This window comes from Triturus cristatus, chromosome 7 (genome assembly GCF_964204655.1).
Source record: "Triturus cristatus chromosome 7, aTriCri1.1, whole genome shotgun sequence".
Classification (NCBI taxonomy): domain Eukaryota; kingdom Metazoa; phylum Chordata; class Amphibia; order Caudata; family Salamandridae; genus Triturus; species Triturus cristatus.
The window spans coordinates 335,834,720-335,906,808 of record NC_140590.1 but is presented as its reverse complement, the minus strand read 5'-3'; positions in this window follow the sequence as shown (position 1 = coordinate 335,906,808).

Here is a 72,089-nt window from a genome sequence, read left to right as displayed (position 1 = left end):
GCCCTAAAAGCCCTAACCCTAAAGTCTAAAACACTACCATATCCGACCCTTAACCCTAAGCCCTAACGCCTAAAACACTACCATATACTACTATTGACCCTAAGCCCTAAAGCCTAAAACCCTCCCCCCACTACACTCCCCATCAACTACCCTGAAGCCTAAAACACTACGAGTACATCGTCGTCCTTACCTGTCTCTCTTGGTTCCAGAAGCGTTGTCTCCCCGCCGTCCGTGTCCATTGTGAGCGCCCGCGATGTAATGACGCCTCCGATGCAATGGCATGCGTGGTGAACGCACGCGTCGTAACGTCACGTACGTTGTGATGGCACGCGTAGTAAACACATGCGATGTGACGCTTACGTTGCGATGGTCGTTCGCCGTAAATTAGGCATGGCCTCTTTGCCGCAAACACAACATAGTACCCCGATAGGGACGTGGCACACCTGCCAGAGGTTGATAGGAAAATTGTCCAGCTGAAAGGACTGGTATTTGCGGGTTGCAGGAGGTCATGGAGCCTGCCATGGTGGGAGCCCCCAGATAGGATGGCGGCCACATCCAGGGCTTTGACGAAGTTACAGGGCGATCCGGAGGCTGAATGGTACATAGAGGTATCCTTTTTAGGAGCACAATAGGGGTGCATATGCCAACCAACTCCAGGAGTGTTTACAGCAGGTACCTGGAGGAAAACGACCGTGCCCACTCATCCTTCGGGCGGGTGTAAGCCTGAGCAACCAGGGTTTTGCCTGGATATGCTCCGCCCCTAAAAAGGCGTGAGTAAAGGGAAGGACTGATGGTCCACGGTATTTAAAGGGATAATCCCCACAAAATGGTAGCACTGATTGGGTTGACCACGGAGCAGTTGGCTCATCAGGTGCGCTGGGCAGCTTAGGTTAGTCATTACTGCCTGCTCTTGGATCGCCTGTAAGTTGACCCACCACGTTGGCATATTTCTTGAATGAAATAAACCTGCAGCAAAATGTTTTCCAACAAACAAGTCTTGTGTGTTTATTTGTTGATGTGCATGCTATGTTCTTCAAGTTGGGTGAGTTGCCTATATTGGCACTATGAGGCTGCCTGCAGCACACGCAGTGTGCCCACTCAGGATGGCAGCCACTCTAGTGCAACATTAGGCACGGCAATAGGTCTAGTTCTCGGGACCCTCTGGGAGTCCCCAGAGTCTGGTGCAGGCCACCCATCTGGCTTTCCTTTTGTGCCTCCTGGCCACGCCGTCTCCCTGCCTACAGCATACCCGGCGTGTCAGCTGGGGTGTCTAGCTAGGGTAGGAATATGATAACTTGTTAATTTGTGTTGCAGGTGGAGTTACAGGATGAAATGGAGTCTGAATAGTACATAGGGGTACCCTCTTCAAGAGCACAATAGGGGTGCATATGCCAGCTGTAGGAGAGTAGGATCTGCTTCACATGGGTACCCCCACTTTTTGCTGGTGTTTCACTGTTTTTCGACCTTAGTCTGGCTGTGGCGCTGCTAATCATGACCCAAGCCTAGCTGCTTCCTCTCTAAAATGGTTTCCATGTACATTAGGTACATATCTAATTGGATTCTGGAGTGCCTTATAAGCCCCTAGTATATGGTATACTACCTAGGGCATAGGTACCTCAGAGGCCTACCAGGGGCTGAAGCATGTATTATGCCACCCCTGGGAAGCACTCCAAAATGACACCACAGGTCTGCTATTGCAGCCTGGGTAAGGTGGTGCATGCACCCCTTACTGTGATATAAGCTACCTATATCACTGCCATTGCACACACATATAAAACCTATAAGTCACTCCTATGGCAGGCCTTAACAATCCTGAAGGCAGAGTGCTTGGTTTTTATGTGAGAGGGTGCCCCTGCATGAGCAGAGCCCCTCTGCAGCGTTCGGAGTACCTCCTCTGATGCTGTTTGTGGTGCAGCCTGACCATATACTCTTAAGTGCATTATAACCTCGCGGTAAATGCTAACTTTGGGATGGCTGCACGGAAACATGTCGTGTTGGGTGTCAAACGCTTTGGAATACTACCCCCTGCCAGTTCTGGCAGCATGCGTAGCATTCCACCCTTATAGAGGGAGAGACGTGTTCACACTAGTCTAACCCGGTAGGACTTTCTAAAGCCCTGGCATCACAAAATGGATGCCTCTGCCACAGACACAGGTCTGGCCTCCTGCTGCTGACCAAAACTTCAGCAGGGGAGGCCTGGACAATAGGTTTCCTGTCCCAGTGAGGTGTAACCACCTCCCCAGACAGGCAGATGTGTATTGGGGCTGGGCGGGAGCACTCTCTGGTGCTTTGAAGTCCTGCACTGGGGGCACACTTGGTGTCCCTGTGCATAGTCCAGTTCAAACTGGTTGCAGGGGCTACCTGCCCCTGCTCTGCCATGAAACTGGACAAAGGAAATGGGTGTAACCAGCCCTCTTTCCAAACCCTCCCATAGGTGGGTCCCTAGGGTATGCCCAACCCCCAAACTTTGTATAAGTATGGGAACCCAGTCCTTGCGACTTTAGATTACCCTGGATGAATATCTGCAATATATATCCTGGACCTTCGATGTTCTACTTTAACTAGAAGACTGAAGAAATCTCCCTTTGGGTCAAGGAGTGACTCCCCTGTTTGGCAGGCACCAAAGAAGCAACTGACCAGTCTGCATCACTGAAGCTACCGCCGGAGGCCGAAGTCTTTGCATCACCAGAGGTGGATATCCAGACTTTGCCGAGGCTACCCTGAGTCCACAGCAAAGCTGAGGCGCATGGCTATCGTGGGTGAAGTGGAACCATGACCCCTGGACACCGTGAACTTTTGCAGCTCCATCATCTTCCTGGTCATCCTTGAAGGTGTGCTTTGGTCTCCAAGTAGCCCCAGCCTTGAGCATCTCCTGCACCGAAGATTTCTGACCTCCACTCCACTAGTGACCCGTGGGCCAGTTTCCAGTGCGACTGCTTGAGGCTCCTTCGTGATCGCTAGCCTGTTGGCTAGTGGGTTCCCACAAAGGCAACTCCTCTTGTGATTGGGTTTTGCTGATTGCTCCAGATGTGCCCTAACTTACCTTTGCTGGGTGAGTCCCTCAGACCTTGCTGGTCGGCACCGCAGTCCTTACTCTGATTCCAAAAGACTTGCCATGGCCAAGGCTTGTTGGGTCCAATCTGGACGCCGACACTGCAGCACTTGACAGACTTTGTGGGACAGCTCAAATCCAACTCCTGCTTGTCATCGGCGCCTCCTGTACCTCGTGGCGGAAGAGTAAAGACACCCATCAACTCACCTGAAGCACACGACATCTGTGGGCATTGGTTCATCGTGCCCCTGGTCGCTGGCAAGTGATCCAGACTCTGTTCCCTCTGCTTTCAGGTTACTTCCATCCTAGATCCAGGCTTGGATCGCTTTGGACACTTCTCCTCTTCACGGCAGCAGCACTTCTTTGCCAGCTTCAAAAGGTATCGACGACGCGACCCGACACCAAAAGACACCTATGCACTCTGCTTCCCTGGGTGAGGTAACACGAGTACTCCGGTGCTCCCATGGATGCTAGCCCTAGAACTTCCTAAGTCCAAAAGGGTTTTGTCCTAACTCCATTCTAAGTGTCCCTAATCTTTAAATTTCCAACCGCGACATTGCCCATAGAAGCTAACGGGAACCCGCGGTTGTGTTTACATACTGCACAAGGCCCCCGTGGGTCCCCTGTGTCACTACCTTGGGTGGTTCCTTGGGGTCCCAGCAATTCTACATGCTCTAGGCCTTGTGTCTAGTTCAGTCAGGGTTCTTATACCACTTTATTGGTATATGGTTTGGTACGCCCCTAGGGCCCAAACGTGTATTTGTGCTATTACTGTTGATTGCTAACTTGTAAATTAAGCACTTCGAACTCCAGTCTCATAAAGAGACTACAGGGGTGTGTTTTATCTTAAATACATATATTTTAAATATATACCTGGTGTGGTTGTCCTTTCATTTGGTCATTCAAGAGATTATAGACTGGTAAAACAAGCTGCTTTACATTCCTTCATGACTTAGCCTGAAGGCTGCTCTCCATAGCTACCACTAGGATAGCTTTCAATAAAGGTTGTCTTTATCCTCTCACCATAAGGGGTTGTTTGGACTGATACAAGGTGCCCACTATAACTAGTGGACAGCATATATCGGGCCAACTTCTCACACCTGCCAACCCCAGGAGTCTTTATGGCAGGACCTTGGAGGAAAACGACAGCACCACCGTAGTCCTTCGGGTGGTTGTAAGCCTGATCAACTGGGGGCTTGCCTGGACACGCTCCGCCCCTAAAAAGGCGTGAGTAAAGGGATGGACTGGTGGTCCACAGTATTTAAGGGGGATAATCCCTAAAAAATAGTAGCACCGATTGGGTTGGCCACGGTGCATTTGGCTCATCAGGCGAGCAGGGCAGCTTAGTTTAGTCACCACTGCCTGCCCTGGGATCGCCCGTAAGTTGACCCACCACGTTGACATATTTCTTGTATGGAAAAAACCTGCAGCAAAATGTTTTCCAATAACAAAGTCTTGTGTGTTTCTTTGTTGATGTGCATGCTATGTTCTTCATGTTGGTTGAGTTGGCTATATTGGCACTGAATGTGCCAATATAGCCAACTTATAGTTCGTCCATCTACCGGCCCTGCTGAGGGGTGCTTAGCTCAGCAATTTTCTTAGCTCACTCACCATGCTTGCCAGTACTGTGCCTCGCTCCTGCTGATGGACCGGGGGGCTTAAACTCGTGCTGGCTGGAATCTACACATTCCTGTGAGGGAGAAATCTGGTACCACGGTACAGAACTTGCTCCTGATCATCGTGTTGTGTGCCCAGTCCTCCCACTACTTTCACCAGAGGCCACACTGGTAGGAGACCCTTGTGGGTCCCAGACGAACTATTCACCTTCCCTGTGTTGTTTCAGCTCCTAGGGACAGCTGGGGCCAGTGCCTCAGTTTTCCTAACCGGAGTTGGTTCTGGGAATCCGCATCAAGTGATTGGATGACCCCAGCCCTGCAATGCTTCATGACATTACTTACTTATCAACTATGGGTCGCCATATGAAGACACAGGGGGCAGAAGATAGCCCATTGACGGAGTCTCCCCTCATTGATGGCCAGGGGCATGGGGAAACCCGTATACCTGTGGCTCTGCCCGGTATTACACTGGATACCATTCTACTTGCCATCACTGAAACTAGGGAGGCTTTGGAGTGCAAGATGTACATTGTGGTTGCATCTTTGGGTATTCTCCGAGATTATGATCGCAAACTATCGGAACACCTTACCACTGCGGAATGTTCAATTGGGGATGCACAGATGGTGGGGTCCCTCCAGGACCACATAAGTAATGTCACCGAATGACTTCAGATACTAGAACACTGTTCTCAAGATGCATAAGGCAGGGCGAGATGCAATAACATTCGAGTGGTGTGCCTACCTGAACAGGACAAAGGCCTACACATGGTCTCCTTTTCGGAGGAATGGAACACAGTTGCACCAGTTGGCTTATCCCCTTTTTTTGTGCTGGGACATGCCCATAAGGTGCCAGTGTGGCTGCCACCCCCACCCCCTGGCGGCCCACCATGTCCGATGGTTGTGAGACTACTACATATCAGAGATAGGGATCATATCCTGAAGGAAGCTTGTAACAAAAAGGTGCTACTGTATGAAAACCAGAAAGTGATGATATTCCCAGACTTTACATTGGCGGTTCAGAAACAAAGGGCCTCCTTCCTTGATGCCAAAAAACACCTGTGTCAAAAGGGGATCAAATATTTCATGTTGTTACCAGTGCTGCTGAAGGTTTTTACAGTTGATGGTACCAAGTTCTGCGCTTAGGCCCTGGGACTGGATGTACTCCTTAGACTGGGACTGGATGAACTCCTTGCCGGGAGCCGTGGCGAATCGGATTCTGATCATGCCTCTGACTCAACCCTGCATACATTCTCTGCCACTGATTTACATAAGATCACACAGGGTTCTGTTGATGAACTTGGCTGAGGTTAGACAGTAGTGTCTGTACCGGTACCCTGTGAGGTCCGAGTGCTTAGTAGGCTCTAGTTTGCCCATCTAACTCCATTCTGGATGGCCCGATTGTGTGGGGCTGGAAGGGGAATGAGATCCTTCTCAAGGACTAGTACTGTGCTTTACACAGATTGGACTATAATACTGGGACCCTGGGGGCTCTTCCTTGTACATAAACCAATCCCCCCAACAGGACGTTTAATGGGTGCCTGGATTACAAACTTGTGTTAGTGCTTTTTGTCTTGGGTTATGGTTTGGCTGGGTAGATCGTTGCCTCTCTGTTGTGGGGTGAATGGTCACTTGACTGAGTTTTGGTTTGGGTTGGTATTGCACTTGAAGTCTGCATCATTGTTTTGCTGTGTCTGACCCATTTCTGGTGGATACCGCTGGGTGTGCCTCTAACATCACCCTTACCTCTACTTGCTGTTTATCTATGTCTAGTAAGGCTGGAATTGGGGTGGGGTACAAACTTCTGACATGGAATGTCCGAGGGCTCACCACCATGTCTAAGAGATATAAAGTCTAGGAATTCTTGAAAACGCGAGAGGCCCACATTTCTCTGCTCTAGGAAACGCACCTTAACAGACTGGAGGAGGCTGCTCTCCTTAAAAGATAGCGGGCCAGCTTTTCTATCCCACGTACTCTGCCTTCGCTAGGGTGGCTCTCACATGGATAAGGCCTGGGGTGCCTTTCCAGGCTTTGGACATGAGTATAGATGCGGAGGGCAGGTATGTGATCATTAGTGAATGATACTATCTTAGTCAATATATACTTACCCAATATCGACCAGACTCAATTTTTTACGCACTCTCACTAGTGTTGGCTCCACACATGACACATCCCATTCTAATCTGTGGTAACTTTAAGTGCGTTGCAGACCCCTTTTTGGATCAATCACACCCTCCTCATAGGGGACTGCTGGATGCCTGGGGACAACACACCCCATTGATAGGGATTATTCCTTTCATTCTTCACTACATGAGTTGAATGTGCGTCTAGATGCCTGCCTTTGTACACCGCCGGTATGGGCCTTGTTATCCCAAGTTGAATACTTAGTGCATACCATCTCAGACCATAATCACCTACTCTTGACTCTACCATGGGTGCAGAACCGATTTAGTATCCAGTTTATCTCTCTTGGCGCTTAAAGAGCGATAGTTAGCCTCAATAAGGAGCTATAGAGGGTAATTCTTCAGGTCTCCTTCCACTCGCTAATCACAAAAACAACAAAAGGCCTGACAGACACAGGGGCTCACACCATCTTTTTTACTATATGTGATATTGGACAGGAGAAGTACATTAACTCTATGTCCTTCAATCCTCTGTTAAATATACAGATAATGTTCGTCCAGTATCAACCACCCCAGCAAGTTAATACATTTTTTATCAGTCAACACTCAGCAAACATATCCCTAAATATAGAAGTATATGTGGCGTCGGAATGAGTTGAGGCGACCAGTCGACTGAAACGCGGTATGATTCCGGTGACTAGTAGTGCCGTAAAAGGGGTCCTATCCAAAGCAAGGGATTTACCAGACATGGTGGAAAGCCGGTACGACTGATTTTGGCTGCCACATGTCACTCCTCTTATGAAAGTCGTTGTCCAGGGAGGTAGAAGATGACCTCAAGCCCTGATGAATTTGCCATAAAGGAATAAAAGGGAATGAAACATGTTGGCCCATTCTTGAATGGTTTATAACGTGCAAGTTTGATTTTAATATTGAGTATGGTTCACGAGTGTGATTAAAATTGTAACTTGGTGTATGTGAACCTTAACTCAATTTTACTTGGGAGGAAAGATTTCTTCCTATTTGCACTTTCCTGGTCTATCTTTTGACATACACATTTATGTCTGCACTCTCTTCCTTTGCACTGGACACGTTTCATTCTATTTACTTTCACAGGTGAGAGGGATCCCGATGATGAAAAACGTGGGCAAGCCGGTGAGAACCAACCAGTAGCCCCTCTGGTGGTGCGCCCGTGAGGGACTCTCCCACCGTTTCACATATTTTTCTGTTTTCACATATACTTCTGTATTTAGGGATATGTTTGCTGAGTGATGACTGATAAACAATTTTATTAACTTTTTGGGGTGGTTGATACTGGACGTACATTATCTGTATATTTAACAGAGGATTGAAGGACACAGAGTTAATGTACTTCTCCTGTCCAATATCACAAAATAGTAAAATAAATGGTGTGAGCCCCGGTGTCTGTCAGGCCTTTTGTTGTTTTTGTGCTTAAAGAGCGATAACCTAGAAGCCCCAGTTTTTAGACACACCATAGAGGAAGGGATAAGGCAATACTTTGCGGAAAACAAGGGCATAGTCTCCTCTGACATAATGCGACGCCTTTGTCACAACTTGCTCCCTGCATTCCCAAGTCCCCCACGGGGGGGCTGAATTGTTGGCCTCTCCAGTGTCACAATAAGCTTCCAGACCCTCCCCTTCATGTATATGCTGACTTCCAACCATTTGGACACTATTTGGGAATTGACATCCATTCCCAATCCATGCCGGGTTTTGTGAAAGCCAGCCTGCTCATACTTGAAGCCAGCCTGCTCATGTTTGGAACTCCACCACCTAGAATTCCCTGATCACTGCTTTGTCTCCACCCCTGCAGGCCAAGGATGGGTGGAGGGATTCAGCTCACCTGTGGCTGGCTGCTGCTAGCCTGCTCACACCTGCTGCATGTGATTACTGTGAGCTCTTTAAGCCCCAGCTCCCTTCAGCCAAGTGTTGGTCATTGTAGCTGTTTTCTGGTGAGACCAATCCTTGTTCCTGAGCTTTTGCTATTCCTTGATTCCTGAACTGTAGTTAATCCTTGTTCCTTGATTCGTGAGCTATAGTTATTCCTTGTACCTGAATTAGCACTGCCTGCAGTGCTACCTTGTTTCCTGAGCTATAGTTAGTCTTTGTTCCTGGGCTTCAGCTCTTTCTTGTTCCTGATTTGCACTGCTTGCAGTGCTCTTTTGGCTCCTTGTTTCCTGAGCTGTAGCTATTTTCCTGTCCCCTTGAACTAGCACTGCCTGCAGTGCTACCTTGACTCCTAAAGCTTTAGTAATTCCCTGTTCCTGAACTAGCACTGCCTGCAGTGCTACCCTATCTCCTGAAGCTTTAGTAATTCCCTGTTCATGAACTAGTACTGCCTGCAGTACTACCTTGACTCCTGAGCCTTCACTCGATTCTTTTTCCTGCCCTAGCACTGCCTTCTATGCTACTCTGCTTTCTTGATTCCTTAACCTGCACTATTCTAGTATACCCTTGTAGCCTCCCCGTTTCCAGTCCCTGCCTTTCTTCCCATTTTCTTGGCTCCAGTTCCTAGTTTGCTGTCTTTCTATTCTGCTGTCTTGATTCTGTTGCCTTGTATGTTTGTTGCCTGCTTTCTGCCAAGTGTGCCCTGTGATTTCCTTCCTTTCCTGTTAAGCACTCCTCCTTGCTAGCTCTTTGTCTATTGCGCTTGTGTTAAGTTCTACCCTCTTGCTGTTACTGCCTTCCGTTTTCCTGTTTAATCGCCAGGATCCGTGGGCACAGCTGACTACCTAGGTGGTGTTTCTTGTCCGTTGTGAGTATTGTCTTTGAGTTCCATTTATAACATCACCATAGGTATAAGCTCCACAGACCCTGCCTTTGCATGCATATCCTATATGTGGGTATTTGCAGTCAGTATTTGTAACAGCAATTATGGGTGAGAAACTTACTGAGCTTCAGTCTCACTGTGTGGAGCTCCTGAGTGCTTTACCCCACACTTCCCTTTATTGTTAATGTTGTTTAATATATATGTCTTGCACATTCGTCCTGGGTGTAGGTATTCTGAATGCTAAATTGCCTCGTGAGTGCCCTTTCTTTTTTGTTTTACCCATCTTGTTCACTTGTGCAAGCTTCCCCTTTGAATCCCTTTTACTCCTCTGACTCCCTGTGTGATCCTGGGCAGCGCTGTACTACTCTTTATGTGCACTGTACGTTTTCTACCCAGTTTCCAGTCCTTGCCCAAGTCCCTGACTGTGTTCCTGACATTGTCCCGGACATTTGCTGACAGCCTCTAAGGTGGTAATCAGGGGACAATGTATAGCTCACGCTGGTGGGGTACACAAGTCACTTCTTGATAGAAGTCCTTGCATAGGAGCTCCTTCTACGGCAATTAGAGCATGATAGGCACACTGGTCCTACCAAACAGCAGCCACTCTTAGAAGCTTGATAACGACTTTTGGAATTAGTGGAGAAATTAAGATGTTTTGACTATAGGGAATACTTGGCCAGGGCCTATGTTGAATGGGAAAAATCAGGGGCGCTACTGGCCTGGTTTGCTAACCAATCCAGGAAAGGTGCTGTGATCCTAGATCTGGTGGATGTGCAGGCAGGGTTCACAAATAATTAGAGATTAACTCTCTGTTCCACACATATTACACGTCCCTTTACTGTAAGGGAGATTGAGACACCTGCACCCTTGTATACATCTCTGCAGCCCTTCCTGCTTCTATCCTTTTCTCTGGAGGTGGCTGAGAGATTGGGGGCAGACATCATGGTTGAGGAAATCAAGGTAGGCATTAGTGCGATGGCTTGGGGCAAGATACAGGGATCCAACGGACTACCAGTGGAGTTCTACGTCACATACAGCAAGCTCTTAGTGCCCCGATATCTAGAAGTCTATAAAACAGCGAGGACCACCAGCTTGCTGCCACCTAGCTCAGTTGAGGTGCTGGTTGTGCCTCTCCCCAAAGAAGGCCGTCCTACCTCAGATGTCACCTCCTATAAACCCCTATAGATGTTAAATGTTGATAAAAAAATTCTGGTCAAGATCTTGGCCACACGCATCCTACCACATATGCACCATCTCATCCATGCAGATCAGACAAGTTTTATCCCTAAACATAATACGGCCCTTAACATCCGGCAGGTCACAGCAATTCTCCTGTCAGCACAACACTTCAGCCCAGAGGCAGCAGTAATGTTAGTCAACATGGAAAAAGATTTTGACAGCTTAGATTGGGAGAATCTATTTGCAGTAATGGGGAAGTTGGGACTGGGTTCTAGCTTTATCAACTGGTCAAGATTGCAGGCTGGCATCAGCTGTTTGACATGGGATGTAGTACGCGGAAAGGGTCTCCCCTATCCCCACTGCTCTATGCCATTGTGTTTGAGCCCTTGGCATGTAGGGCCCAACTAGGTTTGCATTTTACAGGCCTGATGGCATTGGTAGAGGTGCAACACAATGCCCTTTATGCCGATGATATGCTGCTCTTGCTGAATGACAAGCAGAGAGATATAACAGGGGCTACAAGACTGTTGAATGATTTCAATGCAGTGTCGGGTCTGCGGGTGAATTGGGGTAAAACCTCCATCTTCTCACTGTGTCCAACTGTATTGAATGACTAAGACACTAGGGGTATTAGATGAGAACAGACTTTCTTTTGTTATCTGGGCATACAACTCTACAGAACCGAGTTGGATATCCCAGAGCAAAATATTGGAAAAACGATAACTAGGGGGGAGCGGAACACAGTCCAGCTACGTGTAATTTTGCGGAGTGGCCCCAAAACTTTGCATGATTCCGCATAGTTCTGCCCATCCCTGATGAAATGGAGTTCACCCCTAGAGGCCGGAAAAAAAGAGGCCAGCGCAGAATTTTTAAAAAAGTGCAAAAGGAGAGGGAAAAGTGGTGAAGCGCGCAGAGGAACGTAGTGAAATCAGCCAATTCAATCACAGCACAAGAGGGATGGAGGTGCGAACAGTGCCTCATGCTAGAGCACTAAGAGAAGGCAGTGAGGGTGGTGGTGGATAGTGTGCAGGCGAGAACAGATATTCGATTAATATGAAAGTTAGCCATTCCTACGAGAGTAGGAAGTAGTGACTAGGGGTGGGCGGAATTTGCATAACCGCGTTACGCAAATCTCCACGAAACGGTAAAAAATCTCCGCGAACATGCAGAAATTCCGCGAACACGCGGAATTGCTTGTTCGCGATGCTTTTTTCCTGTTCACAGTTGCTGTTTGCGTGCTCGGGGAGAAATATCTCGCGAACACGCATTTTGAGAACGCGAACAAGAAAAAAATGTGCGAAGTCGCGGAAAGCACAATTTTGGGCAATTTCGCGTTCTCCGCGGAACGCGAAATTACCGAAATTCCGCAAATTCCGCGAGCGGAACGGATTTTACCGCCCAGGCCTAGTAGTGACACTCACAGGCTGGACTTGGTAATCACCACCATCTATGTGCCCCGCTTCTAGAACTGGTCCTTGGCTTCCAGGTGCACCTTACGGATCATCATTCACCTCCCCCTCTGGTTCCAGTCTCTTGAGGTGCGGGAGGTGTGTGGTCGCCTGGTGGCCCAGGGTGGAAAACTGCCAGGTTCTGCTGCCCCAACAGTTGCTCAATGATGGACTTAGTGAGTGAGCCGGGCAGAGATAGGGCTGCCCCGTCATGGCTGGGAAGAATGGCGGTTGGTGTCCCAGAATGCCCCAATACAGTGCCTGGGCTACTCAGCCCCTGCTCGCAAAGGGGCAACTCCCTGGAGGTCACAACAGCCTGTTTGTCCCTGCCCTGTGCTACAGCAAGGTGAGACTCGGGCAAGGATCACCTGCCTTACACCTCTGCTGCAGCGCATTCCAGCATGGGTAGAGTGAGAGTGGCACGGAGGGGGATGCAGAGCGAGTGGAGCAAGAGAGAAGAAGGCAGCTCTGAGGATCCCCTGTGAGAGGGAGCTCCTCTTTCACCGGTCTCTATGCAGGTGCAATGGGCTCCCAGCCCTGGAACACTTGATTGGCTCTTTCATGCTCCCCGGCCAATTGTGTGACTCCATAGACTAACCTTTGGCCATCCCTATTCCATGCAAAACAAGAAATCCTGAAAACTGCAGTCTCCTTATTGGCTAAGCCCATTGCTGTCTAATTGATTGTGGCTACTGTACCAACTGTTATAGTTGGACGCTGTTTTGCAAACTTTGCGGTACCAAGTGCCAACACAACAAGTAACTTTTATTAACCTAGAGCTTCATTTAGAGCTAGGCGGTGCCAGGGCTCATATACGAGTCTGATAATCACTCCCCTTGTAGAAAAGATTCTAGTTTAACGATGGACACAGTTGAGAAAATGAGCGTGCTGGTTAACTCCTCTACGTGGCATTGGCGGAGTGTTTGCCGAACTTCAAGCTCCAAGCGGATAGTAAACTCTGTGTACTCCACCAGCAAAACTGAGTTTACTGCCCACCGCTAGCAATAACAGCTTTCCTCTCTAGTATAGCATCTGGAAGACATTGCCGATATCAGTACTAGGCAGAGTAGCAGTGGATAAAATAGTTACTTTACCTCGGCTCTTGTACTTCTTTGCCACTCTCCCCATAGTTATTCCAAGGAGTAGGGTTCAGGAATTTCGTAAGTTGCTGGTAGATCTTATTTGGAATAAGGGTTATTGTAGAGTATTGCTTGCAAAACTCCAACACCATAGTCTTGAGTGGGCCTTGGGGGACCAAATTTTGAATCCTATGACATAGCGGTGCAGCTGCAATGGGTGACAAGATAGGTGGCGGAGAGGAGACGGGCGCTGGGGAGTTGTATCGCAAACTCCGTCTTCTCATTGGTTGGCCCAATTGCTCCTCGATACTAGTAAACTTACAGCCCATGCGGGGTGTCTACAGAAGGTGGCCAAACACTGCTGGTTACAATGCCTCCAGAAGCTTAATACTCTGGCCCCCTACTCACCGGCGATTCATCTTTACTGGCTGGCTATTGTCTTACCGATAGACATGTGCCCACCGCTAACGGATTGGGTGGAGTGTGGCATAGAAACACTTAGCAACCGTTATGTAGGAAGTCAACTACAGACATTTGAAGTACTGCAACTTACATACGAGCTAACTGCGGGACAGGTTTTGTTGTTCAGATCCTTATCGGCAGTGGTTCGTTGGTTTTGGGGCAAGGGGTAAGCAGAACCCAAAATACATGTGAGTTGTCACACTGTCTTCACAACCTCTGGGAAGTACAAGGCCAACATGATCCTTTATAATGGTGTGCAGGGAGAGACACGTGCACCTCTTCTTGACCTGAGGTATACATGGGTTACTGATATTAGGGGCCCCTATAACAGACGGTGACTGGACCAACATACTCACTACTGTCCCTCGGGTTTCATGAAATGCATGCTTCAAACTGATGCATTTATATTATTTACACAGCATATCTCACACAGAGTAAAATCAACAAATACTTCCACTCCACACAAGTGAGGTGCATCAGGTGCGGGGAGTTGGGTACTGCCCTATTACACATGCTCTGGGACTGCGCCATCGCTTTGGCTTCTGGACTGAGGTGATGGAGTGCTTGCATGATATCACTAACCATAATACAACACTTTCCCCCTTGGCCTTGTCTAGCATTGTTCCCAAGACCTACCAAGCCCAAAGTGACTACTAAGTTCAGAGATTTAGCCTCAATAATTGCCAGGCGGCTGATAAAACTTAATTGGAAGAATTCCAGGAGATCCACATTACTGAAATGGCGCAGTGACATGGAAAGATGGGCTGAGTATGAGTGTGTGTCTCTTATGCGAGATGCCAAACAAGGAAGGGCTCCGATGGAAATGGCCAGAGCATGGGGGGACTCCTGGACGACCTTAAACAAGTAGACACCAAGTACGATGATAATGTACACACACCCTACTTCATACGGGTACAGTATCCCAGTGCCACATATGATACATTAATCAAAAGTGTAGTTTGCCTCTCCTTTTCTCCTTGTGCCCCCATTGACTATCGCAGACATTGCTTTTCGGCCTCCCGAATATTTACATGCCTAACGTGTGGCCTTAATTGCTTGGTGCGGACTCTGTGAAACTGCAAAATAGAACTGAAGAAGGGAGGTTTTGTGGGTTGTTTCTTTAGCTTCTTTGAGGAGGGGGGGTGTATGGGGTATATGAGATATTTTTGATCACTTCTGTGCATGCAGAAGCTCATTATCAAGCAGTGAAGATAGGGACTTGCTCTCCCCTTTACTGTCATACAGTGAACACACAGTACGCTTTATTCACCACTGACAATGTGCTTGTTTCTCAATACCGACCTCTTTATTTGATTGTTATGCAAAATACTATAAAATACGTTTTCAAAAAGAAAACCAAAGGATTTGAGAAGCTCTCATCCTACTGCAAATATCTTACTCTTTTGAGCGACCTAGTTCATCCTAACATCAAGTTGTGAGACTGGGGGAAAATATTAACAGACACAAATGTTACAGAATAAAATGCAGCTTGATAGAATTCAAGTCCTAAAAAAGAAGTGGGGGACTAACCAAATTAGGCAGTATGCAAGTGAGATCATGGCACATGACATCACAGGAAGTGGCATCACGGCCCATGACCTCACAGGAAGTGACATCACAAGAAGTGACTTCAGATCTTAAGACCTCACACATGTTTAGCAGGTCTATCAGGAGTATGTTGGAGCGCATTATTATATTTAACAAATGAAAGCTGATCAGTATTTAAGCCTGTGACTTGAGTTACCAGATTTAATAGCCCAGATGTGGATAAAGTTGGGTATCTGACTAACTACAGCAGAGAAGGCACTAAGTATTACAAGCCAGGCATACAAAATGGAGGGTGTTTCTGCAGCCATTACTGTAGATCTTGCATTATGGACATACTTATTGATTTCACCAGGGTCCTTAAGTATATGGGCAGCCAGAACTTGTTGAGCATACATAAGTTGCAGAGACATACTCTATGGGTGTGACTACTTCAGCTTTAATCCCACACCTCACAATGTCCTAAGATAAAGTAGTAAAAGAATACAAAAAAAAATATTTCTGCATCCAAGAATCATGTGGTCAACATCAGTAAAGAAAAACTATAAAACATTGGTGGGCGATTTTTAAACCCCTAAAAGGCTTAATTATATAAAGTAATTATTGAATAGAGTTGTGAACTGATCATTTTGGTGTATAAGTTGAAGGTCTACTACTGCAGAGATCTCTGTGTAGCATGGAGATTTGTTTGAATCATAAGAATACCACCTCAAACTTTCACTATTGTAACAAAATTATGAAATTAGAGCCATAGAGTTGAATTAGGAACATTTTAGGTCATGAATGGGTCTCCCAGGTTTCCTTTTTTTACTAATTTTTACAGATAAATACGGAAAGAAAACAATGTGTTTTCTCTCTGTATTTATTTTTAGAAATAGAAAAATACATAAAATTGTGCTTCTTGGGAGTGGCTCTTCATGCTGTCCATAACGAATTCCAGGTGAACAGCAGAGCAGATAGACAGCATGAGGATTTAAAAAAAAAGGATGAGATTTCCTTAAATTCAGGTGTCTTTTAACATATAGGGCCAGATGTAGGTGGTTAAATACCGGTCGGTAACGCCGAAATTCGGTAAATTTCAGCGTTACCGACCGGTATTTAGCCATTCCTAATGTAGGTAAGGAATCGGTAAATAAGGAATCGGTAAATACCGATTCCTGATTGCTCTTGCATTTAAGCAATCGGTGATACCGATTCCTTAGATGCAATGTAGGAAGCACATTAAAGAGTGCTTTTGAGCCTTAAGAAATCGGTAATTACCACCAACTTCAAGTTGGTGGTAATTACCGATTTCCTTTAAAAAATCACTTCTTTGTTTTTTGTTAAGTGCCATGTGGCCTACATTCATGCCCTTAGGGCATGTATGTGCGCCACATGTGCACACATGCACATTTCAGGGGTGCAACAGGGTGTCCTTTTGACACCCTGGCACCCTTGAAAGTGCTCCCACTATTAGCGATTCGGTAATACCGAATCGCTAATAGTGAATGTCTTAACATTCATTCCTATGGACCTCCAAGCCCATAGAAATGAATGGGTAGGTATTCCTTATTACCGAATCTCAATTAACGATTCGGTAATAAGGAATATTAAGGATTCTGTATTTTTTACCGAATCTTTACCTACATAGGAAATACCGATTTCTTAATAGCGAATCGGTAAAATTCGCTATTAAGAAATCGGTATTTTAGATTTACCTACATCTGGCCCATAATTGTATAAAATACTATTTACCTGTGGGTGTAGTGTTTTGCTATATTGGCTGCTTAATTTGCTAAAACGCAACAGGCATCAAAGTATGAGTGTCTGTTTAAAAGTTAAATAAACGGAGAAATATACTATATTACCACTCAATTTGTTCTTAAAATGCAAAAGAAATATGGATAAATACCCACAAATGGTTAGAAACTAAACATGGATAAATACAGACACAAATGTTAAAAACATGAATCCATAAAGCAGTGAGCCCCAGTTATGAGTAGCGGTGGACAGTCATCTCTGCTCCGCCCACAGTGTTCACAGATTTCTTGCCATGTAGATTGGCAATAACTCCGCCTATGCTGCGTGACGGAGTTCACCAATCCGAAATGGCTCCTTAAAGGTTAGAACTCTAGTTATCCACTTCTCTTCTGTATTAGTCAAGCACAAACTGCGCTTACTCCCGTGCACTCTGTGAAGTAAGTGTGGTGAGCGTGCATCTGGGCAATGGCTTTGGGGTGGGCAGTGGGAGGCATGCACCTGAGACGCCCTATGTGCAAGCAGGAAGAGCGGTCGCTCTTGCTGCCTGCTGTGGACCTCCTAACAATTGGGGGGCCAGAGAGTGCATCTGCCAAAGCTAACCCTGAGGTAGTTTCCCCTAAGGCGTGGGTTAGGAACATATCCCCTCGGACATACTGACCCTGCCGCCAGGCGGAGAAGATTTCGAGGCTTTGCAATGGGAAGGATATTCAAACACTCCATATAGAGCCAGCTAAGTCCCACTGGCAGGTGAAGCAGTGATCGCTGGTGAGCGGCGGACTTCTGCTACTAATTTCCCTTCCACAGGAGGGGAAGGGTCCTCCTCCAAATGTGCCATACAAGAAAATGTCAGCCAAAGTCCCACTCCGCAGGATGCGCCCAGTTGTTGCTGCGGGCCATGAGTGGGCCTATGGGAACCTGACGAGATAAGACCAAGCCACAACCCTTGGCTTTTCCCAACGATAATCTAAAACTTGGCAATCACATTTTCCCCAGTACACAATGTTCCAAAATGTATTAGTAAAGGCGCCAATATTCAGATATTTTTAACTTCCGCAATAGGGGCCATAACTCAAGAAGAATTGGGGCTAACTGCAAATACGTCTAGTTGCTCTAAGGTCACTTATTATCTTATGAGTCCAGCAATTACATGTCCAGCTAACCTCACTGCCACTTCAAATCTTAGTTTGTAGGCAGCCGGCAACACTCACACATTAATACTGACAACGGGAGGAGCAACTCTGCCCGCTCGTGGAATTCCACTGAGTTTTTATGCAACTCAGCGGAATTCCGTGTAGTGCAACTCTGTGAGCTCCACCCACCCCTAGTTATGAGGCATGCATATTGACTGAAATGAGACCCTAGTAACTACAGAAAAAAGTACTGAAACTTCTCAGACAGAGTAGTAGCCAAAGCATTGGGCACGAAGTGTGAACTCCATCCTTGCCGTGTTTGGAAACCATCCAGCATGCTTGCAGAGATTGTGAAAAGGATTGTGAAGCCAAGGGACAAGAACTATATGCACCAGCACTCCTGATTAGACATAAAATACAAGCTTGTGCACAGCATACATAAAATAATGTTCCTTTTTTAGTGTAAAACTTCCTTTACCCAGCGATTTAACAAACTATCTCTACCGCTAGCCCACTCCACCCAGAGTACTATTCCATGTGCAGCACATTTCATGTAGATGTGATTGTTTTATCTGTCTGCACTCTCCATAGGTGAGATGACCCTCCTTTGCCAGTATGCTTAGCCAGCCCTAACAACCACTTAATGTGTCTCTGGTGGGCACCTGCACTCATTTTAGGAAATTGGGGATAATTGTTCACAAATAGACCATGAATAAGAGCAAAATACAAAGACAGAAATGTAGGTAATACGCATAAATCCAAAGCAAGAGTAGGATAGTGAAATATAAAGGCAATGGTAATCCTAGCATTCAGGAATAGGAATGGGCTCTGCATTTATGTTTTTACTAATTACACACAACACCCCCAAGGATTCTCACCTCCACATTTAGCAGCAGACATCTCTCATATTCTTATTGGTGGTATAACTATATCTAAACCACCCTCACATTCACCAATGGAAGGACAGCTCACCCTGCAATCAGTACCTCCTGAATAACCAAAGAATATACCATTAATTTATCAGTAGGAGGTATTAGCTCCACCTGAAAATAACTGGGAGCGTGTCCAAGGATGAGAAGGAAATTGAGAATAAGTTAACTCACAAGAAAAGGGCATATGCAATTCCAGTCCTGATTAGCACGTTCAAGAAAATATTAGCATTTGCAAGGAAAAATTGCTTATTTCCATAAAAGAACTAACCTAGTGTGTGGATGTAGTAACAGCGAAACACACCACAAACTATGGCCAGTAATCAGAATCTACATTACACGATAATGAGAATATGGCTGTTTTACTGCCGAAATAAAGTATTATCTGATCTAATGGGAATATATCTGCTTACCAGTATAAAACCATCTTTTCAGTCACGGCCGGCATGACTTGTGGGTGGGGGGCAGGGGGAAGGTGTCGCACGGGGAGGGAGGTAAATTTAAAATAAATAATTAAACTTACCTCCGCCTCCGGTCCTGCGTTGCTTCTCCTCTCTCTGCGCCACAGCCTTACAGGAAACAGGCAGCCTCCCTCTCCTCCCCAAAGCCAATCATAACGCTGCAATGGCAGCATTGTGATTGGCTAGGACACCAAGCCCGCAGACGTCTATGGGGCGACCATTTACTCTATGTAGGTTGCATGCAGCCTACATAGAAAATATGTAGAGTGCGTATGACTGGTTGGGTCAACCCTGGGGCCGACCAAACAGTCAGCGCACTCCGAGTGGGCAAGCCACTGCCCCCTGGACTCCTGCAGGACCGCCCACCCGCTTGCCCCCAACCAGGCATATCCTTCTGCTTTCTCATAGTGCAAGAAGCAAAAACATAAAATGGTATTTAAAATACCATTTTATGGTTCTGCTTCTCTCACTGCGAGAAAGCAGTGGAGCAACGCTCCTCCGCCCACGTGGAGGAGCCGCCCTTGAATCATTTGTGAACTGAAACGGTGGTGCTAGATGTGTAGAATAGCAAACAACACACAAATGATGGATGGAATGCAGAACAAATTAAAACATTCACCTCCAGTCAAGAGATCTGGGTTAAATCCAGTGTTCCTTTGCTCACCATGCCACCCCAGTTTAGACCCAGCCATATGCAAATCAGTCTTAATGCTGTTCTTCATGGGAACAGTCCAGCCCAAACTGCCAAGCCAGGTCCTCCCTGGATGGAAACAAGCATCATAGGATCGGTTTTGGGGTTTCACCCCTCATCAGGAAGGCTAGCTTGAATCCAGTGGCACAATGATCCCGGGGTCCACGTCTGGGCATACCCGGCGCACTAAAAGGCGAGAAAGCAAAAGACCGCATCACAAAACGGCAACTGCTATTGTCTTTCTATCCCTAAGGATATCCAGACTATCAAGAAAAAGAAGAAAAAGTAATGAAAGGGGTCCCGTAAGGGTAGTCTGCTTGCCCTCCATTGAATCTTTGGGTACTGAGATATACAGAGATATAGGAGAAGACGCCTCACTCACTTAGAAAGTGGTGTCTTCCTTAAAAAATTATAATTGTGACAGGGTTGGTAATTCCAGTTATCGGCCTTTTCAAAATTATTGGGCTACTTATAATGAGGACATAATCATTTTCAGCAAAGTATTTAGAGAAGTTCCACATTCTTAATGATTCCTGAATTGTTTGTGCTCTTTATTTAAACAAAGATGAGTGGGAAGACTGTTCCAAGATGTGGAAGTGAACTCAGCTAATGCCTGATCATCTTTTGTGCTGCTTACGAAAATCAGTAGTGGGCAAGTGGCCCTGGTCGAGAGAAATCAATGTGCAAGCTGCGTAAGGGCGAAGTGAGCTTCTGCTGAACTGTGGAGACTTGACATATATGGCTTCATGAGCAAAGCACATGAATTTAAATACAGTCTGAAAGGACACTTTTAGCAAGTGAAGAGCATGTAATAGAGGTGGAGCTAGGACCGTAGCCAGGAGTTCATGTTTAGGGGAACGTGGTCCTACGAATGACAATAACTTAGAAAAGTGGCACCAAGGGGGATTCTCTCACTCTAATTTCCATCCAAAAATAGTCCTATTCTTTTTTTATTTATTTTTTTCAGTTTGAAATGCTTTATTGAAAGAAAAGTAGAGAGAACAACGAAATACAGATCATACAAAGAACATTGTCCATGTAGAATCAAAAAAAAAAGAAAAAACAGTGAATCATCATGTGTTAACATAAGAAACCTGAAGGAAGCTTAAAAAGCATTTTGTAAAAGTTTTACAGGCAACCAGGAAAAAAGGAGGAAAAAGAGAAAAAAGGAGGAGAAAGGAAGGAAGGGAAAGAAGAAAGAAAGAGGTAAAAGGCGTTAGAAGGAGAATAGAAAGTGAGATCATACAAAGACTAGGTAGAATAGAAAAAGCAAGGAAGCCGAGGATAGGGAATAGTTAAAGGCAGGAAAGACATATGTAAATGTAAAAAAATATAAGAAGGGTAAAAGAAAAAGAAGAAGAAGGACAGAGAAAGAGTCGCTCATGGGGGTTTAAAATTCTCAGAGGATAAAGGAGAGATACGTTTCAGAGCCATGCGGTCAAGATAGGCTGTGAGAGGCAACCAGAATAAATCTCTATTAAGGGTAGGGGTGGAAGCAGCGGCAAAACGCACATCGAGCCTATGATAATGACAGAGAGAGTTCCACCAACATTGTATAGAGAGCTTAGAAAGATCCTTCCAGTTAGAAGAAATGTGTTGAAAAGCCAGAGCCAGCATAAGATCTAATAGACCAGAGGAGCGTGAAGGAATATCTAGAGTGTCAGAAATACTACCTAAAAAAAGAAGAGGGATAGAGTATGGAGTAGAGATAGAAAATAGACGAGAGACATAAGACCACACCTGATCCCAGAGCACGAGAACAGAAGGGCAAAGAAAGAATAGATGAAAAAGATCAGCATTAGGGGCAGCGCAGGTCCAACAGTTAGAGTCCTTGTCAGGAGAAAAGCGAGAAATAGAAACTGGAGAGAGATATAGTCTGTGATATAGAAAAAACATAGATTGAGTGAGTGAAGCAGAACGGGAAATTTTTAAGGACCTGGACCAAACTTTGTCCCAAACAGCTATAGGCCGTTCACAGCCCAGATCCAACTCCCAAGCACATTCCAATTTAGATTTCGGGCGGGTCGGATTGGGGGAGGAGAAGAATTTATAAATAAGAGAGGCTTTAGGGAGAGTAGACAAGATCTGAAGAAGTGGGGAATGAGATACGGGAGAGGATGACAAGGGAAGGGAATAATAAACATCAAGTATGATGGCCATGAGGACAGTGAATCTGCGGAAAAAGGATTGCGGGCATTGAAACAAAAGTCGGAATCGAGGAAAAGAACATGGAAGAAGACCATCAAAAAGTTGGTTAACCCACATCAGACCCTTTGATCTCCACACATTCCAACAAATAGGAAAATTATTGAGGAGAATAAGCGAATTGTACAGATAGGGGAAGCCAAAAAGGATTCACGAGAAACAGGACCAGGACGGACCAGAGCATATAAAAGAGAGGAAGTGTGCTTGAACAGGGGTAGAGGAGTGGTTAAGTTCTTAGCAGAGAAATGTACAACCTCAGATAAAGAGAAAGGAGAGAGGAGTGAGCGTTCAATAGAAAGCCAAAGAGGAGCAAGAGGGGAGGGTGCGAGAACAAGCCAATTAGAAGCCTGACGGAGAGAAAACGATTTCGGTTTACGAAGAGCAACTAGAGCAACTCTCGATTTTTTATGATTCCATAGAAACTTAGAGAGACAGGAGTCGATGCGTTTGAAGTAGATATCAGGGATATGAATGGGGAGCATGGAAAAGATGTATATAAGAATGGGAGATATCATAATTTTGATCGAATCCAGTCGACCCCACCATGAAAGAAAGAGAGGATTCCAAGAAGAGAACAATTTATCAATACGGGATAATACAGCAGACATGTTCAACCGAATAGATGAAGAGATGGAGTTAGAGAACCATATTCCAAGATACTTAATTTTAGAGGAATTCCATGCGAAGCCAGTGGTCGAGAACTGATGAGGGAGACAAAATTTGGTAAGAGGGAGGATCTCAGTTTTATCAGAGTTGATCTTGTATCCAGAAACTTGGGAAAAGGAGTTAAACTCAAGCAGTAAGGCCGGAATGGATTGGTCAGGGTCAGAAATAAACAAAAGAATGTCATCTGCATACGCAGAGAGTTTCAAATGAGTCTTGTCATAAGGGAAACCAGAAATAGATATGTTATTTCTAATAGACGTAAGAAATGGTTCTAAGGCCAGAACAAAAAGTAGAGGGGACAAAGGGCAACCTTGACGGACACCGCGCTGTAGGGGAAAATAAGGGGATAGATGACCATTGACTAAAACAGACGCCTTAGGGGCAGAATAAAGTAAAGAAACAAGAGAGATAAAATTAGGGCCAAAACCGTGCCAGCGCAAGGAGGCAAACAGGAAGGACCAATCCACTCTATCAAAAGCTTTCTCAGCATCAACCGAGATGGCGGCTAAAGAAATGTTGAGAGAAGGTACTTTATTTAGGACGTTGAGGAAAAGGCGGGAATTATCCGAGGTAAGCCTGCCCTTTACAAAACCACACTGCTCCTTGCCAATGAGATGCGGGAGAAGAGGATCCAAGCGTAAGGCGAGAAGTTTAGCAAATAATTTGTAGTCTACATTAACTAGGGATATTGGTCGGTAGTTTTTACAGAATTGGGGGTCGCTACCCTCCTTAGGTATAAGGCAAATCGTAGCCTCGTGAAAAGTACCAGCAGCTGTGCCAGAGGTAAAAAAGGACTGGAAAAGTGAGAGAAGTTTAGGAAGTAGAAGATCTGAAAAATGCAGATAAAATTCCACAGAGAAACCATCAGGACCCGGAGATTTACCTTTAGTTAAAGACTTTAAGGCGCTATCCAGTTCGGTAATAGAGAGATCAAGTTCAAGACCAGGGAAGTTAAGATGAGAAGTGGAGGGGGCAGGAATATTCTCTAAGTAGGATTGAATAAGAGAAGCAGAGGGAGGCGACTCAGGAGTATAAAGAGATTGGTAGAAACGTTGAAATTGGGCGAGTATATCCTGCTCCTTATGCAAGAGAAGATTATCGGTGGAATAAATCGAATCAATAGAATTACGCTCCCTATGAGACTTAAGGTAATTGGCCAAAAGTTTACCTGATTTGTTGCGACCTCCGTAGTAGCGCGCACTGCTCCGTAGTAAAATTGAAGAAGCATTGTCAGTAGTAGTTTTGTTAAAATCGAGTTTGGCGCGTATAAGGTCTGGTAAAATAGTTTTAGTAGAGGAAGTGTAGAATTTATGCTCTAGGGATTTAATATGAGCTAGCAGGTCTTTCTGTTTCTTAAGGTAACATTTCTTTTTCTTTGAGACAAAATCAATCACAAAACCGCGAGCGGTAGCCTTAAAAGAGTCCCAGATAACATGAGGGGCTAAAGAGGGATCAGAATTGAATAAAAATAATTCTGTAGCAAAAGAAAGAAAAGAAGAGGAAAAGAGAGGATCCAGAAGAAGAGAATTATTGAAACGCCAACGAGAAGATTTGGGATGAGGAGGGAGAAGATCAAGAACTGTGACAATGGGAGCATGGTCTGAGATAACTATCGGCTCTATAGACGAGGACAGAAGATTTTGAGAAAGAGACTGAGAAAGGAAGATGTAGTCAATCCGAGAGAAAGAGGCATGAGGAGGTGAAAAAAAGGAATAGTCTAGAGTGTCAGGATGGGACAGCCTCCATGAGTCAAGAAGGTGTGATTTAGAAATAGTGTCAAGAAATTGCGTATGTGATTTGTGAGGGGTAAAGCGGGCAGAGGATTTGCGATCAAGAAACGGGTCAACAATTTGATTACAACCCCCCCTCCAAAATGAACATGGAATCACTGTATTGAAACCATTTAGAAGTAATTAGAGGCCAAAAATTACAATCGGGATGAGTAGGACCATAAACATTCAAAACAGTCAAGGATACAGAATTGATTAACAGCTTAACTAAGACCCAACGAACATCAGCATCATTCTCTTGAGAAAGAACTTTACACTTGAGTTTCTTGTGACACAAAATGGCCACACCATTCTTTTTATTAGATGTAGGAGAGAATAAGACCGTTCCCACCCAGCCTCTCTTCAACTTAAGAGACTCCGCCTCAGAAAGATGAGTTTCCTGTAAAAGAACTAAATCAGGAGTATAAGAGGCTAGATGGGAAAGCACCCTCTGTCGTTTAATAGGGTTAACGAAACCTTTTACATTCCATGAAATAACTTTGAATTAAAAACAATAAAATGTGCAAGGAACACAGAAAAGGCATAGAAACAAGAACGCCATAAAGGACAACAGCAAATGAATGAAAGAAAAGAGCAAGACAAAAGAAATTCAAGAGATACAGTAAGAGAAGAGTAGAAAAGAGGGAAAGAGGGGAAAAGGGAAGAAAAAAGAAGTACAAGAAGAGACAGTACATATCCAAAACGGATGACTGAGGAAAACATACCTGAAGGGGAAAAAGGAGGTGACAAGATGACGATGGGGTATGGGAGGATTCGACAAGAACGGCCTCTTAAGCCGGAGAACACCACACCGCACCAGGACGGGAGATGAGAAAGACGAATCGTATGAGATGAAGAGGAACACAAAAGAGCGGATCGAGCAATCTAAGGGAGGGAAAAAGAGACACGTTATACAAAAATCATGTCAAGGAAAACAACACAAAAGCAGACGTTATATGAAAAACCGAGAACCCAAACCAACAACCACTGTAGAATCACATCAAAAGGAGAAAAAGCAAACCAAGATAAGAATATATCAGCAAAACCTGCAAGGAGAGAGACAAAAAAGTTAAATAATCAACCAGTAGCAGGATTGGATGTATCCATGCCAGCATTGGTCTGAATGTGAATAAAATTCTTGAGTTCAGCTGGATCTTGGAAGGTCCAAGTATTGTTTTGGTGAGTTACTTTGAAGGTACAGGGGTGAAAGAGACCATATCTAGCTCCAATAGAGCGCAGAGGAGCTCGAAGAGACAAGAATTCCTTTCTTCTGGCAGCAGTGGCATTAGAGACATCTTGAGAGAGAAAAACTCTCTGACCCATCCAGGACACTTGACGCTTTGCTCGAGCTGTAGAGAGGACCAGAAGAAGATCAGTAAACTTGAGGAAGAGGATGATGACCCCTCGCGGTTTGGTTGAGGAGGAGGAGCGAGGGCCAAGTCTATGAGCTCTTTGGATACTTAGAGAGGTAGTAGCAGGAAGATCCAGAAGTTTCAGAAGAAAAGAGGAGAAGAACGTAACAGGATCATCTCCTTCCAAGGACTCCGGCAGGCCATAAACGCGTAGGTTGTTCCTCCTATTCCTGTTTTCCAAGTCCTCAGTGGAGGGCGAGAAGAGATTTTTCCAGAGAGGAGATGCGCTGAGAATTTGACTGAATCTCTGTAACCTGCTGCTCCACGGAAGAAACACGAACTTCCATAGTTGACCACTTAGCCTCAAAAAGCTGCATCTTGGTATTGGTCTCCTCCACAAACGGACGCAAAGCGCGAATCTCCTCTAGTATCAGCTCCATAGATATAGGGGATGGAGGTGACTCAGGTGGAGGAGGAGAAGAGTCTTGCTTCAAGCGCTTAGGTAAGGAAGCAGAAGGAGAAGACTTGTTAGAGGTAGGCTGTGATGGAGAAGAACGGATGGAGGATGCCATCGCCATTTGATCTGTGGGAGAAGGATGAGAAGAGTGACCTGCCGTTGAAGAAGAGGCGGATGAAGGTGGGGTCTTCGAGGGCACAAATACAAACTTTGGGTTGCGTAACTTGCCCATAGAAGCTTGAACGTGCCAGTGACAGGATGAAAAAGAAGCAATCCAACGCAACGTCTTGTACTCAAAAAGCAAAGAATGTCAATATGCTTGGTTGGAAAAACACAGCGGTCAACAGGAGCAATAAGGGGCAACAACAAAAACCATGAAGAATCCCAAGACTCAGAGGTGTTGCAAACAGGAGTTAAAGATTGCTTCCAGTAGTAACAGGGAGATCACCAGTGGGCGCGAATGCCATATGCGCTGAGACTTGGTGAAAGAATTGCAGCAAAAATCCAGCACGTAGACGTAATGGGGATGCAGTGAGTTTTACGCCTTGAGTCTGAAGTAAATCATCAAAAAAGAGCACAGCAGACGTAACAGCCTGCGAGGGGAACATGAACGCAGGGGTCTCTCAGGAAGCAGCATCGACATGAGGAATAACTTGCAGGCATAGCGCAATGACAGAGCACAAAACACAAAGGAGAGGCCCTTAGTTGCTAATAATAAAGTCCAGTGTCTGGAGGAAGAACAAGGAGAGCATATCTGCGGTCACCTCAGTGTCGCGCACACAACGCGCATACTTCAAAATGGCGGCCGCGCTGAGGGACTTACATCGAGAGGCAAGAACGGGCCAAAAACTGCTGAGAGATGAAGTCTGGCGGTCACATCTTCAGCGCGAAGTCATCCGCTTAAAGGAGCCGCAAGGAATCAGCCGAAACGGTCGCAGATAGCGGCGAAGAGATGAAGAGTCCGCCGCGGCGTAGGAGAGCTCCGGTCTCAGGCGGCCGTCTTGTTCGGCGTCCAAGCCACGCCCCCATTCTTTTTTTATTTTAAAGCATGCAATACATTTTGATGTTTTTGTTTGATGATTTGTACTTTTTCTTCTCGACTTTGTGCACAACATTATGTGATTTCAAAACAACTTCAGCGGTGGGTTGTATAGTATCTACCAGGACATTTGTGGAAAGTGAAAGGCAAATAGTGTTATTTAAGCACATATAGGGCATGGTTACAAAGAGAGGAAAAAACGGCCTTCAAACACTCACCCCGGGGTTTGGGCATGTCTGCGGGAATTGCCGGTCACCCGCTCCACATCCAAAGTTCATCCCACAAAAATCACGTGAAATGTCTGGCCGTTACTAGGTTACACATGTTGCAATAAGTTATTTATTGAAGCATGCCAGCAAAAGTCAGAGCTATGAGTACTAATACACAGTAGGTGTGTATTAGTTACTTCACCTACTAACTAATGATACCCTATGGTTCAGTATTTAACAGTGTAATAAATAGCGCTTAATATAAGTTTTTGCAGTGAAATGGGTATTAACATGTTGATTCAGTTGTTTTATGTACCAGACCTGAATATCCTGATATTTACTGGCCTTTTCACACATTAAATATCAGTAGCTTTGAAGTGCTCATATTTACCTGGTGTTAAACTTGGGCCTTTCTGCAGGGTCATCCGAACACTTTTTTTTTCCTTCACCCTCCTGAACCCGTTTTTGCTTTCTCTTGGGACTCTGTGCACTTTACCACTGCTAATCTGTGGTGCTTGTGCTCTCTCCTGCAAACATGTGGAACTGGCTAATACCAAATTGATACATTTAATTTACTTATAAGTCCCTAGTAAATTGGCACTAATGTACCCAGGGCTTGTAAATTAAATGCTACTAGTGGGCCTGCAGCACTGATTGTGCCACCTACTTAAGCAGCCCTTAAAACATGTGTCCAGCCTGCCATTGCAGCCTGTGTGTGCAGTTTTACACTACCATTTCGAACTGGCAAAATAAAGCATTTCCCAGGTCCCAATCTTCCTTTTTAGTACATATAATATGTCACCGCCTGGGTTGGTACCAAACGGCCGTAAGTGCAGGGTGAAATGTATTTAAAAAGTAGGGCATGTTGTTTTAAGTTTTGCATAACCTGGTAGTGAAAAACCCTAAAATTAAGTTTTCACTACTGCAAGGCCTACCTCTCCCATAGGATAACAATAGAGCTATTACATTTAATAAGCTATAATTTCTAAATGAGAACAGGTAAACAGATCATGTTTGGTGTCTTTGGAATTGTAATGAAAAATCCTAACTAATGAAGTTGAATTTTGAATTACAATTTTGAAAATGCCAGTTTTAGAAAGTTGGCATTTTTGTCTTAGCCATTTAGTGCCTGTCTCTGGATCACATAGCTGTAGCTGACAGTTTCGGTCTTTGTGTATACTTCCTAGATAGCCACACATAATAGAGAGCTTAATTGTGCCTGGATGGTTCATCACTAGCAGGATGGGAGGGCTGAGCTGGTCCCAGACTCAATTACACTTGAATAGGCCCTGTCCTGCCTCCACCCAATGGGCTTCATACCCCCTCTAGTTATTCTGGAGCCAGGACAGGCAGGATGCCTGGGACTTCAAAGGGTACATTCTAGAAGCTTCTCCTCTGTCAAAGGCACAACTGGGTATAAATACTGGACCTCAGACACCAACTCTTCAGTATACTTCTGGACTTGTGGATACTCTGCCAGAAAGAAGGACTGCTGTGCTACGGAAAAGACTGTAACTCTGTTGGACTGCTGCCCTTCTGGACTACCACCCTGCCGGAGTGCTGCCTTGCTTTGCTGACCTGCTGTCTGCTACCCTATTGTCTGAGTGAGAAGGACAGGGCTTGCATCTGTTGAACGCAGGTCCCCAGAGTGACGAGTTGGCTGACCTCCTAACTAGAGCCTCAGTTGCAGAAGGCGTTAACAGCCTTGAACTCAGCACCTGGCCTCTGCCATCTGTGAGTCTACCCTGCCAAGTGTGCCACCCCAGAACCTGGACCCTTGGACGTGGGCCTCTGGTACTCTGCCAGCCTCTGTGGATCCAGCAGAATTGACACATCTCCTTTGCTGTGAGGTGTAACCATGAGCAGAACTCTATTCATCACTGCTGCTGCGTGGATTGGACCCGTCGCAAACACCTGCATCACCTGTGCAGCTTCATTGGAATCGCTGCTACATATCTCTTTGACGGCAGCATCGACGGTGATGATGGACTCCGCATTGCAGCCATGAAGCTCCTTAGAACTGACGCATCATTCTGACTGCGCAATGCATCTTTGACGCCGGACTTCGCATTGCAAGCCATCATCGACGGAATCCTCGATAACAACGCAAGACCTCACATTGCAGCCCCGCTAAACCTTGGAAGCGATGCATCGCTGCGGCTCTATGACACATCTTCGATGTGGATCCTTGCAATGCTCCACCACCCAGGATTTAAGGGTACTTTGTTCAGTGGGCCTAACTGATCCCTGTATCTGGCCTGAATTCCATTGTGTTCTGCCTGAATTTATGACTTTGTCCAGGTCAGGCATGACCAGATAGTCACAGTTGATGCTTTGTGCTTTTTGTTGCTTTTTTCACTAAATTCTTTGAAACTGCATATTTCTGGTCCTACTGATTGGAATTTTGGCATTTTGATCTTGTGTTAATTATTAAAAGTTACTCTATCTTTCTTAACCTGTTGTAGGATCATTTTGTGGTGTGTTTTTCATTGTGTTACTGTTTGAAGTTTTGCACAAATTCTTTACACATTGCCTCTGAGTTAAGCATGGCTGCTCTGTGCCTAGCTACCCGCGGGTTGAGCTTAGATTAATGTAGGGTTTGCTTGAGACTTCACCCCAAGAAGAACTATGGTGGCTGCTAGAAAAGGGTTTCACCCCCCTCAACCAGTAACTCAGTATGTTACACCTGGGGAAAACTGTGGCTCAAGTGGAAAACTCTGACCCACTTGTAGTTGCGATACCAATGAAAACAGTTGTTTTGCACGTTGCAGCAATGCACCAAGATACTCATAATGGAGGCCTACGTCTGCAACAGTAATGAAAACTAAATATAATTTTTTACACTTTTAGAGGGAAAAGAGGCGGGACTGTGGCAGATCACTCAATAAGTTGCAGATAAGAGCGTAGTAACTGGGCGACTCTTGTTCCCTTTGCAATCATGAGAGCAGGACCTAACTAGGCAAGAATCAGGCCCAATGACTGCCACTGAGCGATCAGTTTATGTGTCCGACCTGTGATGCTTCTCTGTGGCAGTCTCTTAAAGTTACATTTAGGCTCAGCTACCCGAATACACAGAATGAGTCCTCTCCTTGACACTCAGTGAGTCTTGTGCATTGCCACGGCAGGCTCACACCCTACATTCAGTTGAGCTTGATTGGACAGACATACTTGTTCCTGAGTGGAGCCCCCTCGCCTTCACTGTTACTGTAGAAGACCATAGATTCTACTGCTTTTATTGGGTGTATGCAGGGGAGTACATGGGGTTTGTAGCAGCAGTGATGAAGCTCAGCCTCCATGATATGCAAAGCTTCCAAATGGAAATGCACATTGCGAATTTTCCTGACACCCCCATAAAAGGATCCGCATTACTTAATAGTTTGCTCTACTTTCAGAAAGAGGACCCCTATTTAGGGCCTGGGCTGCCATATTTTTATTGAAACAAGATCAAGATTGCTCAGTAAGAGAGGATGTTAACTACTAATGGGGCGGGAAGGGAATGCCATGGTTAAGAGATTACCCAACAAGCAATGTGTCACAATAGCGCTGTTCGGACATTAATAGGTCTGCAAAGACTAGGGGTGGGCGGAATTTGTGAAATTCACTTTCGCAAATTATCGCGAAAATGTTAGAAATCTCCGCAAACACGCGGAAATATCGCGAAGATGCGGAAGTTTTTTTTTCCCGCCCGTTCGCGCTATTTTCTGCGTCGTCGCGGCTCGCCAACTTACCCATGCGGTTGCTCACGGATGTGGCCATCTTGTTTTCACTTGTCTCGCGGTGCATGATCGCGAGAAGAAAGACGTGATCGCGCGACGAATGACGTTACTGCGGCGCGAACTGTCGCGAGACAGCGTAAATGGCTACCAACAATCCAACATCTTGTGGAGATTGCGACCATATCGGGAAAACTTGGCGGCGAACGCGGGGATTCAGGTAAGGCGATCGCGCGCACGCGAGAATGTATTATTTTAAAGCGCGAGCAAGCAAAAATTTTCCGGTAAAATGCGGATTGCAGAAATTTTGACATTTTCGCGCTCTCCGCGGAACGCGAAAATGGCAAATTATCGCAATTTCCCTTAGCGGAACGGAATTTTAGGCCAGGCCTAGCAAAGACCACCGTGCAGCACAATGGTTTTCCAAGAATATTTTGGGGAATGAGTACAACATTTTAAGTCGAAAACAATCTGGGTCAATAACATTACTCATAACATGATCAAACATTGGTTTGGTTAAACACTGGCCCAAAACTTTGGCAACATTAAATACTGTTTTATAAGAAACGTAGTAGTCTCCCTTCCCATAAATAATTGTTTTGATAGTAATGCAGAATGGTGTCCTTTAAAGCATATTGGACCACTAATAATGCTATACATCAAAAATGGTCTAACAACAATTTAACATCAGACATTTTATCCTTTTTTTTTGGAGAGTTTTAAAGTGCGAGCTCGATCCAAAGGTATCAGGTATCAGAGATTTGCCCAGAATCACAGAATGTTGAGCATCCCTGCCGAGACTCAAACCCGGTTCCCCAGCCTAGAGGGCGAGGGCTCTAGCCGTTAGGCCACATCCTCTCCATTTTCCACTTGTTCCCCCTCCCCTTCTCAATTTGGGGAAACAGCCAGCAGCACGCAGAGCTTTTACCACGCATGCGTTACAAAGCATGCACTGTTACCACATATCGCCTTTACAATGCAGCCATTACATCGCATGTCACTGCAACGCATTTTATTACCATGCATGTCACTATAACGCATGCCATTACAACGCATTATAAGGTAAGTAATGGGGAATAGTAATTTTTACACCTACACTATCCAACACTTACCCTACTGTTGCCCTAAAAGTAATATGCGTTGTAATGGTATGCGTTGTAATGGTATGCGTTGTAATGGAATGGGTTGTAAATGTAGTTTCTAAAAATGCGTTGTGGTGGGATGCGAAGTAAAATCATGCATTGTAATGGATGTTGCGATGTAAAAACTGCGTTGTAAATGTTTGCCTTGTAACGTCATACATTCGTCAGGAGTGCATCTTTTAATTGGACAATAGTTGTACTAGTCTGCATATGAAATAGTTTAATTGCACCTTATGGATGATGTAGTGTTCATGAAATGCTTGGGATGTTCATTATTATCCCTCTGCACTTGTACTACCCTTCTACCATGGCACTGCAAACTTTAATTACCACAGAGCCGACACAGAAAAAATAGCAAAAGCGTATCATGACGGTGTGTGCCAGCAGTAGCAGACCCCGTATGACACGGCATGAGAGCACAGTATGATTCTTACTCTTTTTTTTCCTTGAAAGTAAGGATTTTATTTATAAATAGAATATACAATGTGAATAATACAGGCGATAAAATCCATGTATATAAAATTTGTTAAGTCATTAAATTAGCAAAAGAGAAGGAAATAGGGCAATAGAAATAAATATAAATTGTCAATCACATACATCGAACTTAAAACATAACCACACTATAATACATAACCACTGTATAATAATGACCATAGAGTAGAGTGTAAAAAGAAACATAAGAATTAATAGTAAATATAATAAATACAATACAAAAAGTAGTCAAGGGGGTTTCAGTACTTCTTCAATTTGGGGATTATAGAAACCTGTTTTATTTGCAGACATGTCTAAAAAGCTAGTTATGGGTAACCATAGGAAATCTCGCTTGATAACAAGGGATAATCGAGAGACAAGCGCTCTATCCAACCTGTGATTGTAACAAATACCGTACCCCTTCGCTTGGTAAGACACTTTAGTACAATCTTTCTAGGCCTTGGTGATCTGCTGAAAAGCAACTGCAACAAGTAAATCTATTATGGGATATAATTACTAGAATGAGAAGCCCAACCTTCAGAAACACTACCTAGAAAAACCTTAACAAAATGAAAAGGGATTTGTGTGTGAAAAATGGTATTAATCTGCTGCCATACTTGTAACCAAAAATTATAAATATGGGTACATTTGATTAGCATTTGTTTGAGATCTGCTGAGGTAGCATTACATGTCCAGCAATAAGAAGCAAGAGTAGGATTTATTTTATGCAATGAAATAGAATAAATTATAAATGAAGAATAATGTTTGAGTAGTATTAGCTGCTCTAGAAGACTATGGGGGTCATTACGATGGCGGTGAAACCGCCACCGGCAGCTTGCCGATGGCGGTTTCACCGCCCTCGTAAAGCATTTCTCCACCTGACAAATTACAATGGTGAGTGGTGTGCTGCGGGACGCAAAGCCCACCCGCCACGGGTCCACCACAGGCAATCATTATCATTGCCTGGCAGACCCTCCCTCCATCAACTATAAGGTGGCAGTGCCAAGCAGGCACCATCTGCCATATTAGGATTCTGCCTCCCCAACAGCCGGTGTATGGCGGTGTAACCGCCATTCACAGGCTGGTGGGGATTGCATTTGTGTGCCCTCCTTGTGTGGGTGAGGTGGGTGTGCACTATGGTACCCCCCTATATTTCCCTGCACCAGGTGGCAGGCACCGTGTGGTGCCTGCCACATAGTGCAGGGAAATCCAAACAGTGCATTTCAGACATCGCGGCAGGTGCTGCAGCCAGCAGCCCCCTCCGCAATGTCAGAGATACACGATGCAGCCGCCACGGTGGCGGTTGCATCATAATCTCATGTGCAGGGCCACCGCATTACAGGCAGTCTCAAGCCCCGGCACGATGGCGGATGGACAGAAGTCCATCCGCCATCGTAATGAGCCCCCTATTCCCTATTTTAGTCCAAATTTGATTCCAAACGGGAATGGAAAAGGAAGTTTGGAAATCAGATTCCCAAGAAAGTTCCACCTCTGTTTTAGTCTGAGTAACTGAAAAAAAGTCAACTTTTTATATATTTGGGATGCAGAAAGAAGAGTATCTAAAAGTGAAAGTATATTAGGAGTGGAGGACGTGTACAAATTGATTATACGCTAACTGAACCACTGAGCCTAAAGATATGCATTGAGATTCATTGAGGAAGGTAAGGAGAAACACGCTTGAGCAATTATAAAAGGGATCTATGTATCACCATGAAAAAGTTGGTTAACCCATCGAAGTCCTTTAGCATGCCATTCCTTCCAGAAAATAATTGTATTATTAATTTTAATATATTTATCGTACCATATTGAAGATTGCAAAAGCTGATCTCTAGCATCTGGACAAGAAATAAAAAGAGGTTGTAGAATTTTACATGTATTATTAGAAATAGGAAGAGATAATGACAGAGGCCTGTGTGTAAGGGATAGAAATTCTTTAAACGAAAATGGTTGAATAAAGAATTTTTCAATAGCTTCCCATAAGAGTAAATTTGATGTAATATCCTCTCTTAGGAACAAAGAAGATTCTTTGAGGGAAAAGACTGTATGGTAGGAATGAAAATCAGGGAAATGTACTCCCCCCGCCCCCCCAATTGTTTAGGTTGTTTGAGTTTATGAAGAGACAGGCAAGCTTTTTTGTTAGGCCATAGGAATCTAGATAAGATAGAATAAGGTGTTTTATATTGAGAGGTAGGAATATTAGAGAGATAAAAAATCTTATAGGAACCAACATCATCTTTATTGTATTAAGACGACCCCAACAAGATAAAAATAAAGTATTCCATCGAGAAGTAAGATATTTAAATTTTGTTTGTAATTCTTTAGGATTAAGTAACACAGTCGCCTTGATAGAAGATTTAAACCATAAACCAAGATATTTGATTTTATCCAATTTCCAACTAAAGTTAGAAGAAATACAATTTAATTTATACCTAGATAAAGAGGCAAAAAGATTTACCTCCGATTAGAAAGCTGGTAACGAAGTTTGTGGATGTAAAATGAAAAGTAAGATATCATCAGCATATACTGAAACTTTTAACTGATTATCACCATATTGAAAGCCATTAATTTGGGAGTTTAAACACATTTTTATCAAAAAAGGTTCAAGGGCAAGAAAAAGAGAAAAGGAGAAAGAAGACAACCTTGTAAAATGCCTCGATATAGAGAAAAAGATGAAGAGAGAAGGCCGTAAGCAAAAATAGCAGATGTAGGAGAGGAATACATTAGAGAATCATAATTAATAAATTTAGGTCCAAAGCCAAACCAAGATAGAATTGAAAGCACTAAAAGGCCAGCTAAAATGATCAAACCCCTTTTCAGCATCTAAAGAAATAGCTGCTAAAGAATGTTTATAAGATTTAGATTTTCTAAGAATATTAAAAAATAATCTTGTGTTATCAGAAATATGTCTACCCTCTATAAAACCACATTGTTCTTGACCGATTAGTTGAGATAAAAAGGATTCTAGCCGAAGAGCCAGAACTTTCGCAAATATTTTATAATATACACTAACTAAGGAAATGGACCTGTGATTTTTACATAGTGTAGGGTCTTTATTGTCCTTGGAAGACATATTAAAGCATTTTTAAATGAACCACTAGATTTTTGAGAAGATATAAAAAAGAGAAAAAGTTGATGTAATTTGAGAAGACGAAAATTAGAGAAATGAGGATAAAATTCTATGATAAAACTATCAGGACCTGGTGCTTTGCTTGTTTAATAATACCTATGGCATGAGAAATGCCTAAGATTCGAATATCATCTTCTAATGGTGAAAAATCAATGTTATGATGAGAAGGAGGCGAAATAGGAGATAAATATTGGAGAATATCATCTTGAAGTGTGGAAGTCCGGAGTATAGAGATTCTGAAAGAAATGTGTAAATTCTGATAATAATTCCTCATTTTTATAAACCATATGATTAGTGGCGGTGAGGCTAGAATCTAATTTAGTGCGTTCCTCTTTAACTTTAAGGTAATTTTCTAGCTTTATTCTGATCACCATAGTATTTTACCGAAGCTTTAAGTAAGAATATGAATTGGCGTTTTCTGTGGACAATTTATTAAAAGCAAATTTGGATCTAATGAGTTCCTCTAAGCAAATTTTAGGATTGATGTGGAAATAAGAATGGTCTAATTGTTTAATACATGCTGTAAGTGATTCCAGTTAACTGAGCAAGGCCTTCTTTTAATGGTATGGAAATAAGAATGTTGGTGTGGAAATAAGAATGTTCTTATTGTTTAATTTATGCTATAAGTAATTTTAGTTTATTGAGCGAGGCCTTCTTTTTATGAAAAACAAAGGAAATAATGAAATCACTAGAAGCAGCTTTAAAGGTGTCCCATATCATCTGTAAAGAGGTTTTCAGGCTCTCATTTTCAAGAAAAAAGGTATTAGCAAAAGGCTCAAAATGTTGAATTAAATTGGGATCCAGTAGAAGAGAGTTATTAAATCTCCACCATCTAGTGCCTTGAGTAGTGTTGTGTACTTCCTACAAATCTATATAGGATCTGAGCATTTAGACAACATAAACTGAGGGATTGGTGTTCAGACTGATTCCAGACCCCCCCAAAGCTGGTTTACAGTCCCACTATAAGCCCCACAACCTTACTAATGAGTGAATAGTTTCTGGCAACTATCGAACATGAGAATCCTAACCCCTAAGGGACCGTGGAAACAGTACAGTACTTTTCGCTCAGTCACTCATGCTCACTTTGTCCCAGATACACAGAATAAATGGTGGAGACGTTTTCATAAGTATTTATTGAACCAGCGTCATTCTAGTATAAAATATGTGTGCTGCAACAACCATTAGACATAAACAGATATATGTGATTAAAAGCCCCAACAGAGTAAATAAAAGGTAGAATTTGACCATGGTGCTAAAACAGTGAATGAAGGCAGATATATATACCTATACATCATGCAGACTCCTAGTATACAATCCCTAGCTAAGTGTACCTAAGTGTACCTAGCATGTATGTAGGTGTAAAGCCAAAAATCTCCCTGAGAAAGAGCCAACCCCATTACCCACAGGGAGAGAACAATGGACCTCGTCTTGGTCTCGAGTTGGACAGCCTGCAAGGGATGTCAGACCCTGACTGCTGGAATGTCTACTTGCAGGGACTTCAGTGTCTCGTGTTAGCATGGAAGTTTCTCCTCTGGTTTGCCCAGCGAAGATGTGATACTTATGTACCCGAAAGGTACCCTAAGGGGTTCTACCTAGATGTGTCATTGTACTATGGGCATGTCGGCCAACGATGATGATAGCAGTGACTTTTGTCCACAGTTATTATGCAGAAGATGGAAATCCTGCTGTGATACTAAGAATCCTCATGCACAACATATATTCAGCACCTAACTAGGTAAAAGGCTAGCGCCAGAGCTCTTATGTAGAGCAAGGTAGGACAAATGTAGGTAAAAGATCGTTCAACTAGCTAGGCCTATATTGGGGTACATTGGGGCTCATAACAGTAGGAGGGAAAATATCCAAATCCAAAATAACAGGAGCATGATCCGAAATTAATATGGAATCTATGCTAGAATTGCTAATATGTAGTGCAAGTGATTAAGAAAAGAAGAAATAATCTAGACGAGATTCAGAGTAATGTACAGGGGAGAAGAACGTATATTCCAAACACATGGGGTTACATAGTCTCCAAGCATCCACTAGAGACCTTTATTGAATAGGAGAAGTAAACTGAGAGTGCATGTGGGAAGGAAGGAATTTAGATTTAGAATTACGGTCAATAATGGGATCGAAGACCATGTTACAGTCCCCATCTACTAATATATAATCATCCTTATAAGTCATTGATGTAGAAAGGATGTTGGGCCAAAAGGAGTTGGCAATAAATCAGTGTATTTCAGGAAGTAGATGATTCCTCTTGGTTTAGTAGATGATGTTACATAGCGTAGCCCATGACCCAGATGATGAGCTCATTGAATACTTAAGGACTGGAGTGTCTGGGAAGTCAAGAACCTTTGGAAGAAAAGATTTAAAAAATGAAATAGGATCCGTCCCCTCCATGCCTTCTACCAAACCATATATGCGTTAATAATTACAGTTTCCAGAACATCAGAAAGGAGGGATGTGGGTAACTACTGTTAGAGACTGTGGAACCCCACTCTCACATGTTCTGCAGAACGTCTCCTTACTGCAGGATGTGACTGGTAGTTTATAATCTATAAACCCAGTCAGGCTGAGGCAAAGGGTCTGATGACCAACTGCTGTCCGTGATGAAGGAGGGTGAGCTGAGGGTATTACTGAGGGAGAATTACTGGAGAGCCTCAGCACATGCACATAAAAGTGTGTTGTCACGAGCTGGGTAATGTCTAGATCATTGACATAACCATCTGGGATGAGATTATATGCAATGACATTTCCCCTTCACATAGCTCCTACGCTGTTGATGCAACCACTGATGCAACTTTACATCAACATTTGCAACACCCAACGAAAGGAAAGGCAACACTTGCACAAACTGAGCAATTTATACATGACATTTTTGCTTCAATGAATCAGTCCAGCTTTTAATGGGTTTTTAGACGAATGGTTGGACGAGTGAGTGGATGGATAACTGGATAAGTACATGGATAGAGGTCTAGGTGAGTGGATGGATGGGTTAGTTCTGGGATGTATAGATGGATGTATGATGGATGGATGAATGGATGGATGCTGCATTGGATGGGTTAGTTCTTGGATAGATGGATGGCTGCATGGATGGATAGATGAATTGATGGATGGATGAATGGATGGATGGTGGGCCATTGAATGAGATGGATTGGGCATGGCTAGATAAACAGAAAGACAAATATAAAGGCAATTATATTCATAAAATGAAACGTCAGTACCTTATTGGAAGTGTGTGGAGAACTGAACGAATTTCATGTTACAAATCTTGAATCTAAACTGCATATTTAACTGCGTGAGTAATTGTATTGTTCGAAATATGTGTGTAGGACTTTTTGTAAGCCTTCAGAGACAGTAATAAAAAAAGGATTGATGGAAGCTAGTCAGGCATGGTGGTGGGTGGTATTCAGACGGTTGGGTATAAACCCACTGACTGGCAGTCTGAGCCAGTGACATAGTTGGAGCAATAAAGCAAAGCTCACATTTCAGATAGTTGAGGAGAGTGGCTAACACTCACTAGTCACAGTCATGCACCGCCACATGGAACCAAGGCGTAGAAAATGCATGTCTGTGTCCTGTATGAAATGGGCGGCCGCCAGAGGCAGCAGGTGTTTGAAACTGCTGTTGCTGCAAATACGTGTGGTACTTCAAGCCTGTACGCCAACAATACTGCTTTTTTTTTACAGAGCTTCAAGTTTAGGAGGCGGGTGAGAGTAAGGTTTGGGTAATTGGAGGGACGTGATTTCACGAGGAGGGAAAAGAAGCCAGACAGAAGACAATGAGGAGCAGAGACAGATAGCACCTTTTAAGGAGATCTGAAATTGGCGCTCTCATGACCAAATGTAGAACTGCTCAAACCATGCCTACAAATGCACATACATCAGATCCATGCACGTTTAAAGCATTTGCACAACAAATCATCACAAATATTTAAATATATACATACTTTCAATGAAATAAATAATATATACCAGTTCTTACATCTGTTAATTTATATACCGCATTTGTTTTGTTTCTGCCAATTAACCTGTCTCTCTGTCCATATGTATGGATCATATGTATTTATCTAAGTTTGTATGTATCTATACTATGTTTGTGGTATGTCTATATTCATCTATCTGCCTCTCTGTAAATATGTCTTACTCTCTGAACATAGATACATTCACAGCCGGCATAACTCGCAGGTGGTGGGGAGGGCGGGTCGTGCGAGGGGAGGTAATAGGCTTGTGCATATTTTTTTTTTAAACAATTAAAATGAATTTACCGTTGCGCCGGGTTCTGCGTCTTTGTCTTCGCTGCTGCTCTTTTCCAGGCGGAAGCCCCACTAACCAATCGATAAGCACCCAGGCTCCCCCTGACCAATCACAACGCTGCAGTGCAGTGTTGTGATTGGTTGTGAGCGTCCTGGTTTGACGCTCAACCAGGGATTGGGAGCCTGGGCTTGTTCTCCATGCAGGCTGTAATGCAGCCTGCATGGAGAACGGGGAAAGTGTGCATGACTGGTTTGGGCGGCCTTAAAGGGCCGACCAAACAGTCACTGTGCACTTAGGAGCGGGCATACGAATCCTACCCTACCATACTCCCTGAGCCGAGCAGCCCCGACCACCCGCCCGCCCCCAAAGCAGCAGATCACATTACAAAGCATAAAACGATAATAACTTTATGTTATTATCATTTTATGCTTCCGCTTTGTACTGCTTAAAAGCAGTGGTAGGGCCACGCTCCTCCGCCATAGCGGAGGAGCAGCCGCTGCATAGTTACTTGACTCTCACTCTATGTATTAATGTATCTATCTATGTACACAAGTATGTCTGTATCGCTTTATATATCTGGTTATTTACATGTGTATCTGTCAATCTGCATGTATGTGTCTGTATGGCATACTTTGTATATTTCATTCTGTAGTTGTATGTACCTATGTTTCTGTCTGCCACTGCATGCCTACCCATGCAATGTTCTTTTCTGCATAGTTCTGTGTATTTTCTGTCATAGAAGCTCCTTTCCAACCTCGGCATCTTTTGAACCAACTCTAATATATTCACAGACCACTACACTCAGTAGGTCCCAACCTATTGCTGAATACTCATTATTCTGCCTGTTATGCACGCACATCCATCATGCTCCTGGTATGTTTACAAGAGGAACTGAAGGGGCCGTCTGTCATCTGCTGCAGTTGTGTTGCAATCTCCGATTCTTCTGTGTAGAGGAAGGAGAATACTCTTGTGACCTTATCTCAAAACCCAATATCCTCTGAGGTTTGATGATTAACTTGTCCTGTGCATTTGGCTCGTTTGCCAATTTTCTAAAATGTGAGTGGCTAAACAAGGCATGCCTTTGCAATTGTGTGCCAACTACAATGGGTGTTTCCTGACTGGAAACCTGGCCTCAGTATCACCCAGAGGAGAGGAAGCGTACCAGTGGCTACATATAATACTTTTTTCCCAGTGCTTCTATCCATTCCCAGCAAATTCCAAATATTAAGAAACCTTTTACAGAGACCCTTTGATCATGTTTGTGACAGAGCAAAAGCAGCACATGGAACCATCATTCCTTTATATTCTTTATCTTGCAGATGCATTCTGTACATTGGGGCTGTATCATGATGTACAGGTCTGGCTCTGTGCAGAGCTGCAAGCCTCCTTTTTTGTGAGTGGTGTTCTAAAGTTCAGGCTTTTTTCTTGGAAGTTCTCTCAATGAAAGCATGCAATGCTGACAGCATAGTCAGAAACTGAAAGAAAGAAATTATCACCTTTGACTGAGGTGTACTGGGTCCCTGCTAACCAGGTTCTTGGTACCAGTGTTCTTTCCCTAATACTGTACCACAAATGGCACAACTTCAGCAACCCCTATACATCCCTAGTAAATGGCACCCCTAGTACCTAGGGCATTGAGACTTAAAAGAGTCCACTAGGGCTGCAGCACAAATTGTTCCACCAAGACCTTGTTATGTTATGTTAAATCAATTTGATACAGCGCGCAAATCACCCTCGGGCATCTCGGTGCTGCTTGCGGATCAAAGACAGAACTCCATGCGGGTGTTATTAAAATAGATGGGCTTTCAGTTGTTTCCTGAATTTACAGTAACTTGGGCAAGAACGTACATGAAGAGGGAGCTTGTTCCAGTACACGGGGGCGAGATAGGAGAAAGCCTTACCGCTGCTGCATGTTAGACGGATGCGAGGGATCCACAGCAGTGCTTTCAAGCTAGATCTTAGATTAAGACAGGGGGCATACGCTTTTATTCTTTTCTGAAGATAAAGAGGGCCTTTGCCCTTTAAGGCATTATATGTGAGGTCACAGATGTAAAAATATGAGCGTCTCCTCACAGGCTGCCAGTGTAGTTCTTTCAGCTGAGGCGCCGATTCGGAGGTACTCGAAGGGCAGTTGAGCACAAGCCTGCCATGAAAACTGATATTGCAGGGTGCGTGTCTTGGTGCAGAGAAAACTGAAAAGTCGGCATATCACACATCCCTCTGTGCCATGCCTCTATTCACTGTATGAAGTAAAGCTAAGTTACCCCTCCTGCAGGCCTTATAGCCCTAATGCAGAGTGCACTATACCCCATGTTTAGATATATCTGCATGTGCAGATATGACCCTATAATATCTAATCCCATTCTTGGTTATTGTAAGTGCACAGGGAAGCCATAGAGAGTACTTGGGCTGGATAATTGTCATCACAAGTTTCCTACCTCCATGATGGCTTTACTGTACCCTAAGATGTTTGGATCACACATCATGCCTTAATAAATCTTCTCTGATGCCAGTGTTGAATGTATTAATACATGCACACAGGAGACACCTTAGAGGGTCCCCTGAAACCCTACCAAGCACTGGTGTGGTCTCTGACTAGTCTTAGACAGCCTGCCACCTCCAGAGATATTTCTGACCTCATTGGGTAAGAGCCAGAGCTCTCACAGGCCAGGAACAAAGCCTGCTCTGGGCGGAGGTGCTTCACACCTCCCCCAGACCAGGATGGCCTTCCAAGATGGGAAGCTTCAAAGGCGATACCGCCTTTGAAATGTCACCCAGGAAGCTCCAGCTAGTGGAGGATGGCAACCCCCTTTCCTGCTCCACATTTGGTGGGAGGATAGGTGGGTAAAATTAGGTAAATTAGGAGGCGGTCCCATTCAGCCAGGACCACCTCTAAGGTGGGGCAGGTGATGTGGGGCCCACTTTTCATTTCCCTTCATCTTGGTTTGAGAGGGAATTAGCCAATGAGGGTCAGGGTAGTGCCCCTTCCCACAGGAAATGGTCACTTACAGGATGTAGACACCCTAAAGGAAGGTAGCCCATTGAATATTACCTGTCACCCCTTCAACTCCCCTACATTTAGTATTTAGGTGACATTCCTGGACCCTTAACTTGAGATTCAATGGACACAAAGAAGATAAGGACAAAGAGGAGCTGCTGACCAGAGGACTGAAGCCCTGTTGCAGAACTTTGGAGCCAAACCCTGCCTGCTGTCTTAGGAACTGGACAGTCATGGTGTGCTATCGCATCCTGCAACTGTGAGGCCTCCAAGAACCATGGAGCACCTCTAGCCTTTGACAAATCACCAAAGAACTCTCTTGGAGTAGAGGCACTATGTCCCTGCAGTCCGCAGGCACAAAACCCGCAGAACCCAGTTCACCAACTTGCTGCTCCCCTGCGACTCCAATGTAGCACCCAAACCAAAAGTGGTACACTAGCCCTGTAGAATCAATTCTGTCTCCACTCCGAGTGTGGCGACAACAGGCTCTACCGTAGCCATGCCACATCAATACCAGGGGTACCAGACCCTCTGCAGGATTCTCCGAGACTAAGAGTCAAATCCAGACTTCATCTACCCACAAAGTAAGCCCCCATCGAGGGACATCAAGACCCCTGAAACCCATTTCGTGAGTGACCCAGCTCCCCTGGAATCATCTCTCCAAGTTGCCTGCTCTAGCTGTCCCCTCCATGGTCCTGGGGCCCTTGTGACCGGCTCCCTTGAGTGGGACCCCTCTTACTTACCTTTAAGTCTCCTTGTGCAGTGTTTTTTAGGTGCCCCCTTCTTCGTGGCACACCAGCTGCCAACGACCTCAGCACCCTGCTGCCGGCCAAATTCGGGATGCTACCAAGAATCTGCTGGTAGAACATTGGACCTGGCCTTGCTACCTACCTAAAATCTGAAGGTGAACCTCGCAATCCAATTGTATGGTTTTATATGCATTTTTCTGTTTTCTCTCATTGACTAAAATGGTGCATAATTGCACACAAAAGTAATCTATTTTGCAAACTTGAAAAATTCATAACTTAAAAAGTACTTACTGTAGAATAACGTTCTTGGTCTGAAACATTACATAAAAATCAGTGTTATGTTTGTAAAGTGGTCTTGGATTTGTTCTTGAGTGAGTCTCTCATTTATTGCCTCTGTGAGTTCAGCAAATGCTTAGCACTATCCTCTGATTAACCTAACTGCTCACCCGCACTACCACAAATAGAGCATTAGTATTATCTACTTTTGCCTCTGTATACCAATCTGGATCTTCCTGGACTCTCTGCACAGTGTACTTCATTTTAGTGCACTATATAGACAGCCAGCACCCTACACCCCTCACACCTCTTTCATCCACCACCATAGACTCCTTTCTCCTTTATCTCACTCTTGGAGGTTCTTTTTCATCCCTGCTTGTTCCATTTGTCACTGTTTTTGCATTTTTCTCCTTCTTTCCCCTTTTCTGCTATTTCCTCTCTCTTGTTCTGTGTCAAAGTCTGATGAAGAAAAATAAGTCCCATTCCCCAAAAATGCTTTTGAGCCCTATCTACAACCATCGGCTCAAATTAAGTGCAACGCCTCGCACACAACTCTACTCTGAGCCAGCACAGCCCATCTCTATATGACCCATGGTTGATGAGAGAACACAAACTTTCAATCTATATTTAGATATGGATTTCTATTCTTTTTTTTGCATGACCAAAACTGTTGTTACTTTCTGATTGCAATGAAGTCCTTGGTGACCTTAGAATTCCTTGTACTTGGTACAAAAATCTTCAAGATCAAGCAAGGAAAGAAAGGGGGGGGGGATCGTGTCATTATATTTAATGGAAGGCCTATTTTTAAACAATTTGAATGTTTGCTGTACGTGAAAACAGACGTGCTGATAGCGGTGTGGTCTGTCTGTTTCGCCATGCAACCCCTACTTCATTGCTTTTCCATTCCTGATGCCTGTTATGCAGTTCAGTAGTAGATAGGATCACTTGTCAATCTCAGGAAACTTTAACTTGACAGTGGATGTCCAACCCAATCGATTTGTTATTCTTTAAACAACATGGTTGAGTCAGTCAGTGCAACACGCCACATCCGGTCGGGTCACACATTTTACCTTTCAGTTAGCTCAGATTCCTGTATTCACTGTAACAGCAACTGGTCAGATCACATGCCCATGCTCTTTTCAGTTGCTGGTCCTCCTATCAAAAGAAAACCCCTTAGTAATCCAACTGTAAGCATAGCTAGCTCCTGCTGACTTTTGTTTTTGAAGCAGTGCCTAACTTGTGCCAATGGTTGGAGGTCATGAGCACCTCAACTCATTTTTGGGAACTGGGACTGATTTTTCATCATATTTATTCAGAGAGGGACAAGGAGCCTAGTTTTTGAATCAGGTCCTGCTCAGAAGGCACCAATGGAATATTAAGAACAGGAAGAGCAGTTCCTATGGGTAGCTAGTTGGGAAGGGAGAGGAAGTGGGGAAGCACAGGTCTTTTCTTCGTAATGCCTTCACACACCCCAAGGGATGTCATGCTTCATCATTTGGGCATTTGCCCCTCGTCAGGCCGGCGCTGCAATGTCTGACGGGCTCCCGAAACCGGGGCTCTTTGTCGGGGATCTTTTGAAGAAGCCGTATGGGTGCGTGTGGGTGTGAGGGCAGGGTAGTGCACGAGGAGTGAGATGTTTTAAAAAAGGTATAGGGCCGTCCTACTTATTTAAGTAATTTTATTAATGAGGTAGCTCTAGCCTTGGTAAAAAGAGGTGTAGAAGCCCTATTTAGGAGTGATGGTCCGTAAGGGCTAATTATGTGAGGGTGTGGTCAACATGTTTCGTGCCCCAGCTGCCCCAAAAGGGTCAATGGCACTTCGTCAGGACCAAAAAATCAGAATGTGTTAAGGTAAGTGCACTACCGTTTTTAGCACTAGTTGCTAGGAACGGTAGGGGGTAATTACTAAGGAACTGGTACTGAGATGAGGATAGACCTATGGAAAGGGACAAAAAGAGGGGGGGGGGGAAAGAAAACAAAGTAACAATAACCAGCGAATGAGAACAGCCATCGGCAATGGTGAATGCACTGGACAATAGTGCGCCTCGGTGAAAAATACAGAGTACGCCGGTCACTCTTAGTGCACTCTAGGTGTTGTGACCTGTGGGTGGTGGAGAGACGGAGAAAATCCGTCATGGACCTTCTAATGGTAGGGTGTCAGACGTCGTGATCGTAACGACGGTGCCGTGCTTTGTGGACGGAATATAGAAGGTCACGGGTGGCTATGTCGCATACCAGTTTGTAAATATCACTGTGTGATGCTATAAAAATAGTCCTGTGCTGTGCGCGTATAAATCCATCAAACCGATGTCCAAAGGCAGACAGGAATGATTAGGAATACAAACGATAAGACTAGTGACACAATGTCAACGTGAAACGAAAGAGAGACATAAGTTATCGATATTCGAACAGGGAAGGCTAAGGTAGTGCGTGAACTAGGTTCGTATACTAATGTGAGGGCATGCCACAAAACGCACTGATTTCAAGACATACTGTAAACGGAACTGAATATATCAACTCACCCCTCACGACCTAGTTCCGGACAGACGGGGATGACAACAGAGCACAAAAGTTGCTCCGATTTCTATGCAGAGACCAAACACAGATGGGAGAAACAGGTAGGAGAGAAATTAGGTAGGAGAGAAATTACGTTTGCATATTGACAAAAGCTGACGAGCAGGCTTACCAACGGGATCCAGTCATACGATCACGGTACTCACGTAGGTAGACTGGCAACTTGCTGGCGTCCTACCCTCGCTCTGGGCCCCGTGCAGGATACTTCCCGGGTGCGTCTAAAATAGCGTAGGAAGACGTCCCTCGACGTAGTGGCCATGTTGGAATGGGCTCTACTCGCGCTCATGTCATGTGACATCCGGCGCGTGTGGAAGTAAACGGCGGCCATGTCAGAACGGGGCAGCTACAGTAATGGAGTAGTTACTAGGTCAATAGGGTTAGAAAGGGCGGGAGGGGTAGGAGTGATTGCAACAACTCGCCGTATATATTGACAGTTGTAATTATACCTCCCTTGGAAATTGTCATTATTTATTAAAAATACAAATGTTATCCTGTTCTATTGATATGATCCCTGGGGGTATAGCAGATGTGGGTCACAGAGACCTTAGGGCTCAACTCCAGATGAACAGGAGGTAGGTGGAGTAAGGGGGTAACAAAATGCGGACAAAACAACAAGGTGGCATAGAAAGGGCTATTCAGTGATTCATTTCAGCCCAAGGTATGTCATCGTTCAGGCCCCTCGTGTGTGACGCAAGCTTGAACACCCAGCATTGTTCCTTTCTAAAGAGGGCTTCTTTGGTGATAACTGGGAAGGCCTCTAAAATAGTCCAATTTAGCTCATTAGGTGTATGATTGTGTGCCGCATAATGAGAACACATCTTAGTGTTAGTTTTTTTGCAACGTACATTGCTTCTGTGTTCCGTTAGTCTTGTCTTTACTGGGCGTGTGGTCATCCCAATGTATTGCAACGAACACGGGCATGTAATTAGATAAATACAATTGCGTGTGTTGCAATTTGTGTGTTTCCTCTGGGTCCAAATCCAGTTGGTAGTCAATTGGACTGTTTTACTTACTCGGGTAAGTGGGCAAACCACACATTGGCCACAGGGGTAATGTCCGCTTACCGGAGGCAAGTTCCACAAGGTATTAGAAACTGTAGGGGCTGGTAGTTTGGGTCTAGTGTTGATTAGGAGATCCTTGATGTTGGCTGTGCGTTTGAATGCAAATCTCGGTTTACTTAGAGACAGATCACCCGAGTCTAGTATTCGCCAGTGTTTATTGATGACCCTTTTTAACAGGTTGGACTCTGGAGTGAAGGTGGTCACACATGTGATGAGGTCTGAATCTGGTTTTGTCTGTGATTCAAGAAGGGTAGACCTATTGGTGTTGCGTGCTCGTTTTTTTGCATTGTTGATAATGCGGGCAGGATATTGTCTCAGGGTTAGATTCCTACCAAGTTCGGATGCTTGCTTATTGTAGTCATCTATCTTGCTGCAGTTCCTACGGATGCGTAAGAACTGCCCATAGGGGAGATTGTCTTTTAGTGCCTTGGGGTGAAAACTATTGTATAGTAAAGGACAATGGCTGTCGGTGGTTTTTTTATAGGTTATCGTCTCCAAGGTACCCATGTTGTTGATGATCATTAGATCGAGGAATGGTAGTTCCTGTTGGGAACAGGTTGCGGTAAATTTGAGGAAAGGGTTCAGACTGTTCACCCATGACAGAAAGTTCGGGATACTATCCATGCTGCCTTTCCAAAAAATTAAAATATCATCAATGTAACGTCTCCAAAGGAGAACGTTACTCAAGAAGGGATTGGTGTCCGTGAGCACATGTTTGCCCTCAAAGTCTGACATGTAGAGACATGCCAGGCTCGGGGCGAAGGTGCTGCCCATCGAAGTTCCTTGGGTCTGATGGAACAGTTGATCATCAAATAAAAAGAAATTCTCTGTAAGAGCAATATTGGCACATTCCATAATAAAGCTCACGGGGGTCGGTGAATCCCAGTTGGTATTGAGCAGGATCGTTTCCACCGACTCAAGAGTGTTAAGCTGAGGGATATTAGTGTAGAGGGCTTCCACATCCAGAGTGAGAAGTACATCTGGATGTGGGCCCTCCTGGTTAGTGAGTTCAATCAGTCTTAGAACATCTCTGGTGTCTTGAAGAAATGTAGGGGTGGTTTTCACCAATGGGCGGAAAAAGTGATCGCAAAATTTGGATAGAGGTTCCAAGAGGGACCCTATGCCGGACACAATGGGTCTCCCGGGGGGTGGGGAGATCCCCTTGTGAAACTTTGGCAAAGTGTAAAAGTAGGGTAGTCTAGGATTGGTATTGACTAAAAAGTCAGCTTCGTTTTTTGAAATCCATCCTTGGTGGAGTGCCGCCGTGACCATGGAGTTGATTTTAGTGGAGAGGCGTGGTGTAGGGTCTGTAGTGAGTGGTGTATAGTAATTAGTATTTTGTAGTTGGCGTAGACATTCCGTCCGGTAGTCTGTGCTAGCCATGATAACTATAGCACCACCTTTGTCAGCTTCCTTGATAGTAATAGAGGCGTCATTAGCTAAGGTTTTTAAGGCTAATGTCTCAGCTTGACTGACGTTGGAAAATTTCCGAGATTGAAGTTTCTCAGAAATTTCTTTGAGAACTGCTTTCTCAAAAGTCAAAACTTCTGGAGGCACCATACTTGAGGTGGGTGTAAAGGTCGAGGGTTTTCGTAGACCAGTATCCGTTGAAGGTAGGTTGGGTTGGTTGCCGAAATAGGCCTTGAGGCGTATTTTTCTGAAGAGATTTTGCACTTCAAGATTAGTACGAAAGACATCCACTTTGGGGGTAGGTACAAATCCTAGGCCCCTTTTCAAGACGTTAGTTTCTGTGTCAGTGAGAGAATGTTCTGACAAGTTAACAATTAATTTCTCTTCTCCTGGTGGCTCCGTAATTCCATATGTGGTGGTGGTTGCTGAGCCTGATCCTGCCATTGTACTTGTTTCTGCTGGTTTTGTCCGCCTCTTCTTCTTCTGCCTCGCCCCTTGCCCCAGCCTCTGCCTAAAAAAGGTTGTGGTTGGTAAGGGGGAAACAGGGGTGGTGGTCCTTGTGGATATTGCCACATCGGTGGTCCATGAAATGGAATGGGTCCCTGATAGGGGGATTGTCCTTGGAATGGTCCAGGTCCTTGATAAGATTGTTGACCATATCCGTACATGGTATTGGTCGGTCTTCTAGGATATTGGTTCTGATGGTAGGGACCTTGCGCCTCAGAGCTGGAGTTACTTCCTGAGGAATTTGTACGGCGACGAGAGTTAGTACTTTCGTCGGATAGGTAATCGTCTCCAGAAGGCACAAAATCATCTTTTAAATAAGGATATACCTTTTCCTTGCTGAACCGCGTGATGTCCTTTTGAAGTTTTGTAACTTTTTGTCTCATCAGGTAGTCTTTGTTGTCATTGATCTCTTTCGTGATCTCGGCCAGCTTGGCCTTGAAAGCGGCGTTGGCAATACTGGCTTTGATATTGCCTTCCGCTAAGGCGATTTTTTGTAGAAGTTCATCTGCCAGCCTTTTGGCGGTCTTAATAATAAGTACCAAAAGATCCCTGGTGCATTTCCATGTCACCAGGGACCATTCTTCCTTGAATTGTTTATCCTCTAGAAAAATCCTCGGGGTGTTGGTGACGATCAACCCATTAGGTGCTATATTGGCACGTAGGTATTCCGTCATGATGGCTCCATGCATGATAATTTTCATGAGTTGCCTTTTCATGTTTGTGATGGTTGTCCAATCGCCGGCAGAGCTGCTAGTAGAAGCTCCTCCATCTGGATCCAGTAACGAGGGTCCACTCAGAATTTCTGAGACACATTCCTCATCAAAGGAGAGACCTTGGTTATTATCCATGGTGGCGTGAGAGAACTGGCTACCACTGGTAGCAGGAGAAAGAACAAAAGTCCCACGGCTGAGCCGCCGCGCTTAACTTATTTATTCAGAGAGGGACAAGGAGCCTAGTTTTTGAATAAGGTCCTGCTCAGAAGGCACCAATGGAAAATTAAGAACAGGAAGAGCAGTTCCTATGGGTAGCTAGTTGGGAAGGGAGAGGAAGTGGGGAAGCACAGGTCTTTTCTTCGTAATGCCCTCACACACCCCAAGGGATGTCATGCTTCATCATTTGGGCATTTGCCCCTCGTCAGGCCGGCGCTGCAATGCCTGACGGGCTCCCGAAACCGGGGCTCTTTGTCGGGGATCTTTTGAAGAAGCCGTATGGGTGCGTGTGGGTGTGAGGGCAGGGTAGTGCACGAGGAGTGAGATGTTTTAAAAAAGGTATAGGGCCGTCCTACTTATTTAAGTAATTTTATTAATGAGGTAGCTCTAGCCTTGGTAAAAAGAGGTGTAGAAGCCCTATTTAGGAGTGATGGTCCGTAAGGGCTAATTATGTGAGGGTGTGGTCAACATGTTTCGTGCCCTAGCTGCCCCAAAAGGGTCAATGGCACTTCGTCAGGACCAAAAAATCAGAATGTGTTAAGGTAAGTGCACTACCGTTTTTAGCACTAGTTGCTAGGAACGGTAGGGGGTAATTACTAAGGAACTGGTACTGAGATGAGGATAGACCTATGGAAAGGGACAAAAAGAGGGGGGGGGGGAAAAGAAAACAAAGTAACAATAACCAGCGAATGAGAACAGCCATCGGCAATGGTGAATGCACTGGACAATAGTGCGCCTCGGTGAAAAATACAGAGTACGCCGGTCACTCTTAGTGCACTCTAGGTGTTGTGACCTGTGGGTGGTGGAGAGACGGAGAAAATCCGTCATGGACCTTCTAATGGTAGGGTGTCAGACGTCGTGATCGTAACGACGGTGCCGTGCTTTGTGGACGGAATATAGAAGGTCACGGGTGGCTATGTCGCATACCAGTTTGTAAATATCACTGTGTGATGCTATAAAAATAGTCCTGTGCTGTGCGCGTATAAATCCATCAAACCGATGTCCAAAGGCAGACAGGAATGATTAGGAATACAAACGATAAGACTAGTGACACAATGTCAACGTGAAACGAAAGAGAGACATAAGTTATCGTTATTCGAACAGGGAAGGCTAAGGTAGTGTGTGAACTAGGTTCGTATACTAATGTGAGGGCATGCCACAAAACGCACTGATTTCAAGACATACTGTAAACGGAACTGAATATATCAACTCACCCCTCACGACCTAGTTCCGGACAGACGGGGATGACAACAGAGCACAAAAGTTGCTCCGATTTCTATGCAGAGACCAAACACAGATGGGAGAAACAGGTAGGAGAGAAATTAGGTAGGAGAGAAATTACGTTTGCATATTGACAAAAGCTGACGAGCAGGCTTACCAACGGGATCCAGTCATACGATCACGGTACTCACGTAGGTAGACTGGCAACTTGCTGGCGTCCTACCCTCGCTCTGGGCCCCGTGCAGGATACTTCCCGGGTGCGTCTAAAATAGCGTAGGAAGACGTCCCTCGACGTAGTGGCCCTGTTGGAATGGGCTCTACTCGCGCTCATGTCATGTGACATCCGGCGCGTGTGGAAGTAAACGGCGGCCATGTCAGAACGGGGCAGCTACAGTAATGGAGTAGTTACTAGGTCAATAGGGTTAGAAAGGGCGGGAGGGGTAGGAGTGATTGCAACAACTCGCCGTATATATTGACAGGTGTAATTATACCTCCCTTGGAAATTGTCATTATTTATTAAAAATACAAATGTTATCCTGTTCTATTGATATGATCCCTGGGGGTATAGCAGATGTGGGTCACAGAGACCTTAGGGCTCAACTCCAGATGAACAGGAGGTAGGTGGAGTAAGGGGGTAACAAAATGCGGACAAAACAACAAGGTGGCATAGATAGGGCTATTCAGTGATTCATTTCAGCCCAAGGTATGTCATCGTTCAGGCCCCTCGTGTGTGACGCAAGCTTGAACACCCAGCATTGTTCCTTTCTAAAGAGGGCTTCTTTGGTGATAACTGGGAAGACCTCTAAAATAGTCCAATTTAGCTCATTAGGTGTATGATTGTGTGCCGCATAATGAGAACACATCTTAGTGTTAGCTTTTTTGCAACGTACATTGCTTCTGTGTTCCGTTAGTCTTGTCTTTACTGGGCGTGTGGTCATCCCAATGTATTGCAACGAACACGGACATGTAATTAGATAAATACAATTGCGTGTGTTGCAATTTGTGTGTTTCCTCTGGGTCCAAATCCAGTTGGTAGTCAATTGGACTGTTTTACTTACCCGGGTAAGTGGGCAAACCACACATTGGCCACAGGGGTAATGTCCGCTTACCGGAGGCAAGTTCCACAAGGTATTAGAAACTGTAGGGGCTGGTAGTTTGGGTCTAGTGTTGATTAGGAGATCCTTGATGTTGGCTGTGCGTTTGAATGCAAATCTCGGTTTACTTAGAGACAGATCACCCGAGTCTAGTATTCCTAATCATTCCTGTCTGCCTTTGGACATCGGTTTGATGGATTTATCCGCGCACAGCACAGGACTATTTTTATAGCATCACACAGTGATATTTACAAACTGGTATGCGACATAGCCACCCGTGACCTTCTATATTCCGTCCACAAAGCACGGCACCGTCGTTACGATCACGACGTCTGACACCCTACCATTAGAAGGTCCATGACGGATTTTCTCCGTCTCTCCACCACCCACAGGTCACAACACCTAGAGTGCACCAAGAGTGACCGGCGTACTCTGTATTTTTCACCGAGGCGCACTATTGTCTCATTCGCTGGTTATTGTTACTTTGTTTTCTTTTCCCCCCCCCTCTCTTTTTGTCCCTTTCCATAGGTCTATCCTCATCTCAGTACCAGTTCCTTAGTAATTACCCCCTACCGTTCCTAGCAACTAGTGCTAAAAACGGTAGTGCACTTACCTTAACACATTCTGATTTTTTGGTCCTGACGAAGTGCCATTGACCCTTTTGGGGCAGCTGGGGCACGAAACATGTTGACCACACCCTCACATAATTAGCCCTTACGGACCATCACTCCTAAATAGGGCTTCTACACCTCTTTTTACCAAGGCTAGAGCTACCTCATTAATAAAATTACTTAAATAAGTAGGACGGCCCTATACCTTTTTTAAAACATCTCACTCCTCGTGCACTACCCTGCCCTCACACCCACACGCACCCATACGGCTTCTTCAAAAGATCCCCGACAAAGAGCCCCGGTTTCGGGAGCCCGTCAGGCATTGCAGCGCCGGCCTGACGAGGGGCAAATGCCCAAATGATGAAGCATGACATCCCTTGGGGTGTGTGAGGGCATTACGAAGAAAAGACCTGTGCTTCCCCACTTCCTCTCCCTTCCCAACTAGCTACTGATTTTTCATCGTCAGACTTTGACCCAGATGTAGAGAGAGAGGCGGAAGGGAAAGAAAAGAGGTAAGTAAACAATGGAAAGGGAAGGAAGCAGGGATGCAGAAAAAGCCTGCAAGACTGAGACAGATATTAAGTGTAGGGTGGTAAAAGAAAGGAGCTCGAGGTGGAATCAAAAATAGGCAGCTGTGTATTCCACAACCTCAGCATTCTGCAGCGGTGGGCTCTTAAGAAAAACTTTGGAACCTTACACATATATTTGTTTTACAAACTAAGCACTGCTGGGGTAGCGTAACACGTTTCGCCTGATCATTTCATTAATAGCCATCACCTCATTTATAAGACCAATTTCTCAAACATTGTTCACTCGGTATATACTTCTATTTCATCTGCTCGAGGTGAGCTTGTTCCAGTCAAAACAATGCCTTCCAGATTAGGAAACCCCAGTGAAGCGGCTTCACATCTGAGTTGCAGCCTGAGAAACAGAGGGCATGTTCCAGTGATTTATAGATTAGTTGCCACCAAGGTGTGATCAGTAAGCTTTACATTTGAAACTGTCTCTTATTTGCCTTGTGTGAGACCCCTGGGCTACAAGACCGCAGTGCTCTTTAGTCACCAATAAACTCCACCCTTCAGTATCCTCCAGAGGTATCGGAAACCTGAGAAAGGTCCATTGAAATTGAAGTCACTAACATCAATCTCAAGAATCCCACAATTGGTCGGATCCTTTGGATCCCAAGCAGTGGCGTAACGAAAGCGGGGCCCCCCTGCAAGGTACACATAGGGGCCCCGCTCCGGATTTAATCCAAAGCTCTCTGGTGTGAGTGCAGTGCTGAGGGGGCCCCCTGCAGCTCAGGGCCCCCCCGCACTGCGGAGGATGCGGGGGGCCTGTGTTACGCCCCTGATCCCAAGACTCAAAATGCGCTTAACCAACATTGTGGTTGGATCAATAACTGTTGTATTCTAAATTTAATTTTGACATGGCGGAACTACTTGTCTCTCAGGATGCTATGTAATTATGCCTCTGAGGTCACTCCCATACTTGCTGTAATGTCCTGTACAATTCAATAAAAGTTATATAAAAAAATTAAAGGCCTATGAGAGCAGCACAAAATTGCGGTGTGCCACGTGAGCCCACATACACGTTTGCCAGCTTGATGCTTTTGGCCACTGACCATGGGATATCTTGGACCCTTCTTATCTTATCTCTCACAGAACCTGAGCAAGACATTGCCATAAAACCTCATAACTATAGCTTTTGTCTACTACATAATGCCTGTGCATTGTGACTCCATCCAATGAGGTAATCGGATATTTTGTGTGTGTGGCCAATCAAAAAAATCTAAATAAATTATATACATATATCACTTTGTGTATGTTTTGTGTATGACCAATCAAAAAAAATGTATGTACATATATAGTGTGAAATATGTCCAATACGAGTGCTCAGCACTTGAGGATGCACTCGAGAAACCGCAATCTATTCTTTAGGGCAACATCAGCACTTCAACCTCGAGTTTAGCCTGACACGTTTCGGATTGTCCTTTATTCATAGGCTCACTTCATTAATTTGCATGACAGCTGAAACTTTATTGAACATCCTCCAATGAGCTTTCTGCTGGCTTTTCCCAACAACTTCTGGGACTTGTAGTTCCACGCCGCCGCCTCTTGCCCAATTAGGATGAGGTAGGTAAATATTCCTTCCGCGCTGAATGTGCCGTGATGTGCCATTTCATGCACATCTTTAATTCGGTCCCCCCACAAGCAGCAACAACATTAATTGCGTGCCGTGGCCCCCTTGGAATCTTGGGGTGGTGCTGCCCTCCTACGCCTTAAGCGGGCGCGACAACATTTCCAATAAGAGTGCTCAGCACTTGAGGGTGCACTCGAGAAACCGCAATCTATTCTTTAGGGCAACATCAGCACTTCAACCTCGAGTTTAGCCTGGCGCGTTTCGGATTGTCCCTTATTCATAGGCTCACTCCAATCATTTGCATGACAGTTGAAACTTTATCGAACATCCTCCAATGAGCTTTATGCTGGCTTTCCCCAACACCTGCTGGGACTTGTAGTTCCACGCCACCGCCTCTTGCCCAATTAGGATGAGGTAAGTAAATATTCCTTCAGTGCTGAATGTGCCATGATGTGCCATTTCCTGCCCATCTTTAATTCGGTCTCCCCACAAGCAGCAACGACATTAATTGCGCGCCATGGCCCGCTTGGAATCTTGGGGTGGTGCTGTCCTCCTACACCTTGAGCGGGCGCGACAACATTCCCAATACGAGTGCTCAGCACTTAAGGGTGCACTCGAGAAACCGCAATCTATTCTTTAGGGCAACATCAGCACTTCAACCTCGAGTTTAGCCGGACGCGTTTCGGATTGTCCCTTATTCATAGGGTCACTCCTTTAATTTGCATGACAGCTGAAGAAAAAAAAAAGTGTGAAATATGTATATACATTCTTTTTGATTTTTTAGACACTTCATACCAACCTTAGGAATTCAGGAAAATAAGCATTTTGTGGATACAATACTTGAATTTATGCTCTGAACCGCTAAGTAGTTCACTTTCACTGATTTGAATATTCTAGTTGTGGATGCAGCATAAGTATATTCTGAGTCATCTTGAGAATCTGATATTTATGTACGACTCGTATTAAGCAATATTTGGTGAAATTAAGATTAATTTTGGAAACGATTAATCATGATGTTACAGTATAACTTCTGGGTCCATTGATCAAGGGTGGGAATGTATTGTTGACTGTAATTGTGTGGATTAGGCGATTTGAATGTTTTCATTGTAAATATTGTTGTATATGTTTTCTGCAGCCCTAATTAAGTCCCATGTGGAGATGAAACTCGTTGACTGGGCTGATACTAAGGGGCATATCAGCAACAACCAGCGATAATTATCGCTAAGCGCACTTAGCGCCAGGATAATTATCACTGGTTAACGTGGATTTTTATCGCTGAGATAGCGTGCTATTAGCAACGCTTATCTCAAAAGCGATAAAAATCCTAGCGCTAACTGCCAAACGTGAGATTATCGCTGTAAACCCAGTGATAATCTCACGAAGTTTGGCGTTAGCTTGATGATAGAGTCTCACATACTTAGCCATGATATCCACCTTCCATAGGATATCATGGCTAAGTCAGTCCTGAAGCAGGCGTAAGGAAGTAGTGATAACAGGGGTTATCGCTACTTTTCTTGCCGCTATGCTTCACAGCTGATGATAGCTGATGATAGGAGAAATGTCGCTTAGCGACATTTCTCCAGTCATGTCTGGTCAGGAATGCCCACTTTGCATCTCGTTAGAGATGCAAAGCTGGGCGTTAAGAATCCTGGCGCTAATGCAAGGTTTCATGCGATAGCGTGACCTTGCTAATTAGGCGATAAAATTATCGCCGCTTTTTGCCCGAAAACGGACGCAAAAGTGGCGATAATTTTATATCGCCTCGTTGCTGATATGCCCCTAAACTTTTCCAAAGAAGATTAAAGAATCAAAATGAACTATATATTTTTATAACCCACCTCGTTTCTGTCTATTCTTTGGATTTTACACTAAAAAACACCAACTCAGCACCATGGACATTGGGAGGTTTACGTGAACAGGTGAATGACAAACACTGATTACCTTAGAGCGCTTCCCGTCCCATTCTCCCACCTCATTCGGAAACATGAGTTGCTGTTGGGGACATTTCCTGGCCAAAATTCACCGCTAAAGGGACTAGGCAAGTCCTTGCAGGAACGCGGATATTTTCTTCCCTTCCCCCGCTGCCGCAGCTCCAACTACGCGGTCGCCGAGCGGGGAAGGATAAAGTGGACTACACCTCCCAGCGTCCCCTGGGACGGGGACGCCGACTGCCACCTCCCACATCCTGCCTGGAGGCAGTTAAGAACAAGCAGCCGCTCCCGGCTCGCGGGACGCGCGTGGGCAGAGCCTGGGCAGAGGGCGGGCCGTCTGTGGTCGTCCGGGGTAGACCGAGGCAGGGCAGGGCCACATCTCTAACATCGCCACCTCTACGCCCATGGTAAGATAGACTTAAACATAAGTTTTGTGTGCAGGTCTACATTGACTATAGGTGCGCGTATACCTGGGCCATGGGGAAACGAAAGTCTATGGAGGCCGGGGGAGGAGACGGAAAACCCCCTAAAAAAAGGAAGGGTAAGAAATCTAGAAAAGTGGCCAGCCATGCATCCGATGATGTTCTGGAGCAAATTAATGTTCTTGTCGATGAGTGTAGGGAGATCATCGACTCCGATCAGCATCAGTGTAGCGGGGAGGTCCCAAGTGAGAAGGGGGACACACAAGAACCCCAAGAAGTCAATAACATTTTACCAATAATACCAGCAATGTTTCGGGCCAAAAGAAAACCTAAAACATTGGCCAATAATGACATTGAAAATAGGGACTGTGTGATCATACAAAACAACGACCAGGAACATGCAGCCAAGGATCAACTGGAAGGCGTGACCAGTGATATTTTACCAGCGGTTGTTGTCCCTTTAATACCCTGTCATAATAGGTTCACAGTCCTGGCTGATATTCATAATGTGCCCCCCGTCGATCAATTAATGTCACTAGAAACAGATATTACCCCAGCTGAGGACGAGATGGCTATCTTGGACGCTGTCCTCAATCACAGCGTTAGAAAGGGAGTAGCTGTGAGCGAAGAAGTATTCAACTTAACAAATCTTGTCATCCTTCTCCGAGATGAAATAGAGTCACTAAAATTATTAGTGAAGAACCTAAGCATATTAGTAAGGGGTGAGGGCGAGGGAGGAAGCAAACTCAAAGCTAATGCAATAAAAAGTCTGCAAGATAGCTTCCCCCTGAAACGAAAAAACAATCAAGCCTCAGCTAAGGGTAATGGTAATGACTTAATCGTACCACACTCGATTGATCCGAGTGAGAATAGACCTGCCATACAGACAAGACCACAAGAAGCACTTATATCTAATGCTCCTAGAGTCAAAACGAATGCCCAAAATACCCAACAGAAGTTAAGAAATTCGAAAGAAGGAACAACCGTAATGCCTAGAGCCTGTGAAAAGAATAAAATACCAGCTGTTAGCATCCAGGGGAAAAGAGGGACTAGCGATACTAAGAAAGGACACCCTTCAAATAAAATCTACATGACCAGTGTCCCCAAACTTGCTAAAGGCAATAGGGAGTTACCCGACTCTTTCACAAACAAAGCCATTCATTGGTTGCGTCATGTGAGAGGTTGTCGGTCAGTGATAAGGGAAGATATCCTGCAGGCAAAACGGATTAGTGCCCCTAATCACAAATATGACTCCATAGAACTTACAATGAAGCATGCCTCCCTTGCTGAAAACCTCTTTGCCCTAGAATTCAGGACTAGTGCCCCTGCACAATCTAAGATCCAGTTAAGAAAATCTTGCCCCCAGCTCCAAGAGCTCTCCTCTCGAGTCAATGGTGGAGTTCACGAGAGAAGCTGCTCAGGACTGGATTGCAATGATTGACATCAAATATACCAAACTGATGGGATTGGGATCACTGAGGAGCTCGTGGACCAAATAGAAATAATAGGGACCTCAGAAATAGAGAACACCACAGATGTGAATGAAGTTTACCCCCCAAAACCTAATATCGAACTGGGTGTAACCTTCGGGGATACTTCTGAGACTAGTCCAATAGTAAGACCTGTCAATGTAGAAGAGCTGGGTCTGTTTGCAATCCCGGTTGTATCTTCCGTTAATGGAATCTCAGAAGATTTATGGGGAGATAATGGTACGCTAGTCTCCTGGAACATAGCGGGGTTAGGCTCTAAGCATGACTCACAGGAATGGAGAAGTTTTGTAAACTCATACGATGTGTGTATCTTCCAGGAGACCTGGCTCTGCGAGCCATGCTTTAATGAAGTCTTATTACAGCCCAGCAATAAAAGGTGTCAAGGGGTGTTCAATGGGTGGCCTTACTATTTGGGTATGCCAATGTTTAGCGCTTACTGTTAAAGTAATTGACACTAGAAGTAGAGACATTCAACTTATTAGAATCGACTCGGGTCCTAAGGGTTGCTTTGACATCTATAATGTCTATGCCAGGGGCAATAGGGGAGGAAGGTCAGAAGTTTGTGCAGCTTTGGTTTCCCTCCTAGAAATTCACTCGCTTGATAACAGAATTGTGGTAGCGGGTGATTTAAACAGAACTTTTGAACCCTTGGCTATTCAAAATGACTGGGCTGGAGATGAGGAAGATAGGCAATGGGGTGTCCCCAAAGTGCATCTGAAACCTGTCACCCGATGGTCTGAGGATATAATTTCCTTAAATGCAATTTGCTATGAAAATAGCTTGAGGGCATTAAATGGAAGGACAAGAAGTGACAGGTTGGGGGCTTGCATTTTTGACAACGGGAGACATAGTAGCCGAATAGACTACGTTCTATGTAGTCTAAAGCTTTGGGGACAAGTGATCGATATGGAGGTTAAAACTAGAATAGAAAGCGATCACAATCCGTTATGTGTTAAACATAAATGGTGGGCTCCATATAGTATGGGTGAGGCATGTGAGGTAGTTAATGCCCCTTTGATTGTCCCAACCAATGATATGCGTAGGCTGAAATGGTTGCATGTTAAGGCTAACCAGCAAACTATAAACAGCATTAATTCCCAGGTTGATGAAGCGGTAAAACTTCTTGAACAATTAAACCCTAAATATCCAGGGAGTGATAAAGCAACCAAAATCCATGAGAACTTCTTCATAGCTATTAAGGACTATTTCCAGAAACCAGCAAAGAAAGGTGACATAAGAAATGCCAAACCAGTGAAGTGGTATAATGCTGAGTGTAGGCAGACTAGAGTAGCCTTAGGAGTTGCGATCAGGGAGAGGGATATGGTGTCTATTCGTCTTGCCAGAACTGCGTACAGAAAAAGCATAGCCAATGCGAAGAAACTGTGGGATGAGCAGCATTGGCGAGAGCTAAAGGAAGCAAGCGACAAAAATGACTCTAGACTATTCTGGAACATTGTCAAATGGGGCAAGGGGGGTTCACCAGAGCCCCCTGATAATAATGTATCCCAGGAGGACTGGATCAACTACTTCAAGCCGCAGTATGCAGACACTCAGTCCAATAACTTGATGACTGAACATAGACCTTCTTTTTATAAAGACAATTTATTCTGCAGTAATGAGGTTATGATGGCCTTGAGTACAGTTTCAAATGGTAGAGCCCCGGGTCTAGATGGGGTGCCGGCGGACCTTTTCCTCAACGACAAGGAGCGCTGGTGTAAATACATCCTTCTCCTATTGAATGCGGTTGCTCAGGGCTCTAATATACCGGCGTCATGGCAATGTGCAATTATAATTCCTATCTATAAGAAAGGAGACAAATCACAACCAGGTAATTATAGGCCCATAAGCCTAATTGACACCATCCAAAAGGTGATAGGTACGGTGGTTGTCAACAGACTTTTGGACTGGGCTGAGGAAAATAACGCCTTATCACCATTTCAAGCAGGCTTCCGAAAATCTGTAAGCACAATGGATCAGGTCTTTCGTTTTTCCCTTCTACAATGGAAAACCGTGCTTCTAAGGAAGGGTAGCCTGTACGCAGTCTTTGTAGATTTGCGGGCCGCCTTCGACCTCGTTCCAAGGCCCAAACTGTGGCAAGTGTTGAAGAACCTGGGCATCCCTGAAGAACTTTTAACGATGTTAATGAGGCTCCATGAGGCAAATTACGCGAAGATTCAGTGGGGAGGGCATGGTAAGGTAACCTCTGACTTTCCAGTGAAGCGTGGGGTACGACAAGGATGTTCTATGGCCCCCACACTGTTTACACTGTATATTAATGGAGTTGTTTCCCGCATGTTGGTAGAGAATGTTGATGCCCCTTTACTGGCTGGTACCAAGATACCGATTTTAATGTTCGCCGACGACACTCTGATTTTATCCAAGACCCCAAGTGGTCTACAACACGCTCTAATAATCTTTGATCAATTTTGTAAGGACCACGGACTAGAAATTAATGTGTCTAAGACTAAGTCAATGGTTTTTAACCCTCCTCGTGGCCGTAAACCCCATATTGTTATGAATGACCACCCTTTTAGAGATTGTCAATGCTTTTACATATTTGGCAATCCACATATCAAACAATTTAAGTTGGACCAAACATATAGATACTGCAAGTATAAAGCATAGGCAAATAGTTGGTGCACTTGGTTCTGACCACAGAAAATCCCTAACAAAACCAGTAAAACCTGTGCTCCAGGTATATGAGGCCAACGCTTTAGGATCATCACTTTATGGTGCAGAGTTATGGGGCTATGAGAACCTAGGGAAACTACAAACTTCGGAAAATACGTTTTTTCGACGTATCACAAGTCTTCCCAAGAGCACCCCCCTGCTGCCATTAAGGTATGATCTAGGCAGAAAGGCATTAATTGACTTAGCAAGATTAAGACCTATTAAGTATTGGCGTAGACTTTGGACTACACCAGAACTCTTACACTATGCGGAAGGATTTAAGGATATAATCAATGCAGATGAGTACCACAAAATAGGATGGCTAAATGAACTAAGGAAAATGCTGGGCAAACTAGGCCTCTACATGTTATGGGAAAATCCGGAGGTGGTCACTTTTCCAACAAAGGCTAAACTTAAAGAGATCTATTGGGAGAAGGTGGCAGAACGGACTTGGAATGAAATCAACCAAGAGATTATGGCTGGAAAATTTCTGCAAGCAAAGTTTCTCCCAAGTCTAGAACCATACTGGGACACTATCACTAGCCCAAGGGATAGGAAGTTGCTTTTCCAGATTAGAGCAGGTTCTCTCCCTCTTAAATCCCTAACAGGTAGGTGGGGAGGCCCCTCAAATAGTTCTTGCCCATCCTGTGGAGCACATGACGAAACAATCGGTCACTTTTTTTTTTGCATGTAAATCCTATGTAGAGCCCAGACGTATCTGGCTTACTCCCATGTGTAAGAACTTAGGTACGACCAGCAGTGTAGTGGCATTAAGAATTATTTGTACTAGTTCTTCATTGTTTATACTAATAGCCACTTCTACATTTCTTGGCTGGTCATGGTCCATTAGACAAATGTTTTAGATAAATGAATGAACTGGAGGTCATTAATCAGAGTGTGCATATTTTATCTGTAAATTTTATGTGACAATGCATGTGATACATTTTTTATTACATTTTTCCTAACTCTTTTTCAGCCGATTTAAATGTTTTATAACAGTTTTTTAATGTTGTTTGTAAAGCTTTTATGAGTTTATTCTCGAATAAAGCAATTTTAAATTTGAGTTGCTGTTGCTTGTTTGCTGCAACTTAGCACACTCACTCAAACAACTAAAACACTCCACTTACATAATATAATTATATAGGTTAAATAACAAATTAAAACAAAACACATTTAAAATGTCCAATGCTTTCTTTAGACTCAGTATGTCTTTCTGCCAACACCCATAGGAACAATTTTCATAACAAACAGCCATGCTTAAGATTTTTAAATCCTAGTGCCGAGTATTTCATTTCCACACAGGAATGATTCCCTAGCTGTCCAAAGTAACAATATACTCTTCAGTTCAACAATCTTTTATCTTCAATTGCTCAGCTTTGTCAAGTGCACTTTTTCTTTATGCAAAGGAATAACTGAAACGTTTAACACAGCCAATTTACTTTGTGGTTCACCACTATTTTTTTGTCTTAGCCTGCTCTGCCAATATAGTGCTTTGTCCTTCTCCTATCATTTTATGTGGTGCCCCTCTTTTCCAAGCTAGGTGCACCTCCTTGTGCTAGTTAGGTATTTTGCTCTTCCCAAGAGATAAGTACCCCAATAAGGTGGCGCACTCATTCTTATGTTGCTTGCCTGACTTACTGACACGTAACAAAGAAGGAAACTAGGCTTGGCGGAGTTTGCAGAGTTCCACAACGTGGAACTCCGCAAAGTGGCCACAAATCTCCGCCGTGCTACGCAGAGTTCTGTAAGCAGCGAAGTGCGTTATGGCACACCATTGGTGCTGATTTTTAGCACCGGGTGTTTGTCCCAAGCTGCAAAATATACAGCTAACAGCACCAAGCACAGTGCAAGAGGACGTAGCTTCTTTCTGCCATTAGAGTAGATGCTCTACTCAAGCTGCAGCTTTCTCAACACGAGCGGAAGTTATCTCAACACGAGCCGGAGGGAAACAACCTTTACAACGCGGACATTACATCGCAATACTTTAACAATGCGGTTGTTAGAACGACCGTGTTGTTACAACGCAGTGCCATTACAACGCAAGTCGTTACAACGACTTGCTCTAGATGGTGCTCTAGACTAAGAAATAGTATGATTTACTATTCCAACACCTTCCCCACTGGAGTTGGAATAGTAAATCAAACTATTCCTAAGTCCAGCGCGCCATCTAGAGCAAGTCGTTGTAGCAACTTGCATTGTAATGGTACAGGGTTGTAACAACTAGGTTGTTGTAACAACCGCGTTGTAAGGGCACGCAATGTAATGACTCGCGTAGTAAAGAGTTATATTCCGAGCAGTAGTGACCATCCGCGACCACCGGCGTTGAGAATTCTCACCCGGAGGTGGTCTCGAGTAATGTTTTCCTCACTCGCGCTCACCAGTTTAACATTAACGAGCAAGGAAAGCGCGGAGTGGGAAAAACTCTGCTAGCGAAGCAGAATTTTAAACCCAAGAAACCAGGAAGAAGAATTATATCATAATGAACCTGTTTCATACATGCATCTCCCAGAAGAAAATAATTGTACCTTGAGCCCGAGCAGGTAGAGCTCAACATCACAATGTACTCCTGCACATATACTATGAGATAAAGGCCACGTTCAGGCCCACTACTGATCATTAAAATGTACCAGGCTAACCTGTAAAATCTAATCTTGTCCCACTGGCCCCCTTATCTGCAGAAAAAGAAAAATGGCAGTATCTGCAGATATACTCCCCACATCTTTCCAATAGCAGGTGTCTTGTGAACACAGAGTTCTGTTGTTTGACTGTACCTAAAGACAATTAAACCAGGCAGGGATGGTGGAGTCAGCTGCTCCCTGCAGATTCTCTCCACATTGTCACCAGTAAAACAATGAATACAAAGATTAAAACCAGAGAAGTTAAATATAACAAGCATTTGCAATGCAATAGGTCTCGCATTAGTAAAAGTTTGAGCTCTTGGCGTTGCAAATAATAATGCAACACCAATAGCTCTAATTTTTAGTAATGTGAGACCTAAGTATGCTACTATGGCACAAAATGCACACAAAGATGACAGGACAATGGGAGTACGTATTTGGTAAACTAAAGATATGTGATTACGAAGTAGGCCATAGAGACAACACATAAAACAAGAGTTTGTACTATTGGCATTGTAAATATCAATGCCTTTTAATTATATATGTTAAGAATGTGCAAGGGGTGCGTAAACACGCACTTTGGGCATATTTGTGCAGGCATTGCTTGCGAAAAGCAACTCTGGCAGTAACTATGCCTTTTTTACTGCCAGTCTTTCTTTTCGTAAGCAGGGACTATAAGTGCGTGTTTACGCACCGCTTGCAGCTTTTATGAACACATAAATAAAAGGCATTGTCATTACAATGCCAATAGCTCAAATTTTCGCAAATGCAAGACCTACTGCATTGCAAATGCTTGTTTCGAACCCAGAAAGTGCTGGTCACTGTTTTCCAACAAAACATTGATTTTTAAATGAATACTGAGTTATAGCACAGCTTCACAGGAGAGCAGTTACAGTACATTACCCCACCATGTACATACACATGCACACGTAATACTTTTTTACATTTTAAAGAAAGCTCTGGAGGGGTAATGTTGCACCTGCTACTTGTGTATGCAACATAGCTCCCAAAGTTTCAGAATGCTACGTGTGACATTTTTATAATTTCAGTGTAATTATGAGTAACATTCAACGACTATAAGTGACACTTCCCTCTTTCTACAAGCAAATACATGGCTGCACGTACAATTTTTCAAAATGTTTCCAATGTTCTATTGCAAAGACCAAATGAAATGTTTGAGATAGAACCTTAGCCGCAGAAGAAGAAAATGTAGTACGGCGGTGCTCTGAGCGAAGGAGGGGCCGATGAGGGGAGGGAAAGCGAAAGCGTGCCATGCGCGCAACCCGTACGCGAGCCCGTTCTTACGGCAGAGCGCTCAGCCACCCACCTGTGTGCCCTCGGAACCTGGGAGAGATCTTGTTCAAGTCTGATGTAAAATCAGTGCCAGTCGAAGCAGTGATTTAAATGCTCCAGCGCGCTCGCTGTGGCCCCGCCCCCTTGTGTATGTCGCTGGCCCGGCTCCGGCCGGGTGTCAGAGGGCTGATGCCTGCGGTACTGAGCCGCTGCTGCCGGGTGGAGGGCGGGGAGTCCGGGGGTCAGAGCCGCGCCATGGAGGTCCGTATGGCCGAGCTCTTCTGCTCGGGCCTGGAGATCAGCGCCGCTCTGAAGCCCAAGGGTAAGAAGGCACCCAAGGGCCGGGGCCGGAGAACCAACAACAACCGGCAGAGCACCGCGACCAGTCTGCCCCCAGAGGTGAGGCGGCGAGGAATGGGGGTGGGGGGCAGAAGTTGCTCTCTTGCCTGAGCTCCGTCCGCGGGAGGGCTGGTTTGTGGGGGCAGGTATCCAGACGTTCTTCTGTTAAAAGAGGATAAACAATGGGAGCAGGAATCACGGGACTGTGGAGGGGACCATGGGGTTAATGGTGATGATAAAAGAATTGAAAGTGAAACTTCATGCTGGCTTGCGAGGGAAGGGGGACAGGAGATGTGCACGCCGCGTGGCTGTAAGCGCGTACACCAACTCAAATCCGCCAAAAGCCTGCGCGTGCACATCTCCTGTCCCACTTCCGAGGCAAGTCAGCAACAATAGATCTCGCTGGCGATAGCAGCGCTTCGCGCTGCGTTCGCCAGGCGAGACCTAAAAAGCACAAGCGACAGCTGAAAACCAAGGAGGAAAGGCGGCGGCTTCCAGAGCATGGAACCTTCCCCTCTAAGTGATCTCAATGGTTCAAGACTCCACACCAACATTCCAAAGAGCATGGCCGGAGGGATGTGGGAGTGTTTGCCAATGGAAAACACACATTATGACAACCCTGTCTGCCGGAATGAACTTGCATTGATGAGCAGAGTACTCTGGGAAGTGAAGAGGTCATAGAAACTTTTAAAGCGGACTTTGTTCACTGGGACTAGCTCTGAACAAACATTTACCATGTTCAGAGGATTTTCAACTTATCTCGACAATTCAAATCTTCAAGCAGAAAAGGCACTTTGTGAGGCTTGCGTTTGAGCCAACCCCCATCCTGCCAAACTTCTTTATAGAAAGGCTGTATCTGTTAACTGATGTGGTTTGGCCCTTCAAATTCTTTCTATTTTGACCGTTAGTTGCAGCATGATGGCACTGCGTTAACGTTGCTGTTTTTTATTACTTTGGTTTTACATTCCCTTAGTCTTTCATTTCCCAATATTTTCATTTCGAAACAGGGAGGGCACAGTGCCCCTTTTCTTTTATTTTGCCTACCCACTGACCAATTTTTATTTCCTTAGCTCCCTGAAGGTCGAGTCCACATTGCTATGGTTACTATGTATGCTCATGCCTCTATCTTGGATGTCAAGGGGTGTTTTAATCCTATGCCAGCGTGATGCATGCCAAATTGTAAGCCTGCCTGCGCCCGTACAATCTTATTCAGCAGAAATGCCCTGATTTACTTCTCACTGAGACCTGGCTGCATGACTCCTCAGGTCCCCGTAGAGCCTTGCAGATCCTGCAACTTGATCGGGGTGGATCGTGCATTGGCGGAGTAGCCATTCCTTTTTTAGAAATATCTATCTATCTCCTAACTCAGGTGGGTTCTGCTGAAATCCTTATGCTTAACATTAGTATCTCCCCTTCTCTTTTTTCCGGTGGACCTTATCTACTTGTTCCTGAGCCTCGCTACTAGTTTTGGATCTCTCTTGGTGGACATCTTAGCACCGTTCGCATGAAGACGTCAAACTATAGGAGTCCCTTTGGGTCGATGTCTCTTCCTTGCTTGATGTCTCTACTCATGCATTGATGCCTTTTGATCTCCTAGAGCGGCTCAGAGGATCAGCCATTCGATTCATACTGTCGGCCATCTGCATGACCTTTTCTTTATCTTCTTCAACTGTAGTTCACTATCCCATCCCTAGCTGCTCTCCTTGTTGGATACGTTTGCATTTTCTTTTACTTCAACTTTGAGTGCTCCGCTTAGATCACAAATGTAACTTTCTGTACTAAAACCCAGGATTGTAATTCACTTAGTTCACTGATTTGATGAATTCCTGTCTGGCTTTCCCTGGCTCCTTAGATCTCCCTATATGCAGGCAGACTATAAATTTTAACAGCTGGATTGAATCTGTATTGGATTCCTTAGCTCGATTTAACACTATTTGCGTTAACTATTCGCCCCCCTCCATTTTTGGTGTAAACATGATCTTTCTGCTGCTAAATTTCACTCTGAATGCCTACACAGTATAAGGCATTTTAAGCTTTACGCTTGTCCAAAACTCTGAAAAATGCCTTTAAACGTCTTTTATGATTTCAGCATTGCTAGTGCATCTAATTCCTCTACAGAGGTATTTAAGATAGTCAAGAACCATGTTCTTCTGTCACTCAAACTGTTCCACAGATTCAGTCCTTAGCTGATCGTTTTGATTCACAATTTTCACAATTTTCACACTAAAATTGAGCACGTCACCAGTTCATTTAATTGGTGAAGTCAGTGTGGTGTGCATCACCTGATAAAGCTTTTAGTACTAACCCGTCAGATTTTTCTTGTCTGTCACAGGAAAAGACTAATTACCTTCTGCTTTCCACCCAATCTGGTTCTGCCCTGCACCTTTACCCCTTCTGTGTCTTCCTCCGCAATGAATCAAATCAGGTTTTCGATCCCTTTGCAGTACAGAATCTGCTTTATTGGCCGTGGCAGATGATCGAGAATGGCCATGGATCAGGGTGTAGAGACACCCTGATACTTTAGGATCTGTCTGTGCATTCGATAATGTGTTGTACAATATTCTGGTTGTTCATCTCTCAGACTATGATATTGGCAGGGCGGGATTGGTAACGCGGGCACTCGGGCAATGCCCGAGGGGCCGTGTCCAGTTCCAGCTGTGGGCTGCTATTTTGAGCAGTCTGGGGGCCGATATGGGTGGTTTTTGCATTGTTCGGATACCGCCAGCGGCCCAGTGGGTGCCTGAGTGGCCTTTCTGGAGGCAGATGGGCGTCCATTACCTCCCTTTTATCAAGGGGCAGAGGTGTCACTCCCTTTCTCTAGCTGGGTCGGCTCATTAATATATGCATATTGAGCGGGGGCAGGGGGCCTGAGCAGAAGTGGCCTCACTTGTTTTCTGGTGTGTTTCACCATTGTAAACTAATCTGTGCATTTTTTTCTACACCCCCTCCCTTTTCTAATAAAATTTTGCCAAAGCAGTGTTTTGCAGAAAGACAATATGCAAGTGTGGACCACCTTTTTTTTAGCGTGCCGGGCCGATTTTTAATCCCAATCCAACCCTGGATATTGGTGCCTATAGCCTGTTGCATCTTTCTCCTTCTCAGTCTGATTTTAAATCCTGTCTTCTGGGCTTCCTCAAGGCTCCTGGTTGAGACTTACTCTTTTGAATATCTATGTTGCCCAACTGGTATATCTGATTCATTTTCTTTGTCTTTTTTTTCAGTCTTGTTATGCTATGCGGATGATACTGAGATTTTACTTTGGTTACTCTTGTCTAGATCAATCCATGTTCCAGACATGATTTTCAGAGGTTGCAGCATTGATGAACAGGAATGTCCTAAAACTCAATATTGATAAAACGGACATTCTGATTATTGGGGCTCTCCATCCATCAAGACCTCTTCATGGAAGCCATCTAAAACATACCGTCCTCAAACATCTGCGATTTGGTAAAAAACACGAGGGGGCATATTATCAAGCACGGCGTTAAAATTATCCCCGCTTTAGCGGCAGAAAACTGCCGCTAAAGCGGCGATATTGGGCTTGATAATATGCTGCAGAGAATTCCCATAGAAGCCCTTGTTGACACCAGAACATGGGCTTCTATGGTGGGAATTCTCAAGGGCATATTATCAAGCCCATGATAATTTTAACGCCGTTTCTTGATAATATACCCCACAGAGAGTTCTCTTTTGCTGCACTAATGGCATGTTCTACATTTGCTTGCTTTGAAAGATTTACCTTGAAAAGTGGTAAATGTTTGCTTGCCACAGAAGCTTTCAAGACGTGCTGCTTCTGGTTGGAAATATAGCAGCACTTGTTGACATATCTAACGTAAGCAACCAAACAAAAAACTAAAACATACAGAAAAGAACATAACAAATGGGACATCACAAAAAACAGTCAAACCAGATCTCAACTAAAAAACTACAGTATGACAGCATTGCAAAAAAGCAGCACAAAAAGACAGTACTACAAAAAAACAAAACTACACTTCTACAGCGCTACAAAATACCAGACAACATATGTGAACAAACATTCTTGTCATACATTACCATCTACAGAATTTACTTATTGTATTTTATTTTTAAAGTTTTATATAGCATGAACATGACCCTGCTGGGTATCAGAGCGCTTTACATAAGAGTTGATAAACCCAAAGGCAATGATATAAAGCAAGAACAACCGATAGAATAATATAAGGCAAAGATAAAAAACATAACAGCTGGTAAAAATGACAACAAAAAGACATAAAAGAGGCAGGCAATGGGGTAACACAATTGCCAAGTAGGCCATAATCAGTGTTACATGATGGGAGACGAAAGGGCAAGAGTTTCTAGCTCAGCGCGGTGATCATCAGTAAGGTTCTTACCTTCCTTTTGAAGGCGAGCGTAGAAGAAATCAGTCTAGTGTCCGGAGGAAGGGAGTTCCAGATTCTCGGGGCAATACCTGAGAAAGTACGATTGTAGGTTTTCATTTGTTTATATTTCTTTGGCATGAGAAGCAGGGTGCTGGAGCTCCTTGAGGCACAGGCACCGCCAGACAGTTCAAGCTTATTTACCAGGTACAAAGGGGAGTTGAAATGCACTGCTTTATGAGTCATACAAGCATTTTTTTATTGAATCCTTGCCCCAAACAAAAGCCAGTTGAGAGATTTCAGGTCAGGAGAAATGTGGTTGGATTTCTTGGATCCAGTGATAAGCCTAGCCGCCGCATTCAGAGATGCTCGGGGGCGGGGGGCAAATCTGTAACTCGGTAGCCCAGAGAGTGTGGCACTACTGTATTCAACCGTGAGATGACTAACGATTGCACCGCAGATTTGAAATCATCATGGGGAAGGAAGGGTTTAAGTTTCCTCATGATGCTCAGTTGGAAATTTGCTCCCTTGATAGAAGTGCTGATCCTGCATGTTTAAGCTCTTATCCAGGACTATTCCTAGCAATTTTGTAGAGTTAATGATGTGGGGTGTGCAGTTGAGAGCGGAGAGGTTTTTCACATATTTCTCCACAATGGGGGTTTGCTTGGACGGTGATATAAGTAGGAATTCCGTTTTGAGGGTGTTAAGTTTGAGGAGGTTGGAGGTTAACTACTTTTGGGTTTTGAGCAGGGTTCCG